Below are 67,248 nucleotides of genomic sequence, written 5' to 3'. Positions count from 1 at the left end.
ACTTTATCTGGCTGAGAATTGTCACGCTGCTTGGCATGCTCGTTAGAAAAGCACGTTCCAGTGAACCTGTGAAGAAAGTCAGAGTTTGATGCGTATCTTCCTAATATTTACAGTAGCAGCTTTTGAATTGTGATTCTTAGCTTTATATTTCACAGTATTTTTTAATGGAATCAGTATCATTGACTTTCCTTTCACAAACTAGGGAGAAATGAGCCTAGAGAGGACAAGCCTTTTGTCCAAAATCTGCTCAGCAGCTTAGTGCTGGAAATTGGAATTCAAAGTTGGAAATTCTCGCTATGGTGTGTATCCTGCATCTTTTCTTCTCTAGCTTCACCTGCGTCCTAACTAATTTTGCAAGTTTTCTATCCTGTATCTCCATCGCTTGCCCTGTGAGAGGTATGTACTAATAATATTTCTGAAATCGTAATAAATGCTGCTAAAACAGGGTAAAAACCATATTAAGGGAAAAGCTGTTTCATATGATTGTGTTTCTTTCTATGTAATAAATTGACAGTGAAGACCAGATCATTGCTAACAAGAATTAGGTTGGGCAAGAACTTTCTGGTCAGGAAGAAGGGGTTGGGAAATGTTTTCTTGTGCTTGGGAAGCTGTCAGTATACTTCATAAGCGAGTAAGCTTCCTTTGGCTGGATGCAGAAAGAAGAGTAAACTTTGAAGTTGTGGGGTTTTTCTAAATTTGGATATGTACTATTTTGTTACACATCCCAGACTTCTGTGTTTTATGGTTCTTCACCTGGAACATCCTGTCATTTCATCCGCATCAATAAGTTATTGTCTAATGCTGTTGTCCTTTCTTGCTTCCTAAAATACATCCATTTGATAGAAACTACATTCAGTGAATTGCTATTCTTAAACAGGAGTTTAGCTGAGGTTCTTGTCTTGTGGTAGGAAAGTCCAAAAGATGTTCTGAAAATAGGTTTGGAAACTTATTTTGAATGTCAGTCCCTTCTTTAGCACCAGATAATATATTATAGAATGATTTAGGTTGGAGAAGACCTTTAAGATCATTAAGACCAACTGTTATTTGGGATGTTAAGGTTATTTAAGTGCTTTCTTTCTAAATCTTTGTGGCAGTGTTTCTTTGTCGTCATTGCTACTGAAACATTTCAAGATTAAAAATTTGTAAAATGCCACTTGTAAAATGCCACTTGTAAAATGGGGTCTGTTTCCGATAACTTCTGGATTTTTAAACTCTCAAAACATAAATGAATATTGTAGGGGGAGGAAAACAGGGAAAATGGTGAGAATGAAGTGAGTGGCTACTGCTAATTTGTGTAGAATTTTGTATCCAGAAGTGTGTAACTCCTTGATCTTTAAACCTCTCAAGTTCTTGGCAAGCATGCTTTTATTTGGCTTTGGGCGTTTTGTTTTTTTTAGTTGACTAAGGGAAATGAGTTGCTGAGCAAGTTTAGAGCACACAGTCCAAATGTTAGACTGGTGTGAGGAGCTTTGAGGTGTCTTCAGAGAAGGATAAAGGAGAAGGGAAGGGTAGTTGGAGATGTCTGATCCTCATAATGCAATATTGTACTATTGAGAATTCGGAGGTTCAGCTCCTGTCAAAACTGGCGTGTTTCTGACCAGAGGAAGGTGAGACTTGCGCCGAGAATGCATGTGCCTGGTTATCCTGGGCTAGAGGCACGTTGTGTGTATTGAAATCTGGTTCAAAAACTCAGTTCAGATTTTAAATACCGTTGGCCATATAGCTGGAATGGAGGGAATGCACCCTGAAATTTGCTTTATTGAAGCGTTTCTACTTTTTGAATATGAAAAGTACCCTTCTGTGAAGAATACTCAACTGAGAACATACAGGCTGTCCTGGAGCCTTGTTTCTGAAAGAGCAGTGTCAGGATTAACCCACTCCAGACACCAGCCTCCAGGAGGTTAGTGCACTGGTCGTGAGTTTCCCATAGGAAGTATTCTGTTGCGCGTGACCTCTGTGTCCTTTCACAGCACAAAGCCCGTTATTCTTCTCATGGGAGTGCAAGTGAAGAATAGGAACTTGGTGTTAGAGCTGATTGTGTAGCATTTCTATGAAGGGAGGTTAGTATCTTGAGCACATTTCTAGTTTTCCCACCTCTGAAGTCTTCAGAAGAATGCTTCATCCCTGGCCCTCACTGGAGGAGAATTCACACTTGCTGAAGAGTGGGAGAATTGGGTTCCTGAGGTCTGTTCCTCTCTTCCTTCCCCACCTCCCTTTTGCTGATGCTGGGATGTGAGAGCTCCCACAGCAGCTGACGCCAGTCATTTGACTGAGGGGATCGCAGCAGTGGTAGCTGGTGATAGCTTCCAGCGTCTCAAGGATATGAAGCACCTCTACAGTCCAACAAAGGGCAAGAAAATCTGGTGGTTTTGTTGATGATCTACCATCTGGTCATTTTCTGTGTCTGCAGGGAAACTCTTTGATTTCACTTGTTTTCGAGGAGTGTTTGTGGTGCTGAGTTTCTGGTGTTGTCATGAAATCATAGCTGTAGTGAGGACTGAAAGGAGGTCAGAGAGACGTTTGCAGGTCGAGTGGAGACTAAATCAGACGGTAGACTCAGTATTGGTGATCGCTCTTACTTTTCTGCTTTGTGTGCCCTGGGCATAGCCCAGGAATGCATGAAATACCTGTAGCCATGTGTCTGTGTCAGTATGTCCCTGTAGGTTGTGGAAGTGCTGCCGCGTGGAGGAGGTGGCACATGGATATGAAAGAGGTATTGTCCGCTATGGACCCTCTGTTCTGTGGCTCAAGAGCTTAACTGGAGCCCAGATAAAAGTTTTTCTAATTTGATAGTACAAATTTGAAGTAGTTTAGCTGATTTTGTCTCTAGCAGAATCAGTCCTGCTGTTTCCACTTTTTTTGTGATAACTTCGAAGGTAGAATGTTGCTACTCTGATTCTGCTGTCTCTGGGGAGCCTGTGTTGGATTGATGGATACGGGGCAAATGATGGCAGCACTGGGAGAGCGACTTACTGCTAATGGCCCATATGCCCACCTTGCCCTTGGAGGCTGAGAGAACAGCACTCAAATTGATCTGCTCTGTTGGCAACAGCAGAGAGCAACTGAGTGACTTTTATAAATCTCAATTTCTAGTAAACTTTCTTCTTTCCCCTTTACTCTTCCCCTTTCTTTCCCCAAATACACAGCTGGGGCAGGAAAGCTTCTGAAATTCTGCATCTCATCTGGGGTGCTACAGTGATGTGATGTGTTGTTCCTCTCATAAAGAACAGGTACACAGCTGAGAGACAAGTCATGTGCTTGACATGTTAAGTCCTGGGGGGATGCTGTAGCTGGTGGCAGGGACTTGGGGGGCAGAAGGACTGTGTTGGATCCGTTCCTACTTTACCAAGCTGTGTTTTAAATGGAAAATGCTGGGTTAAAAGTCATGTTGCAAATTTAGGTGTAGGACTTTGCTGTAGGCAACAAGATGGAGCAAATTATTTTAGGCATTGAAGTGCAAGAAAAACTACTACAGAACAGTTGTTTTTCTATATATGTAATTTTTTTTCCCCATTCTTCACTACCTCAGTAATATATTTTTATGACTACCTAATGCTAAAGCCTGATTCAGGAACATTTTATGGAAAACTGAGATGTGGAATATACTTAAAAAAACAGGCTACTGTTTATTATAAAGCTTTTATATATAAAAGCTTTCATACATTGGATAATTTTGCCTCTAACCTTGTTGTCTGAGCTGATGCTATCTACATATGAGAGCACTGCATTTTTCTGCACTTCAGTGCTAAAGGGACGCCTTCTGCAAAGGCTGTAAAATGCTTTCAAGCAGAAATGTAAAGAATTTGGAACATGTCACTATTGTTAAGTGAGAAAAGTTTTGTCTTGGGAAGAGTAGCATCATTCAGCATCTGTAAGTTTGATTTTATTTTTCCTGCGAGAAGAATTTCTGCATTTTTGTAAGAATTTGCAGTAAAGCCAGCAAACTATCGCAACACTAGGAGTTTTCCAAGAAAATATAACCATTCCAGCATCCATAATATTATGGGAAAGCAAGCTTGCTCTTCTTGCATTTGAGGCACAGTTTAATATTAGCTTACTCTGGACTCTCTTGGTCATACGCTCATTTAGTAAGGAAATGTAAGAGGCTGTTCTGGTTCTGTGTCTGGCTGTTGTAAACCTCATGTGCTAGTACAGGGGGGGATGAGAAAGCTGCTCTCTGTACGTAGCGATCTTGCGCTGTATTTCTTAAGCTTAAATCTTGGTGAGGCTTGTAGAACCATATAGTGGGCTACCAAAAGACTGATTAGATGTGTGTTTAATGAACACTGCTCTGTGTGTGAAGCAGGGTGCAAGTCTTCCTGGGTTGAGACTTGTACAACGTGCCGGGGGACTAACCTCTGGAGAACATCTTGTCACCTGCTCTTTTACTGTGGTCAAACACCGGAACCAGTTGCAGAGGCTGTGGAGTGTTCCCTCGGTGGAGGTACTCGAAACCTGACTGGGCACAACCCTGACCATCCTGCCCCAGGTCACTCTCTGTGAGCAGGGAGCTGGGCTGGGTGACTGTATAGAAATCAATGATTGTGAAGACCAAGTAGAGTGCTTATGGGTAAGGATGAGGGGGAAGGCCAATGAGGCAGATATCTTGCTGGGAGTCTGTTACAGACCACCCAACCAGGATGAAGAGACAGATGAGACATTCTGTAAGCGACTGGCAGAAGTCTCGCATTCACTGGCCCTTGTTCTTGTGGGGGACTTCAATCTACCAGACATCTGCTGGAAGTATAACACGGCAGAGAGGAAATAATCTGGGAGGTTCCTGGAGTGTGTGGAGGATAACTTCCTGACACAGCTGGTGAGTGAGCCCACCAGGGGAGGTGCCTTGCTTGACCTGCTGTTTACAAACAGAGAAGGACTGGTGAGAGATGTGGTGGTCGGAGGCCGTCTTGGGCTTAGCGACCATGACATCAAGTCCAACCGTCAACCCAACACCACCATGCCCACTAAACCATGTCCTCAAGTGCCACGTCTACACGTTTTTTGAACACCTCCAGTGATGGTGACTCCACCACCTCCCTGGGCAGCCTGTGCCAATCCTTGACCACTCTCTCAGTAAAGCAAACTTTCCTGATATCCAATCTAAACCTCCCCTGGCAAAACTTGAGGCTATTTTCTCTCGTCCTCTCACTTGTTACTTGGGAGAAGAGACCAACCCCCACCTCACCACAACCCCCTTTCAGGAAGTTGTAGAGAGCGATGAGGGCTCCCCTCAGCCTCCTCTTCTCCAGACTGAACACCCCCAGTTCCCTCAGCTGCTCCCCATCAGACTTGTGCTCCAAACCCCTCCCCAGCTCCGTCGCCCTTCTCTGGACACACTCCAGCACCTCAACGTCCTTCTTGTCGTGAGGGGCCCAACTCTGAACACAGGATTCGAGGTGCGGCCTCACCGGGGCTGAGTCCAGGGGCACGATCCCTGCCCTGCTGCTGCTGGCCACACCATTGCTGGTACAGGCCAGGGTGCTGTTGGCCTTCTTGGCCACCTGGGCACATTGCTGGCTCATGTTCAGCTGGCTGTCAGACAGCACCCCCAGGTCCTTTTCCACTGGGCAGCTTTCCGGCCACTCCTCCCCAAGCCTGGAGCGTTGCCTGGGGTTGTTGTGACCCAAGTGCAAGACCTGGCACTTGACTTTGTTGAACCTCATAGAGTTGACCTCGGCCCATCGATTCAGCCTGTCCAGATCCCTCTGCAGAGCCTTCCTACCCTCCAGCAGATCAACACTCCCACCCAACTTGGTGTCATCTGCAAACTTACTGAGGGAGCACTCGGCCCCCTCATCCAGGTCATCAGTAAAGATATTGAACAAGACCGGCCCCGGAACCGAGCCCTGGGGAACACCGCTTGTGACCGGCCGCCAGCTGGATTTAACTCCATTCACCACAACTCTCTGGAGAGTGAATCATCTGTTCAGCTCTTGGACAGGTGGGAAGTAGAAGAGCCTGACTTATTGTTGGCTAGCTAGAAGTTATGGCGAGCCAGAATCGTTTTTTTAGGATGAAGAGCTGCTGTGCTGGCGGATGTTGAGGGGAAGGCTGGTGAGGCTGGGGGCAGGTGGTGTGATGCACTGCTGTTAAGCACTGATCTGGTGCTCAATTCCGGTTGAAAAGTTGCTTTGTCTTATGACAATAGTCACCATGGAGTATATTATAAATTAAGTGATATATAACATCATTTCTAATCAGGATAAGGATCAGCTTGAAAAAAGGTAGCCTTGGGGCTCTGAACGTGTTGTGAGCGTGTAATAATCTCTCTGCCCGTCTTGCATTGTGAATGAGTAGGAAGTAAGTGATTGTGCTCTCTCTTGATGAGATGGTAGAAGGCCTTCTTCTGGAGTTGCAGCATTATGTATAAGAAGAGTTTTTGGCTACTTGAGAACTTCATTTGTAAGTCTGTGTGTGGCAGAGGATGCAGAACACCCAAAAATGTACAAAGATGTGGTGTATAACATGATGTCAGAAAAAATTTCAGTTTTTAGTCATATTTCCCTTTCTGTCTGTGGGTGAGGGAAGGCACTTTGCAGGGAAATGGCATTCCAGCTGAGAAGCGCTGTGGTTTTCTGACCTGCATGGTGTAACAGCCAGGCTGTCTGAAAACTCTCCCTGGAGGAGTTAGCGGAACAGCTCCCGTGGGCAGGAGAGCGAGAGATGCTGGGCAGCAGTGGAGGATGCTAGATCTGGTGTCTCATCTTCACCTGGCTCATGCTACTACATCAATTAGTCACAGGCTATCAGGATTTTCAGGATTTGGTTCAGGACCTTCTCACCAGCTCAACTGTGGTATGTATGTGTGTCTGTAGCACCCTGATTGTGAAGTGTGCTTAGTCCCTTATTTGATGTAATCTGCTGTGGTTCGCAGCAAGTTACCAGTTAGACTGCGGCAATGGGATGGTTCCAGCAATTGCTTTTTCTCTTCTGTGTAACACAAGAATGGGGGCAAAAATTCTGTTTACATGGTAGATTAATTCACTCTTCTGCATCTATCCTTCCGGTACCTGAAGGGAGCCTACAAGAAAGCTGGAGAGGAACTTTTTAGCAGGGCATGTAGCCTTAGGACAAGGGGTAATGGCTTTAAACTAAAAGAGGGCAGATTTCACCTAGATAGAAGGAAGAAATTTTTACAGTGAGGGTGGTGAGACACAGGCCCAGGTTGCCCAGAGAGATGGTGGATGCCCCATCCCTGGGAACACCCCAGGTCAGGCTGGACGGGGCTCTGAGCAACCTGCTCTGGTTGAAGATGTCCCTGCTCATGGCAGGGGTTGGACTAGATGGTCCCTTCCCACCCAAACTGTTCTGTGATTCTATCCAAATGTTGTGAATTTGTTATAATCTGAATTCTGTTTTCTGTCTACAGCACTGAATTTTCAGTTTGTGACAAATTTCTGGCCTTAGTGTTGTGTTGCATCTCATGAAATGTTTGCAAGGCTGCACAGAAGAATCTGTTTCTTGAGACATGGACGAGTAACCTCGTCGCAGGGTGTCCTTCCCGGACCTACGTTCCCTCCACAGGCCCCAGATTCTCGTTCCTCCATCCCACCCCTGCCCCAGCCAGCCCCCGGGTAACAGTTACCATGGGAAATGCTGTGGCAAAATGAAACGCTGGAATTGGATGTGTGCGTGGGGGAAAGTGTCTTAACTGAAATCACACCTGTGTATAACTGAATTTGTGTAATCCCAGCAGTAGTCATGTTTTACACTTCTATAAATGGAAGGAGTGACTAGAGAGGCTAAGCAGTTGCTTAATGTGTAACTTAGTTTGGAAATTAAGAGACTTTAAAAGCCAAACCTTGCTCTTTCGAGCCTACTGTTTTGCTTTTGTTTCCTATGATCTCTCTCTGAACTTCATTGTGTATCTGTCTCCTGTACCCAAAGTGAACCAGGAATGCAACATAATGTGTTGCAAAGTTAGGGAAAAGTCCTGATGTCCTCTTGTTTCCAGTCAAACTTTGTCATGGATTTCAGTCATGCAAAAGGAAAGAAATACTCTGAATGGATTCTCCTTTAACATTTGTCCTAAAAGCAGAGGGTTTCTTTTGGGTTAGCTAATTTTTGTTTGCAAAAATGACTTTGAATTGGAACAGTTCCTGCTTTTAAGTTTTATAAGCGCTGTTGTAGCATAAAGCTAATAAAGATTTCAGAATTTAATATGCAACCTCCAAAAAACTATTAAGCAAATATTAGCTTTGGAATGCTTAATGTTTTCTTCTTAATCAATGCTGATGTTTCACCTCAGGTGAAGCACGTAAATGCAGTTTTCCTCTTTGCAATTAGTAGAAGCTGTTCCCAGTGCAACGCTAATAACCAAAATTGCTGTTAGAAGGTGAGGCTGGTCAGAGCGCCAGTATTTCTCCACAGAAGTAGAATATGTGTGTTGTTCCCAAATTTGTCATAGAAAAGGGATCGAAAGGGGTGGCACAATCCTGACACCCAGCCCTACAGCCAGGTCAGATCTGCTTGGTTGTTTCTTTTTAGACTGCAACACTCAAGTGTTGGTGGACACGCAGGTCCACACTGGTTAGTTACAGGGAGGAGCTGTTGCTCTAGAGACCCATGTGCACCAGAAATGGCAGTTTATTTGCACTTTGAGGTAAAGGGGGAGAATCAAATGCCACGTGTTTGAACTGTGGAGACAAAGCCAGGATGGCGCTGGCACAGCGTGTGAGGAAACTGGTGCTTGAGGTCTGTCCCAGGGCAGAGACCGAGTGCCCACAGAAGGCAGCAGGGGAAGCAGGAGTGGCGCAGCTTTGCCGGGGCAGTGTCCATCTAAGCCTTCCTCGTTCAACGCCGCTGCGATGACGCTCTTCTTTAGGGATGGGAGTCTTTCTTCGCTTGTGACCTGTTTTATGTTGTGTATGTTCTGTATATCCACTTGAATTCTTTAATGGTGTGAATTTGAGGGGTTTTGCCCCCTCCTTCTGTGACTGGTTGGTGATTGAAGCTGTTATCATTCCAATTCTTGCACTTGCAGCATTCATGAACTTTATTACGAATGATAAACGGGGCTCATCTGAAGCATAGTAATCTTTTCCTCTCTTGGCTTGCTTAGGCTGGGCCGTCAGGTTAGTTTGCGTCCTGTCCCAAGGTATCAGATTTTCTGTTGGGATGGGACAGCCATGGCGTTTGGGTGCTGAAAACCCAGAGAGGTTTGGCAGTATGCTCGGTGTTGGCTTTGCATTTTAAGGATTGTTTAACGCTTGCATTTTGTCTTCTGCCCTTGGATTAGGGATACGATCTGTTTGTGTAAGCCCCACCATAATGCTTTCTAGCTCTAGCAAGACTCATGCTGAGAACAAAAACACCAGTGAGATGAAGCCCTGAACGTTTCAGTTGCAGTATACCTGTTTGCAGCTGCTTTTCCAATTCTGGGGATGCAGGCTGTGAATGTTTAGTTGAGTTATTGACATTTATTTAATAAAGTAGGTTTTTATTATTATTTTCAGTGATCTGTTCTGAGTGGCAGACTTGTGTACACAGGGATTTTCTGCATTATTTCCCATGCTATGAACAGTGCTGGAAGATGGCTTTGTCATTGAAATTTTAAATTAAAATTTGTTCATTTTTCTACTCTCTCCTGAGACCTAGAATAGAAAGTCTGCATTTCTGCTGATTTCAGTGCCCCTTTAAATTTTTTTTAATTGTCTTTTTTACATTTGCCTTGGGCTTGATTTGACCAGGTCATATTTGCCACTGGACCAAAACAAGCTACTGGTTAAAAATGCAGCTTTTCCTGATGCACCATGTTTTAAGTTCTCTGTGTGACTATAAAACAAAATGTTTCTAATCATGGAATGGTTTGGGTTGGAAAGGACCATAAAGATCACCTAGATCCAACCCCCCTGCCATGAGCAGGGACACCTTCCACTAGACCAGGTTGCTCAGAGTCCTGTCCAACCTGGCCTTGAACACTGAGGGGATGGGGCATCCACCACCTCTCTGGGCAACCTGGGCCAGGGTTTCACCACCCTCATGGGGAAAAATTTCTTCCTTTTATCTAGTCAAAATCTGCCCTCTTTTAGTTTAAAACCGTTACCCCTTGTCCTGTCACTACAGACCCTGTTAAATAGTCTGGCCCATCTTTCTCATCAGCCCCTTCAAGTCCTGGCAGCTGCAGGAAGGTCTTCCCGGAGCCTTCTCTGCTCCAGGCTGAGCCCCCCCAGCTCTCCCAGCCTGTCCTCCCAGCAGAGATGTTCCAGCCCTTGGAGCATTGCTGGGGCCTCCTCTGGCCCCGCTCCAACAGGTCCATGTTTCTCCTGTGCCGAGGGCTCCGGAGCTGGACGCAGCACTGCAGGGGGGTCTCCCCAGAGCGGGGCAGAGGGGCAGAATCCCCTCCTTCGCCCTGCTGGCCACGTGGCTTTGGGTGCAACCCAGGACACGGTTGGCTTCTGGGCTGTGAACACACAGTGCCGGCTCCTGTCCAGCTTTTCATCCCCCAGTACCCCTAAGTCAGTCTCCATGGGACTGCTCTCCATCCCTTCACCCCCAGCCTGTGTGGATACTGGGGGTCACCCCGGCCCAGGTGCGGGACCCTGCACGTGGCCTTGTTGAACCTCATGAGGTTCACACAGGCTCGTTCCTCGAGCTTTTCCAGGTCCCTCTGGATGGCAGCCCGTCCTTCAGGCATATTGACTGCACCACTCAGCTTGGTGTCATTGGCAAACTTGCTGCGAGGGTGCCCTCGATCCCACTGTCCATGTCCTTGACAAAGGTGTTAAAGCAGCATCAGTCCCAACACCAGCCCCTGAGGAACGCCACTTGTCACTAGTCTCCACTTGGACATCGAGCCGTTGACCACAACCCTTGGAGTGTGACCATCCAGCCAGTTCCGTATCCACCGAGTGGTCCATCTGTCAAATCTGTGTCTCTCCGATTTAGAGACAAGGATGTCGTGCAGGACAGTGTTAAATGCTTTGCATAAGTCCAGGTAGATGACGTCAGTCGCTCTTCCCGTATCCACCAGCACTGTAAACCCATTGTAGAAGGCCACCAAATTTGTCGGGCGCAATTTGCCCTTAGTGAAGCCATGTTGGCTGTCGCTAATTACCTCCTTATTTTCCAAGTGCCTTAGCATAGTTTCCAGGAGGATCTGCACCATGATCTTGCTGGGTACAGAGGTAAGACTGACTGGCCTGTAGTTCTCTGGGTCGTCTTATTATTCCTTTAAAAATGGGGATTATGTTTCCTCTTTTCCAGTCAGTGGGAACTTTACTGGACTGCCATGACTTCTCAAATATGATGGATAGTGGCTTAGCAGCTTCGTCCAGCAGTTCCCTCAGGACCTGCAGTTGCATCTGATCGGGTCTCATGGACTTGTGCACCTTCAGGTGCCTTAGATGGTCTTGAACCTGATCTTCTCCTAGAGTGGGCAGTTCTTCATTCTCCCAGTCCCTGCCTTTGCCTTCTGTGACTTGGGCAATGTGGCTTGCACACTTGCCAGTGAAGACCAAGGCAAAAAAGTCATTGAGTGCCTCAGCCTTTTCCACACCCTGGGTAACCAGGTCTCCTGTTTCCTTCCAGAGAGGGCCCACGTTCTCCCTAGTCTTCCTTTTATCACTGATGTACCTGTAGAAGCTTTTCTTGTTGCCCTTGACATCCCTGGCCAGATTTAATTCTATCAGGGCTTTAGCTTTCCTAACCTGATCCCTGTCTGCTCGCACAACTTCACTGTATTTCTCTCAGGCTACCTGTCCTTGCTTCCACCCTCTGCAGGCTTCCTTTATTTGTTTGAGTTTGTCCAGGAGCAACTTGTCCATCCATGCAGGCCTCCTGGCATTTTTGCCTGACTTCCTCTTTGTTGGGATGCATTGCTCCTGAGTGTGGAGGAGGTGATCCTTGAATATTAACCATTCCAGATGGTGAAGGTGAGGAGTTCCAAACGTCAAATGACCAGCTGGTTTTCATGGGGTAGCCTCGGTTTAGGGCTTGTATTGAATTCTCTGGTGCAATCATAAACAGTGTTTTCCTGTGGACAAAATGAGTTATTTCATATGCTGTGGGTATCTTACTGTCCTAGCCTTATTCTGGAGAAGCCAGAAAAAATGCCTTTACTTCCTCTTGGATAAAAATATAAAAACCTTGGATAATCATAGCTTTGAACTTTACAAAAAAGATCTGTCTTGCATTCAAGCCTTTCACTTCTGAGTAGACTGTTGTGAACCACATGCTTTGTATTTAGCCTGAGATTTAAAAAAAAAAAGTTAGAGGGTAGGTTTCTTCTGTTCCGTCTTTCCTAGAAATGTCATTTTTCTTTATTTTAATCTATTGTCTTAACCTTTTCTTAGGGCTTTTTATACTGCGGAGTTTTTTTATACTTTGTAAATTAAATTGCAAGTTTAAGTGGACCGGTTCTGGCACCTGCAGTTCAGTTTGCACTTGGTGAACAGCCTAGACGTAAGCCTTACTGTCAAGTCAAAATACATTTTGACGAGAAGGATCTGCATTAGTTTATTTTACTGTGTAGTGCACTCTGGCTTAATCTTCTGAACTGTGGCTGCTTGTGCTTCCCTCCCTCATTCCCCATGCAAAAATAACTTTCTTTAGATTGTCTGAGCTGTAAAGCCTATTCTGGTCTCCTCTCTTGTTACTGCTGTGTTGCTAATAGTTAAAGCACTGAAAGTGCTTCGGTTGGTGTCCAAGAGCACTTCCCTTAAGACCACGTTGCTGACAGCTAGCCTCAATCCTTCTTTTCTAATTGGCATTTTGGCATCTCCTCGGAGTACTGCTTAATTCTTTTACTGCTAAGCTCCTTTTCTTCCTTCCTTTCAGAGGGCTTGGTTCCTAGCTCTGTTCCTGCGTGTTCTCTCTGACCAGCAGCTCACGGCAGCGGTGCCTGACGTCTGTTTGGCCGGTGTTCAGTCCCTGCTTATGTTTTCTGCCTTTCCTTCCCCTAGGCAAAACTCAGTAATTTGATCAAACTGCCTGTAGGCTCATACCAAGTGCTCAGTGTGTGGTGTCTTTTTCTCCCTTCTGAGGAGGTACAATGCTGGAAGACTTTCTAAAACAAGCTGGTAATGTTTCTTTTCCTTTTGTTTATTTTTCTCATGAGCTTTCTTTCTTTCTTTCTTTCCGATTTCTATAGCTGGATACGGTGCCTTTGCTGAAGCGTTGCACATGCCAGAATTGCCCGACCCCCTGATCTGTTCCGGGATGGCAACTAGGTGACGACAGTTGAGGATGACCCTGACTGAAAAACTGCGCGAGAGGATATCGCGGGCGTTCTACAACCATGGGCTGTTGTGTGCTTCCTACCCCATTCCCATCATCCTCTTTACTGGACTCTGTATCCTGGCCTGCTGGTAAGTCACACGAAGTACTTGGTGTCACACGGTGCTGCTGCTTTGCGGGGTTTTCAGAGCAATGCCCCGAACGAGTTCAGGTTTTTCTATCTTGTGGGCTATCCCAGGAGTTCTTTTTTAATGTAATAAATTTTTGTCATCTTTTTTTATGGGACAAAATAAAAGTCAGGGATGAAGTATGTTCATGTGGTTTAATAAGTTAGTAAAAACTAATTGAATAAGTGAAGTAAAGCAATATATAAAATAAAAGTAATCCCCAAGCACGTGGTTGTGGATTCCAAAACCAGGACTTAAAAATGGGGAGAAGGAAAGTTGATCTTTCTCTCCATAGTTGCCTGTTCTGTTGTCCCTGAAGCTTGTACTCTCTTCAGCTCTTGCCTTGGCATGCAATTGGTGGTTGTTCTTGTAAATGCCCTACTGTCATTACAGACTCTAACTTGGGTACAAGTTGCAGCTGAATATATTTTGATGATCAGGAATGTTACATGGACCTTTTAATTTCCAGTGAGGCGTTATTATTGCTGGAGTTGAGAAAAGTTTTGTGCTCAGGGTTGTGCACGAACACATGCACAGACGGATTCTCTTGTCAAGGTTTTAATTCTAAGTATCATCTCTCTGTTGGTCAAAATAAACCCTAAGTGGTGATGTACTTCTCTGTGTCAAGAAAAGCTCCACCTGTGTTGATACAGATACAGACAAATTTTATTTTGAGCATCGCTGAGGATAAGACAAGCTTCTTTCATCTCTACAGTTAAAGATTATTGAAGTGATTATTTTCATGTATTGAAAAACCTGTGAGATCACTTCTCATGCCTGTGACTCTTCAAGGTTATGAGCAGCAACAGAGGCGTTGCTTTCCTGGTTTTTCACCGCTTCATATGAATTCTTGTAATTGTTAATGATAATAGTTTTATTTTCAGATCCCTTGTTCTGTAGAAATATGAAGGGTCTACAAGGTGCCAAGCAAGTGGATTCTACATTCTGTTTATCTTTGTTGATATGTTTGCAAGTCACGGCTCTTATCTTTTGACTTCAGCTTTGCTGGATGCTGCCTTCACGTGTCAAGCCTGCATTAGCCAAAACAGGCCAATTCATTCACCGTGAGGTCTGAATCGCCATGCCGCAGCGCTCTCGCTCGCTGATTGCTTCTCAGAGCTTCCAGTGGTATTAGACTCCTATTTTCAGTTACTTTCAGGTGCTGTTGCTGGAGGTAAATGCAGGAATGCAAGACAACTGCTTCAGTATAAAATGTTTATCCATATGAATGTTGCAGTTTGGGAGGGATCAAAATAAAAACTGCATGCTTATTCCCTTTCCTAAGTTTAGGATTTCCCAGACAGGAGGAAATCTGATCTAGGATTACTAGCAGCTGTCCTCATTCTTCTTGGGAGCCTTGTGCCCACTAGGTCAGAACTTGTATCTGTCCTGTCTTTGTAGTCATATGTTTAGAGCAGTGTGAATTAAGGTGTCTCATGCAGAGCTTCAAACCAGGTTGTCTTTGGCAGATTAGCTGCTTGTAATGGTGTATTTGTGAAGGTGTCTGCATTACTCAGTGCTGGTATTTGAGGATATTGGTTACCTTTAAGCTGCAGAAATTTGTCCAAGACACCATCAGGCATAACGTGAATAGTCTGTTTTCTTTAATGAGTTTCAGTAACTCATTAGAAAAGCAAATAATGGTCCTAGGAGAGACAGGTTAAAAAATACTGTGACACCCTTTGAGAGCAAGAGTACCCTGGCAAAAAATGGAAGTGCAGTGTGGGTGAAGTGCTCCCTCTTTAGAAGCAATTTTTGGGGATGTTTCAGTTCCTGTTCTGAGCTGCTCTGTATTAACGGCTGTTAACTAGGTGTTAAGTCTGGCTTGAGAAGTGGTATTACTAACGAGGTCAAAACTATTCCAGAGTGCAGCCCTTCTACACTTGAGCATTTCAGTGTGGTAAGACTGAACTCTGACACGATATCTGTGCACAGGATACTCTGAAATATTTATTGAAAGTTTAGTTTTGAGATGAGGTCTTCAAGTCTTCCTCTCAGTTTGAGGTTGAGGTCTGACTTCATTATTGACTTCGATGATGGAGCAGACTGCACCCTCAGCAAGTTTGCAAATGATATAAACTTCATATATCATGAACTGGAAAGTGGAAAACTGGATGAAGTGACTAGATAAAAATGGAATGAGTGGCTGATACACCAGATGGCTGCACTACTGGAGAAATGGGCAGAGAGGAACTTCGTGAAGCTCGACAAAAGAAAACGTAAAAGAAAGACTAACCCCAGGCACCTGTACAGTCTGGGGGTCAGCTCTAGGGAAAGCAGCTTTGCAGAACAGGTCTTGGAAGTCCTGGTGGACACCAAATCTAACAGGAGCCACCTATGTGTCCTCATGGCAAAGGTGACCCACAATATCCTGTATAACTATATGAAGAGAGGGCGTAAAGAGAACGGAGCCAGACTCACCACCCCGTGGGTGCCCAGTGACAGGACATGAGGCAATGGGCACAAGCTAAAACACAGGAGATTCTGCTTATACAGAAGAAAACACTCTTTTACTTTAAGGTTGCTAACAATTGGAGCAGGTATCCCAGAGAGGTGGTGGAGGCTCTGTCCTTTCAGAAGCCATCTGGACACGGCCCTGGGCCACCTGCCGTGGCTGACCCTGCTCGGAGCAGGTTTAGGCTGGCCGATCTCCAGAGCTGCCCTCCAGCCTCAGCTGTCTGTCATCCTGTCTGTGTGCTTCTGAGTCTGCCTATGAAGTTTATAAAGGAGCTGTGCAGTGCAAAACAAGTTAGGAGGATTGTTTTTAAGCTCACTTTCCAGTTTCTCTGGTGTAAGAGTTCTGTTGATTTATCAGGGTGTTAGGAGTGTCCTCTTCTCCCATGCTGCTTTCCTTCCATCTTCTGGTTTTTTTCTAAGCTGAAAAAGGAGGTGGTGCTAAAGGGAACATGCATCCTTGCTATCAAGTGATCTGAGAGTTAACTCCTGTTTTCCTGGGGCTAGGTAGCTTTGCAATTGCAGTCCACGTATTGTTCACTCATTTAAAACAAGAAATAAAACTTATTATATCCACTTGCAATGAAGCTATATTGCCAAGTATATTGTATTTCAGATTCCTTGGCTTGTACTATAATTTGGGTATTTTCTTGCCAGAGCTCAAATTCAGGGGTTGCTCTCTACAGTGAGCACTTGATAAGTATCCTTAAAAGTCCGAGATGCCGCTTCCTTGTTTACTCTGTGTGGAATAATCTGGTATTTGTAGTGTGTGGCTGCACACAGTTGTTAGCTCTGTGGCTTGTGCAACTATAGCTGTTGTTGAACGCTAATCCCTTAACAAATGGGTAGGGACTATGACCGCGTAAACCCGGAGCAAGATATTCAGTAGCTTTTCAGACTGTACTGCACTAGAATCCTTCTATACAAGTCTTTTCATCAGATATGATGAAAAAAATTTTATAGTTTTGGCGGGGCAGGGTGCCAAGGCCAACGAAAGTGCTATAATTTCTTTTTGACTAAATATATGAATGATGCCTGAATATATGAAGTGGTATGAAATAACAGGAAAACAGAAGGGATCAACAGTCAGCTTAATGACTGCTGGCTATCTATGGGGTGGGGCAGGCAACTGCAAGTGTAGCAGTTATTTGGGAAAATAAATTTTTAGCTAATATACTAACTCACTTTAGGTTGAAGTAAAGTCCTGGAACTCTGTCATGTGCTGGGCATCTCATGCATTGTACGCTCGCCCTATTCTTCTGCTCTTTCCAAGGCGTCTACTGCTGGCCACTGTGAGAAATGGGCTGCTGGGCGGACGGGCCCTCGGTCTGAGCCAGCACAGCTAGCTCTGTATTTGTTTTCGACTACCTCCATTTAAATAGCCTGCCAGAACGCAAGCTGTCGGGCGTGTTCAGCGCGTAGCATGGGTTGGGTGCTGTCTGCAGACGGTTGCTTACTGGAGCTGGCCACCTCCTATGGAAGCTTTCTGTTGGCTGAGGGGAGGAACTTGCTGGTGGCCACAAAGTGCCACATCTGCATTTTTTCCTGCAGTCATATCGTGAGGACTCTGAGTAATGGTCTTTGGCACCGATTTAGTGCTGGAATTTAGTTTGTTTGTGCTCTTCAGAAGTGTTCCATTTTCTTAGGACAGATCTCACTAATTCATCTCAGCCACCTCACTGCAAAAATGAGCGAGAGATGTGCTGAAATTTGGAGAAAGAAGCTGGTGGAAAAAAAATCAAGGCCCAGGTTATTTAGGCAACGCTTCTGTCCAACATGATTGGTAAGAGACCCTCAGCACTGTTTGCGTAGTAATGCAGATCACTGTCTGAAACAGGCATGGACCAATAAAGTAGTAGGAGCTACAGGTCTGTCTAAGGAGGAAAGAAGATACACGAGTGATCCAGTGGTTTCATACTGACTTCTATCAACAGGGAAGGAGCTAACAACATCCTTGGTGTTACTGAGAAGATTAGTCCTCCTCCTTTTTCCACCCACTTCTTCAGGGACAAGGTAGTAGAGCAAAAAGGAAGCATTTTGTATTCTTCAGCCTTAAACATGGTTAATAAATACATTGTAATGTTCAGGGAACCAAGGGTGGGTCTTACATCCTGAGTTCCTGAAAGGGAGAGAGTTGAAACAGAGTCTTCTCTTCTTCTGCGCCTGTGTGCACCCCGAATCAAGGAGAGCTTGTGAAATTCTGCTGCAGAAGAAATTAACTCAGTCGTTCTCATTTTCCTCCCCCACACCTCAATAAAACTTCATCACTTTTGCGTTCAGATAACTCTTTTTTTTTTTTTTAAAAAAAAAAGCTGAAATAAACCACATGGTCCATAATTTATCCAGCATCAGTTTTGGTTCTGAATCTGTGTGACAACATTGTGGGTGTTTCTCCTGCTCTAGAAAGGTTGGGTGTCATGCATCGGGTAGCACACCACAGAGTGTCTGCTAGAGGTTGTTTGAATGTATTCTGTCTTTTTAACCTTGCAAGTATTTTGTGTTAACACTATTTTTAATGTCACCTATAGACAAGACATAGCACATCTGTTTTTGTTAATAAATTAATATTCAAAGGAAAAGCAAAAGTGCCTGACTCATTCTTAATCTAAAGGTCTGAGCATCCGAGTCATAGTAGCCTTTACTTCACAGGGAGGGTTTTCTGGAGAACTAGCTATTGACAGATGTAGGGCTTGCAAGTTAACTTGTTGTTTTACTATATATCCCTTTGTAGGTGACATTAATTTTCATCATCCTACCCAAATGGATCTGCATTAAGAAACATTCCTGTTCTTTACAGGGAGAAACTTACCTCAGTGTTTCCTTTTTTTTTTTTTCCTTCCCCTAGTAGAAGGAGAGTGCCACTTAAGCCTGTCTGACACGAGTAGTCTGATTTAGATATATTAGTATAATATACCTATTATTAGTATATTATATTAGTATATATATTAGTAGTAGTATAATATATCTATCTGAGCTCCTCCTCAGCTCAGAGGAGAACAGATGATACCTATAAATCTGGTAATCGGGGTAAATTTGAAATTCTTGTGTAGTTCTGAAGAATAGTTTTTAGTTAAAGAATTTAAAATCAAACAGTTGACTCTGTGAAGCAGGTTTAGGAGAATTAAACAGGGTGAGTCTTTGCAGGTGTTCATTATTTGACTGAAGCACCAGGTTCCGCTGCTAAAGAGTTGTGGAACTGACTGGAACCAGAGCCCTTCTGTGTGTACACATACATATATTTCCTTCTAAAAGAACATTTCACTATCTTATAGGTTTGTACTATCTTGTGTGATAAGGGTTGGACCTTTAAAGGTCCCTTCCAACCCAAACTACTCCATGATTCTAGGATAACCAGAGGAGCTGAGTTGCTGTCGCTCTTCATCTTCCATATCCACAGAGAACACCGTCTCCTGTGGGACTGCATGATGAAACTAGAAGCAAGTTCTGTGTAACGAGACCTCTGTTCTGCTTCACAGAAAAAAGGAAACTGGCAGCACAGAGCAAGGGGAATCTTTACTTTTGCAGTGCAGATTTTTGAGGGTCCTGTCAGTGGGAAACAGGGCAAAGCAAACATAATTTATTCAGAAACAGGTATTGTTTATGCACTTACCAAGGTGAAAAGGGAACTGTTGCTGCCCAATATCTGGCCTTCTCTACCCTCTGGCAAGCTGCTTTTTATCAAATTTCATATTTCTCATTAGCAGTGGGTTTTCGGATTGTTCTATCATTGTCATAGTTTAGGCTGGAAACAGGCTAAAAGCTTGTTCTACAGCGTGCAAAATGGACGTGGTAGCTATTTTAAGGCAATATATTGCCACCTTCCCTCTTACCTAAGACCTGGCAGCTCTCTACTTTGTTTCATATTCACCAGCCAAAGACTATTCTGGGGTGGTGGTGATCTCTGCTTTGATTCTGAGAAGGAGGAATATGCAATTGTAGGGTTTGCAGTTCTGTTGAGCTGCCAGCTGCCTCGGGCTGACCTGGCAGTTCTCCATCTTGGCCCTCTAAGCTGTCTTGAAAATATGTAAAGTAGCTGGATGAACATTTTTGCTTGAACCTATCTCATGCTTGGTAACTAAAATGCGCCCTTGCTTGAATTCAGCAATACCAACTTGTAGATGATCTATTTTTCCTTTACTATGGATTTGCAGAAGGGTGTCAGGGTGCACTGTCACATGAGCATCTAAAAATAACCCTTCTCAAAACAAAAACTTATTTTTGAGCTTTCCTGTCACCTGCTTTAGATCCTACTTTTTTTCCCTCCTTTCTCCATTCTTTTCATTCTGGTGTTCACCTCCTTTCCTGATGGTCAAAAAAATCTCTAACAGAGAGAATTGTGAGGAGAATCAGACCTGAGTGCTAGGAATCGCTTCCCTGTAACTCACTTGGAGCAGTTCTTGCATGTGGGAAGAAGTGCACGTGGGAAGGACCTAGGCCTGTCACATCTCACAGTCCTTGCAGCGTTTAGTGTCTGTGGGAAGCCAGGATGCTTCTGACAACTCAGCAGCAGCTCTTGGTTTGTTTTTTAAGTGTCTCTTTACTTAAAAGACGCTCTAACATTGATGTCTGAAGCAGCAGGTCTGGCGAATTTCCTGGTATCATTAGGTGGTTCTTTCTCACTCTGTCCTTTTTTTATCTCTGCTGTCAGTCTGTCTCGGGTATCACTGACTAGATCAGCTGGTATCACATGCCTGTATAATGCTAAATAAATTCAAGGACTAATGTTTTAGGTTCTTACTGAAATAACATACAGTAAGTGTAATCTAAAATGCATACTTTGTGTGTTCTTCCATCAGACATTCTCAAAACCTTTCATAAAGTTCATCTCGTTCTGACCCCCCTGCCATGGGCAGGGACACCTTCCCCTAGAGCAGGCTGCTCAGAGCTCCATCCAGCCTGGCCTTGAACACTTCCAGGGATGGGGCAGCCAGAACTTCTCTGGGCAACCTGTTCCAGTGTTTCACCACTCTCATAGTGAAGAATTTCTTCCTTATATCTAGCCTAAATTTACCCTCTTTCAAAATATGAAGACAGTATCAACAAAGACAAAAGCTCTTGCTCCTGGTGAAAGTACTAACCTACAAGAGTAGAGCCATGACTGAAAACTGTTATGCCTCGCTGTCTTTAGCAGTGATGAGTATTGGAATTAGGACTCATGAGCTTATAGGGAAATGAAAAGGATTATGTGTTACTTGGCAACATGGCTTTTGTTGACTGAGCAGCCTGGAAGTATAGAGGAAGCTGAAGGAGCCCATCAATGTGACCTGCAGAAAACTAGATGGGATAGAGAAAATCTAACGCTGTTTTGTATCACACAAGCAAGAGGCAGTTTGAATAGCTGTGATGTTAGATGCTGCTTTCTCCTTCCTTGCCTACTGTAGCGATGGATTAAAAATGTGGATTGGAGGGAACATAGAGATCTTTTCCTACAGCATAAATCCTGCTCCACATTAATGATTTAATCAAATTGCAGGTAAATGCTGAAGTTGATTTAGATATCAACAGGTCTACACTGACAAGGGGCCCGAAGAAGACGGTGGAATATAGGAGTCTCAGTTGCCTTGGTTTGCCAAGCTGCAGTAGGATATAGTCCTCAGCAGTGCACAGACATCTCTAGATTATTTTTTTTTGTTCAGTCAGAAACTTCTCTTTTGTTCTTCTCCTCGTTTTGTTGCCCTTGAGTCTTCCAAGAAATGCCATTTATTCTTTCCTCCATTGCATTTGCATGTACTTTCAAATTTTTTGTGCAGGTTTGAAAATCCTAGCATGAAAACTAAAAACCAATGGAACAAAAAGAAAAACCCTTCATCATTCAAAAATAGCCATAGTTGCTGTCCCCTGTATTTTGGGAGGTGGCTTGCACTTCACGATAGGATTGGTTCACTTCTTCCCTTCTACAGAAAAGTAAGCTTTTCTTTTTTTTTTTGTTTTCCCACAACAGAAAAAACAAATACTGAATTCTCAGCTAACCTTCCTACTAGCTGTCATCAGGCAGCCTATCCTATCTTGCATCTTTCTCCAAGGCCTTGTATAACCCCAAGCCAGCTGGAAGCTGGGTACAGATTGCCATTGTTTAGATGAACTTTCCTCCTTCCCAACCTCTCAGGTAGCCTCTGTAGCTAAAGCCAAGGCTACTGTGAACAGCAGGTACGTACATAGGAGGAAATTGTTCAATAGTAGAAGAGTTGACACACATCTCTGCTCCACTCTGGCAACAGGCATGTTTCTTGGTGATGAAGTGGTTTTATTCAGCTGTAAATATATTAGTGGCTGAGAACCAACATGATGGAGCAACTGACAACCATCTCCAGAGGCTAGTTTTTTTAAAATACAGAAATACTTTTTTCCCCAAGTTTCTCTGGTATGTAAGCCGGTGTGTTAAGGCCTTCCTTTGTGGCCTCAAGCACAGAAAGGCCATAACAGAATCCAGAATTGCTTGACGTGACACACTCGGTACTGACAAAACATCTCTGGTTATGGGCAGGTTGTTATTTTGCAGGCAGCTGTGGAAATTCAGGTCCTTCGCCTGTCCCTCTGCTGCAAGGTGCAGCTCTGCCAGTGGTTCACCTTCAGCCCCTAATCCGCGAACAGCGGCAAGGCCCGTGTAACGTCGCTGTTAATGACCTAGAGGAGGGAGCAGAGCGTGCGCTTGCCAAGTCTGCGTGGGAGAGCAGTCAGTATGGCGGGGAGCACGGTTGCCACTCAGAGACACTCTGACGGTTGGGAAGATGGACCGACAGGAGCCTCGGGAAGCTCAGCAAAGGCAAAAAGGCAAATGCGGAGCCCTGCACCCGGGATGGAGAAAGCCCCTGGAGCAGGCCGGGCTGGAAAGCAGCTTTGCAGCAAAAGGCGGCTTGGACTGAGTCAGGCAGCATGTCCTTGCAGCAGAAAGGCCGGCTGCGTCCTGGGCTGCACTGGCAAGCGTAGCCAGCCGGGTTACGGGGAAGGGAGTCTTCCCTCTGTTCGGCTTTTGTGAAACAGCAGTCCTGCGGTGCGAGGAAGGCGTTGGCATACTAGAGCACATCCAGCAGAGCTATTGGAGTGGGGAGCTGTAGAGTACCGTGGAGGAGGGGAGGCTGAGGAGACTGAGTGTCTTCAGCTCTAAGTCGTGATCTCACTGCTGGCCTACAACTACTTACTGGGAGGGTGTAGAGGAGGGGGAGGCAGATTCTTCTCATGGTACGCAGTGGAAGGACAAGAGGCAATGGACAGATGGGCAATTCTGAATAGATCCAAGGAAAAAAGTGTTCGTTATGAGGGTTATCAAATACTGGAATAAGTGCCTAGAGAGGCTGTAGGATCTCAGTCTTTGGAGATACGCAAACCCAGACTGGACATGGCTCTGAGCAACCTGCTCTTGCTGGCCCTGGTTTGAGCAGGAGTTTGCACAGGAGCCCTCCAGAGATCCCTTCCACATGGGGGTCTGTGACGATGGAGGTCATTGCTCAAAGCAGGGCTAACCCCAGATTTAGGCTTGGAGCTCCGTCTGGTTGACTTTTGAATATCTCCAGTGATGCAGAGTCCACAGCTACCCTGGTCCCTTTTCCCGTGTTTGACTGCTCTCATTGTGAAGACTTTTTTCTTCTGCCTAATTGGAATTTCCCTTGCTTCCCTTCCCTGTACACCCCTGAGACAAGTCTGGAGTCATCTTCACTATAACCACTAATTAATTAGCTGAAGACTACATTTTAGATTCCGTCCTCAGTCTCCTCCAGGCTGGATGAGTCCAGTTAACCCAGTATCTCCTTTTGCACCATGTTCTTCTGCCACATCACCATTTTGGTGGCCTCCACTGGGCTAGCTGTGGTAAGCACAGGCTGGTGAGGCTGGCAGGCACCTCTAGAGGTCATTTGGTCCAACCCCGCTGCTCACGCTGGGTTTAGGGGTGCTCTACTGAACGAGCAGGATGAGGAAGGGTGTCTACGTGTTCCCTAGGCTAGATGTGGGTGACTGGACAAAGGGAGGGATGCAGTCATCTTCCTGGGAGGTGGCAACTTACTGCTTCTGTAGGCTGAGCTCATTGCACCCGCTGAAATTACTTTCATTTCTGGCTACAGAAAATAGTTTTCTTACCGAGCAACTAGTAAGAGGGCAAAATCCTTGCATCCCAGCAGGTCTTCAGGAAGTGGGGGTGGGGAAATCCATTACACATCGGCCAGGATTTGGGGCATTTTTGCTTTGAAAGACAGCAGGAGTTGAAAGAGTTTTCAAGGTAGGATTGTGGGCAGGGCTAGCTGAATCTTGCTGAACTAGGAAAAAGCCCTTGGGAAGTGTTCACCATCCAGAAGAGCTCAATGTTTCCATCAGTCTTCACTGGGTGCCATAGCTGTGACCTCCGGCAGCGGTCGGGTCTTCACCCCTTGACTGTGGAGATGCAACCATTGCTCTCAGCGTTGCCCACAGCTTCTGGGCAGCGAGGCTTTGAGTGCCGGACGCTGCTTGTTCCGGCGTGTGTGACAATAGCCTGGTCGTAGGGGAGAAGCCTCAGCCAGGGAAGTGACAAGATCACTTCTGAAGCCTGAGCGGCTCCGCTGGTGCTTGTGAGGCAAAACCGGCGTGTCCCGTTGTTACTCCTGCGACGCGCTGGCTGTTTGGGTTTTGTGCCTCTAAATGAGTTAACTTCTAGAAAAGATTATTGTTCAGACCCCTTAAAACTGACAGGGAAATCCACCTCCGGATAAGCATGCAGTGAGAATCTAAAGCGTTTTCCTTCGATTTCTGGACACACGTGGGCATCAAGATCAAACTCATTTGGGGAAAAAAAAGATCTTCCTCAGTCACCTGTTCCCCTCATTCTGCTTTTTTTATCACATATACTCGGTTTTATTGTTTTAATTTATGTGTACCTCGGGCTCGGTCAGACGCAGGATGATCACTCTGTGCCTCTCCCCCAGGCTTTTGTTGTCAGCAGGTCATTTGTGACAAGCAGGTGCTACGTGTCGTTTCGAAGGACCAAACCCGCTTGCTGCTTGTGAGAGAAAAGAGGCTGTGCTGTGTCTCCAGATTGTGGCTTTTGTTGGGAGTTTTCACCTCTGATGTATTACGGCATGATTTTATTATTCCTGTTTCTCTTCCCTCCCATTGCACAATGAAATTATGATAATTAGATGTTGAATTTTTATCAGACTAATAAAATAGTAAATCTGACAAGCTTTGCTGCTGATATCATTGTTCTTTTTCAGCCTTTTGTTGTTCAGTCTGAAGCTTTGTCTTTAGCTGTTGCTTGTCCTCTCCGTGGCCTATGATGATTCAGGCTAATCCCTAATGAAGTGGGCAGAGTATTGCACGAAAACAATTCCAAGGCCTTTATATTTATTCTGGCAATATTGCAAGAGGAGTTCAGCTATAAACGGGAAAATACGTCAGAAATTTAAGGCCCAATACATTGTTGTGCATCAGACAACAAAAAGACAGACGTTATCTCGTCAGAAAGCCCAGGAAACTCGGGTCTCTGGCTCGTTTTGGTGCTGACAGTTCCAACTGGTTGGTCGATATCTCTAACAGCAATCTTGCTTTTTCCACCAGTTCAATTCTGATACCCTTTTAATCACTTTTGAGAACGTCTGGAGCTAAAAGCACTAAACCCTCTGAAACGTCAGTTTCTCAACTTTCAAATAGTTTGAAATCTTTGTTTTGGGGTAGCTGCTACAATCATCTAAGGTTGTAGTAGCAAAGGAGCAAGAAGATAAATATTTTGCAACTGTTTTGGTGTCTCATTGCTGCTATTAAAAGTGCAATGAAGTTAATGGCAAGTATTGAAGATAGTTCAAACCTTAATGAGGAAAATTAGGTGATTTGTGTAGGGTTTGGGTCAGGAAAGCAGCCGTCTGAATACAAGGAATGTCTCATTTTTGTGTGGGCTACAGGACAGTTGAGACGTGGCTGTACTTAAAGTTTTTAGCACTACTAACTTCTGGGTCATGCCGAGTAATTCAGGTGAGGTCATGCAAGAACTTCCCTTCTTTTTCTCCCAGGGCTTTTAGTTAAGCCTTTCCAAGGGAGAAAGACCAATTATCTCTTACACTGGGGAAACCCATCAAACAGTTCCTGTGAGAGCCAACGTCGTCTGTATTGCAGCTGTGTCTCCTGTCCCACAGAGGTTGGATTTTAGCTGGAGCGGGCTCATTTTTCATGACCCATTCATTTTTTGAGCTCTTCTTGGAGCCTTCTTCTAAAAGCCTAGTTAAAACCAAAGTGCAACGTTTCTTGTTATGTCTTAATCATAGTTACCCGCTGCTGAAGCTGCCGCTGCCTGGAACAGGACCTGTGGAGTACAGCACCCCCGTGAAGGATTACTCTCCACCCTCTCCAGACGCAGGTCTGCAGCAAGGGGATCTCAGCGAGCGTCCCGACTGGGTGAGTCTCGCATTGGGGGTGGCTGGGTGTGTATGGGGGGTATGGGGAGATGAGGTGGTGAAACCCCTGCTGTCTTACCTACGCTGTACTGTAATCAATGGAAAATATTTCCGATGATGTGTTGCTTTGTGTAACTGCTAGGTTTAGGCAGTATTTGTCTTGTATTAGTCTTTATCAGAAAAATGGATGCTAGGGATTTGCAAGAGTTAAAAGCTTTGAAATGCTGTTTAAGAGCCCATTTTTCAAGGATAACTTTATTTAAGGCGAGTAGTGTGCTTTTTAAAGCATTTTTAAGTTTTAAATAAGTTTAATGATGGGTTCTGGCATAACAGGCCCCAGTTTCCTAAAGTCATACGAAGGCATGCAGTTTCCCTAGAGCAGCAGGACAAGCCTCCTGCTGACACACACGGCTTCGCATACCTGCCCTTGGCCTCCTCTGAAGGATGAGAATAGGATTCTGTAACTGTCTGTGGAGATGCTACTAGTAATTGCGATGGTGGTTTTGCTGTTGTCAGCCTCTCTCTGAAGGGATCTGGATTCTGGCTGTCAACCAGCTTATCCTTCAAAGATCACTAACTAGCTGTCAGAAGGGAAATGTGTGTCTGGCATGGAGGTGGAAGACAGACTGTCCAGCTCCTCAGTGCTCGCAATTTTCTCTCCTTTGGCTTTAAATACTGCATCTAGCAGGTTTTTTTCTGATGATGTAGGTAGTGTAGGCTTCACCTCCAAGACACAGGTTTTTTCTTAAGGTCACAAGCAAGAGTTTTTCATTTAAATTAGAATTTAGGCAGCCAAAGATTCTGGCTGTGGGAGCTAGCTACTACAGTATGGTCTAGGGAGTGTAGGGCTGCTTGAAGAACCTGGTGAATTGAGTATAGTCTAAAGGTGGGGTTTGGTTTTATTCTGTTTTGGGGTTTTTTTTTAATTGGCTGGTATGTATCATACAGGTAAACTGGACTTAAAACCTTATGTTAAGGGTAAGGAATTGACTTTTCTTTTGCATGAGCAAACTGGAACCCTGATGCTTTCCAAGAAGGCTGATAACCTGGTCCAGGAAATGAGGAAATAATTCTAAAATCATCCTTTGTAACCTGTATTGTTCTTTTTCATTCCAGGGTCTCTTGAGTAGAAGTTGCCTGTTGGCTTAATGCTTTTGATGCCTCCAGCTCTCTACTCTCTCCATGTGTGCTCTTCTCACTGTTATTGAAATGATTTGCCACCTTCTACACTCTCTGGTGCCACTGAGAGCTTTTTGCACTATGCTGTTAACTCGGGCTGCTGCTGGCTGATTAAATCTTCCCTTCTGCTTTGTTGCCTAGTTCAGCTAATAGAGCACAAAAGTTCTGGCTGCCACAGCATGTCAGCACTGCAGTCCCTAGAGCAGGGTCAGCAGCCTGGGCACAGACACCAGGAAGATTTAAATGGCACACAGCAGAATCAGCACAGGTTGGGGGAACTGCAGCGGTGCGAGAGGCATCTGTGAGAGGCAGTGAGGCCCTGCGCCTGCCTTTCATTCCAGTACCAAATTCAGCAGGAGCTGGGAGTCTCTGCCTCACAAAGAAGTGCAACAGACTGATGCCAAAATGGTCAGTGGCATTTTGCCTCTTTGAGAAACAGACTCTTTTTGTTCTTGCTAGGTTAGAACTGTCATGTTTCACCTCTAATTTGGGAAAGGAGAATATAGTCTGGCAAACTCCTCCTGAAAGGTTGCCAAGCTGTGGTCTAATTCTGCTAAGCAGCTTCCCACTCACCGTGTGTTTTCATTCTCCCTCTGGTTTTCCCCACAGTATGTTGGTGCTCCTGTGGCCTACATTCAGCAGATCTTTGTGAAAGCCACTGTGTCCCCATGGCAGAAGAACTTCCTCGCTGTTGATGTATTTCGTTCACCCCTCTCCCGCGTCTTCCAGCTAGTGGAGGAGATTAGAAACCATGCCCTGAGAGACAGGTAATTACTGTTCATGAAAGTTTGTGTAGAAGGCAGACCCACCACTGTACACACCCATCTTCTAAATTACTGCCTCGTAAGTCTGATTATTAGCTTTGCATTTGTAAGATTCTAAAAAGTAAAAGAAAATGAGAGATCACTGCTAACATGTGACATCATATCCATCCTGCACGTAGAACAGTTTAGCTTTTGTGCTAGAGAACTTGACCTGTCCTCTAGTCACTTGATAACTGTCAGGAACCTTCCAGTCAGAGTCCTAGGCAGAGAGGTCTGGAAGGGGTCTCCAAGGTTATACCTGTTACAGCAGATAGCAGCGTCGTATATTCCCTTCATAAGCATGCAAGCTTCGTACTAAAGCAAGTTCATTTGACTCCACCATGCCTATTGTGAAGCTCTTCTAGAATTTCACGTGGTCAGGAACCTTCTCATGACTTCCCACTTTTAGGACCAGTTTATACTTGCTTGGTTTTGTCCTGACACAGTCTTTGTACAAAAATAGCTTTCCTCTGCTTCCAGATGTTTACAGGGAGAACTAATACTCCTCACCCCAAATCCTTGTTTGTTAAGCTAAAGATACGGAACTCTTGGCTTACTCTGGTAAGACAGCTCGGTATTCAGTTTGTCATCCTGGTTGCTCCCCTTGGCACTGTTGTTAGTGTATCATTCCCGAAGGTGGGAGATCAGAACTGTACACAGTATTCTCAGAGAAGTCTCGTTTGTGTGTTATTTTCCATGGAAATGCTTTTCCTGAAATATAGTGAGATTGCATGTCCCTTTTTCATGGCCAGTCACATCAGTTTTACACATTGTGAAGTGATTGATTAACGTCTCCATGTTCCTCTCTGTTATTTCCAGCTGATGAACTCCCGCCTTATAGTAGAAACTGTGTTTAGTCCCCAAGTGCGTGGTCTTGCACTTTGTACTGTTAATAGAGAGGGGATCAAATTTATTGCAGGCCTCACATCATCCATTTCAGATATTCTGTTCCTTTTCTGTATTAACACTGTTTCTTTATTTTGTGTGATTGGCAGATGTCCCTATACCTTATTCCAAGGTTATTAATAAAAATATATAATAATCCTGGTTCTCTGATCTGTCTGTGAGAAATTCCGCTTTGTTTTCCTCAGTACTGGCGATTCCCCTTTCAGCAGCTCCATGATCATTTTCCTGTTAACCTAGTTCTTTACTGCAACACAATTTTTGTGCTAATTTTTGTGTCTTTCCTGAGAACTAAAGGATTTTCTGTGTGGTGCTGCGTCAAAATTGAGGCTCAGGTAGATGAGATCTGCTGTGCTTTCCGCATCCAAGAAATCAGGCATTTTAAAGAAAAGACCACTCAGATTAGTTTGGTGCATTCTCTCGTTGCACACCAAGAATGCATTTTATACACATTAACTTGCCTCTGGTTTTTTTTAGAAACAAGTTTTCCTTTAAGTTCTAAGTTTTTATCTGTGGTCAAGTTCTTGGCTGGGTTTACTTTTTAAGGGCAGAAATGCTTCCCTTACTTGTCTGTCTGTGTTCAAATAACAGACATATGAGAATAGTGATGCTGACAATAGGTCAACTGTGGTGAAAAATGGTGAGATTAGAGTCTTTGATCATCTCCCAGCTTTTCAGCCAGGAGCTGTTTTCATTCTTTGTCCTCTAACTCACATGGGTAGGGAGGATTTACTGCGTGTTCATACTTCCTTGACAGCATCCTTCATTGCTTCATTTTTGAGAATGTCCACTTTACTTCTCTACCTGATGATTTTTCCTTTTTTTTTTTTAAAACCATTCCTTGCAAGCTAGCTGTCTGCTCTCTCTGTGGTATTTCTTTAGAAATGCCATTTATGCTGTTAAAGATGTTGCTCTTTCCTACCAACTCACAAAGGCTTGGCTCTGACATTCTTTCTGTGTTTTCAGTTCATCTCCTCCTTTATCATATGTGTAACTTCAGATAATAATCGGTATATAGTTGCCAGTTACAAGTGAGAAACAACTTGCTCCCAGGACATTTATTGTCTTCACATTATCTCCCCTCGGTGTTGCCCTTGATGAACAGTGATTCAGCATGGAAGCAAAATTAAACTTACATAGCCACCAGAAAAAAAAGACTTAAGCACTTAGACCTAAACCTTGGGATAAGGGCTCCCATTTTGGCGACGGACTCGGGTATTTCAGGAAATGTCTAACTTTGAGGTAAAAGCTGAAATTACCTCAGTAAAGTCATGGTGAAGTTCGTTGTTGTCAGTTGCTTTTGTCAGTATCAAAGTTAAATGCAGCTGATTTTCTTAATATGAAAAAAGGCATTCTTTTATATTAAAGTAGAGAAGGAGCTGAAGACTATTGACAGCTGGATAGGGAACACAAGGTGATTATATTTTGAGCGGTCATCATTCGTAAAGAGTCAGAAGTGAACTGAAATTTGTAGTTTGCTCCAGTTCATGTTTTTTGATATCACTCTCTGCATCCACAACAAACTGGCAGGGACATTGGCTGTGTGCGTTTGCTTCAGAATATGAATGTACATAGGCTTACCTACAGTATAAACTGTTACCACTGTTATGTTTCAGAGTTAAAACATGTTTCAGCTAAAGCTGAAATACAAAACAATAGTTGTCTTACTTTTCCTGGAGCTATTTTTGGAGGCGTCGCTGCATCAGTTCCTTTAAATTATCTTTCAGAGAGGTTTTTTCCCTATGAACACAGTATATTCGAGCATATTTGCTAGGGTTTTCTTTTGATAGCCATGACTTTTCCGAGGTATCTTGCCATACAGTGACAGGATGTAGGTTCTGCAGGGAGTTTTCACAAAGGCATAACTGAAATTATCATTGGTTGGTTTCCATGTTTGCTCTTTGCAGTCATTACAGAAAAAAACCCCTCCTCTAGAGAGGCATTTTACAATAGGACCCTTAACTGATTTGTCTTCTGCAGCTACCTTCTCTGTACTCTGTGAGGCTGGAGCCAGGGAAGGGCTGGTCTTTTGTATCTTAACTTAGCCTTTGTTAAATATACCTTTCCTGTGCAAATCCCACCAGCTGCCCGTATCATGTTGAGGGAGGTGTTCTCTTTTGGATTGGCAGCTCTTCCCTGTCTAGCCAAATAGCATACTGACAGGTTTTGTCACTAAACCTTCACAGTCAGATCCTATTGTAAGCCCAAGTTGAGTCTCGCTTGAATTACTAGTTGATAAGTGTTATGTAATTGTCTTAAAATGAAGTCTGGGAACAAACACAAGAACCCTTTCATACTGGTTACACCTCTATTTAAATTTATGAACCTCTAAGGCATTTTCTTTTCCATACAATGCAGAGTAATTCTGAAAACATTTTGCAAACAGATATTGAATCCTTTGTACATTTTAGAGCACTCGGTACACCTTCAATAATCCACCTCAGGAAGGCTAATAAAGATTTCTGTAAAATATTCCATTGCATATATGGAAAGAAATATGCAGAGGAGTTTAAGGTCTTTGAAGAAGTATTGTAGGGTGACAGTTTCTCTGTAGACTGGAGGTATCTTAAATGTGGAACTGGAAATGGTGGCCCCTAGGATGGATGAAGAGTGAAAGCTATATGGCCAGACAGTATGCAGAGGAATGTTAATGGGGTTCTGGAGCCTGTAAACATGTTACAGTGAGATCCCGGTCTATGGCCCGAGGCTCTTGATCCTTAGTAATTAAGAACAAGAGCAGTACCATGGCGATGCAGGTCCTTGGGGTATTTGTCATCAGCTTTGCCTTTTGTTTGTGAGAGTTGCGACATAGACGGCAGTGTCTAACCTTTGTTTGTGTTTCAGTTCTGGTGTCAAAAGCTTGGAGGAAGTTTGCCTTCAGGTAACAGATCTTCTGCCTGGCCTCAAGAAGCTGCGGAATCTGCTCCCCGAGCACGGCTGTCTGTTACTGTCTCCAGGGAACTTTTGGCAGAATGACCGAGAGCGATTCAATGCTGACCCAGATATCATCAAAACCATCCACCAGCATGAACCAAAGACATTACAAACATCAGCTACTCTCAAAGGTAAGAGGCTGAAGTGCCAAAGAAGCTGTGAGAAATCCCCGGCAGCTTGAGTGGCTATTTTGTGTGCGGTATCTCCAACGTCTAGGTTGCCAATGTTAGCAAATTGGGTGGCATTGTGTTACTCACAGCATCTGCAATGAAGCTACCAAATGTATGTCACCCCTCATTTCATATCTGTGTTTGAACTCGGTTCTATATTTGTGGAAGGTGAATAATTCCACTCAGTCAGCCTCCATTCTATAGGTGTAAAAATAGCAGGTAACTTGTCGAGTCTTTTTGTTCCTCTTACTTTACGTATGCTCTAGCCTCCCTTTTTCCCTCATGCCGTTGTCTGTCTTACTCAAAGACGGTCTCATTGTCACAGATAAATGAACATTCTTCCTGCTCCCTCTTGTGTGTTCATTCATAGTTGCTTGCATATACCAGATCTCATAAAAGTATTTTTCTCTCTTAATTAAAAAAATAAGTCTGACCATGTCTGGGATCATATGGTTTAGTTGTTCCATAAGGCCAGATGAAATGTTGTTCCTTTGTTTTTAAAGGAACTTTGTCAGTGTCAGGAAGCCTGTAGTATGACATATCTGAAAAGGGGTTTTGTAACCCTGAAGTGAGTTTAAAGGTTATTCTTGGAGCATCCAGAGTGTGTGCACGCTGTGGTTTGGAGCATATGGAGCCTCTCTTTGAGCACTCATTTGCAGACAAGGTGGAGGTCCACGATATCCTGGGAATTCCTGAGGCCAGTGGGAGTGGTCATCATTATGCATAACTTTTTTAAGTCTGTGTTTAGTGCACTAGGTTAACGGAAGAGACATTAAATAGTTCTTTGCAATGCAAAGTCTTCCTGGAACGTCTGGTTCAAATCACACACCGACATGCACAAACCAAGGATTCCTTTGGCTGCGTCCTTAAAGATAATGTCTGTCGCCTTTGTTGAAGGACAAATTGGGTGCCCACTTGATGTGCCCGTACACTAACACACAGAGCATGGGGAGCATGCAGGAGGGATGAGAGGTGTGTGCAGTTGGAGGGCTACAGCCTCATCCAGCTCAGAGGGATGGTGTGGGGTAGCTCGCGATACTGGAGTGCTGCTGCAGGAAGGTACAGGCTCTTCAGGAAGGACGAGCGAAGAGTTGTCCTTTGTGTGAGTGAGCAGCGGGAACACGTGGAGCTTTGCTTAGGAACGAGTGGTGAGCTAGTTGAGAGCTTATGGGTTAGGGTTAGGGGGCAGACCTTGTCTGATACAGACTACCTGGTCAGGAGAGAAGAAGTTGAGGACAGATAAATTTCTCACAGGTGCCCATTGCCACTTGTCCTGTCAGTGGGCACCACTGCGAAGAGACACTCCGTCTTCTTTGCTCCCCTGCAGCAAGTACTTGTACACACTGATAAGGTCTCACCAGAGCATTGAGACAGTGCTTCCTATAAGAAGAGTAGTTCCCATTCAGCATTCTTCACGGGGAATGCCTCTTGTGTCCCATCTTTTTGTTTATTTTCCTGTTTTCCTAATATTTCTTTCATACTGTGTTTTTGCAGATCTGTTGTTTGGGCTCCCTGGAAAGTACAGTGGGGTGAACCTCTATAATAGGAAGCGAGTGGTATCATACACTGTCACACTGGGTCTCCAGCGCTATGATTCCAGGTAAGGAGCTTCAGCTGTGCTATTTGCACGTTATGGATCCCTTATTCCTTGGCAAGTTTTGCTGTTTTCTTTACTCTGATTGTTATGTTTTTCTTTAATCTCCATTTTCTTCTGTTTTAGAGTATTTTAGGATCTTCTGAACATGCTATAGAAAGACAGGGTGCTGTTTTTGTAAGAAAACATGCTGTGTTTTAAGGAAATAAAATACTATCAGTTCTCAGTTTCTCTTTAAAAAAAGTGTATATAATACTCAAAGCTGCCAGTGGGGGTTCCTCTGATGATGGCTTCATCTGCACGCAGAGCTGTCATTGTTGCAGCCAAGACCCAGTAGGTCTGTTTTGACCCAGTTCCTGGTATATAGAGTGGTTTGCTTTCCAGTAAGCACTAATTCAGCTGGTAGCAACTGTGAAAGCCCTTTGGCAGTGTTGGCAAAGCTAGCTTGGATTGAGTAGATCTGAGGACTAAACGTTCTGCTCAGCACTGCACAGAATTCCCCAAGGAATGCCTGGGACAGAATTGGCAGCACAGTAGTTGAAACTTGCTCTGCTGCTGCCCTTGCAAGAACCCTTCAGCCTCAAGGACTGTCATGTAGCACCTTTCGTCAGCCGTACTTACGTAAATTCAGGCGGTGTTTGAGACTACGGCATGTTCTGTTCCCCAGGGCCAAGATTTTGGATGATGAGCCCTTGCTTTAAGTCATTTTGCTGAGTCTTCACAGTTATCTTTGAATCTTCATAGAAATCAAGGTCTGTGAGATTTCCAGAGTACGGATGTGATCAATGTAGTTTGGGCCACAAAGAAACAAGACTTACCAGTCATGCCTAGAGGGAATCCTAGAATGGTTTGGGTTGGAAGGGACCATAATCATCTAGTACAATTCCCCTGCCATGAGCAGGGACATCATCCACTAGACCAGGTTGAGTGGTCAGAGCCCTGTCCAACCTGACCTGGGATCTTTCCACGGATGGGGCATCCACGACCTCTCTGGGCAGCCTGTGCCAGTGCCTCACCACCCTCATTGTGAAGAATTTCTTAATTCAATTCTTCTTAATTCAGAGAGAACCGTGCTTTCTAAATCTCTGTGAATCTGTGGAGCTTCTTCCTATTTGATCTCTACCCACTGAGCTCCGCCTTGGATTGTGTGGTTGGGTACAGTGTAAGTGACATCCTCCTGCTTGTTTTTACCTCAGGTTCCTCAGCAGCCTCCGCTCTCGCCTCAAGCTGCTGCATCCCAGTCCTAACTGCACGCTGCGAGAGGAGAACATCATTCATGTCCACTTCAAGGAAGAGATTGGCATTGCTGAGCTGATACCCCTTGTCACCACCTACATTATACTCTTCGCTTACATCTACTTCTCTACACGTAGGTTTGTGGGGTGGAGAGCCTTGAGGGGAGGGCAAGGTGATAAGCCACCTATACACCTGCCAGCTGAATATATGCAGGGGATCAGTGGTGGGGTGCCCTTTCCCTGGCTACAGATAAGAGAAAGACTCCTGTCCATAGCACTGCGGTTCCCTCCTGTTTCAGCAGGAAAGGCGGTGTTGAAATTTTACCCTGGACTGTCATGTAGAGAATTAGTAGTCCTGTTTATCTGATTTCTGCTGATTTGGCCCTCTTAGCCAGTATGATGTTATTCCTTGTGATATCTTCTGAGATGTTTTCTGTCTTATTGCAGTTTTAAATGCCGTAGTAATGATATTTTTTCCAATTTGGAGAGACTAATTCATTGTGAGACAGATCAAATACATGTTCTGAGCTGGTGGTTTTAGACCTTACTAGCCACATTTAAGTTCCTTTTTTCACACCCCAGCAGTGCTGTACCGGAACTAGCTTGAGCTGCAAGCTTTGCATTATCCTCTGTCCCATCCTTGTTACAGTACCTCTTATGTACTGAAGGATCTGGAGGCTTCACTACCATTACTTCTGGGTTGCAGGGCTACATACTGAAATAAGTCAGGATGAGGATCCCTTCTCCTTGATTTTTTATTCATGTCATTTTCTTTTGCTTGGTAACAGAGACTTTGCATTCTGTTTTTCAGGGAAGATTGACATGGTGAAGTCGAAATGGGGTCTGGCACTGGCAGCAGTCGTGACGGTGCTCAGCTCTCTGCTCATGTCTGTTGGGCTGTGCACGCTATTTGGTTTGACGCCCACTCTTAACGGAGGGTATGTTTCCAGCACCAAACCTCTTCCTAAAGAAGGGTAGATGGAGGTGAAATCATTTGAAAACAGCTGTTGAACGCTTCATCTTTAAGATCCAGTATTCTTCAAATAAGCTTACATGTTATTATTTTACACTCTGCTGTGCAAAATTACCATCGGATCCCCTCCTGGGCTGAAGGGCTATGTGCTCCTCTGCTGGCCAGCAAACAGACCTTGTGGAGACGCCTTACTGCTTAGCAGTTGGCTCTTTCTGCCTAACGCAGAAGGGATTGTTGGAACAATGTCTTATTCATAAATTTGATTTCCTGGCAGCTAGGTAGGTGCTCGCATACCTTCCTCCTGCGGTGACTTTTTGTAGCATCCAAAAGGGCTTCTTAGCTTGTCTCTGGCTGATGGAGGTTCATTACATTTTGCTTAGAAAGATCTTTAAAGGTGGCTGAACTGACCTGTGGTATTTGTGCCTGGGAGGCTACCTGAGTGACTTTGCACCCATCACTGGTAGCTGTCAGCTCTTCTTTTATCTATCTGCACACATCTAACATCCTGTGCATGTTAGAGTTGACGTTTGTGACTTTTCACGTGGTTACTACCATATTTGTGTCAAGGTGAAAACCCCTGAGAAAACTCTTAACTGGCACCTCACCTACCTGAGTTCTACACACTCTGCATTTCTCGTTAACTAAAGTTCAGTTCAGAATCTTTCTTTTGATTTTCAGGTCCCTTTCCTAAGTAGTTAAGGAAATATCCATCATTTTTCTTCCCATCTCCTCCTCGCAGCTATAAACTGCAGGAACAATGAAGAGTCTCACCCATAAGGGAGACGACTCAATGCTGGTGATAATTTACCAGGAGCCAGACCTACTGGAGGAATTCCTCTCCTAGAAGCCTAGAAGAGCTATGAATAATTGACTTCAGAAACTGAAATATTTCTTGTTTCTGGTTTTACTGCTGTGGTGCCTAGGAGCCTTAATTATGGATCAAGACCACATTATTCTGTGAGCTGTTTAAAAAAAACGGACATCCCTTGGGATTTTATCATTTTAATGCAAGAAAAAAGGCAATATTTGGATGCAGATACATGGGAGGAATCCAAGGGAACAATTTTGGTTAGTGCAGTGACCAAGGTCTTTGTATATAATGAGCCTTACCGTTGTCACACAGGCCGGCTAAACTAATCTAGTTATTCCTCCTGCAGGATACAAAGAGTCAATTCAGTCCTTATTTATAAAAATAGTTTTCCAGCAAAATATCATTGCCTTAAAATGATTGCACAGACAGTTTCCTTTGGGGTTGAAACTTAATTCTTGCAATACTTTACAAGTTATGTCCAATTAGATGGAAGACCCGTGGATTCTGTGGCGAGGGGGTCTGATGACATTGGGGGGTTTTTTACTTTTGGTGAGTGACCTTTTCCTGAATCTCCAGTGTCTGCCAGAGCACTTTCCTTCTAGTTACCTGATTCCCCACTGGAGACAGAGTGGTTTTGGTGAGTCATATACTGGTGGCAACGTACTGGGATTTGGCCAGCTGGATCTGGTTAAACTTTGATCTGACTTTCAGCCTTTTATATCTGTTTTGTTTACAGGAGAGCCTTCCAGATGTGGGTGTGTTTGTTTTTAATGGTACCTGTATTTATAATAAGCCTTTGTCCGTCACTGGTTTTTGTAAGGTATTAAAATAAAGCTTGTTGCTTAGAGATCAGTGTTTGCTTGCTACAGGTATGCTATATAAACTGGACCTTAGTCATTATCAATCAACTTTTATAATGAAGTAAAATGATTATAGGTAAGGTAGTCACTAGTCACTAGTCTTAGGCACTAGTGAAGTTGAGCAGATTGCCTGGAGTTGACTGGAAGTGGGATCCTGCGAGCTGGTGGACTGGGAGAGTCTCTAGATGAGTGCAGAGCACAAGCCACCAACCCACAAGTCGGCATCTCAGCTAGAGTAGAGGAATCACAATCTAAAATTATGAACTACTTCTCCTTGTTGACTATTAAAAAAAAAAAGGCCTAAACCAACTAGCTCGAACGTGAGCATTTGCATTTTAGATAAGAGAAGCTGATGTGGTAAGTTCTGAAATCTTCCATACCTTTTGGATAAACCAGAGGCTGTCTCTGTGCACAAGTATATATGGAGTCAGAGAAGATCTGTTCTCTTCATGAGTTAACAGCAATGTTTCTGTTGACTCTCTGGGATGCTGGGTCATGCTATGATGCAGCACCTTCTGGCATCAAAGCGATAAGTGAAGTGTAAATGTTTCAGTTGACGGACACAATACGGCATCTCCCTTTGCTCTTCCTCTTCCTCTTGTAAGCTCTTTATCAGTGCTTGGCACTGTACGGCAGAAAATATAATGAGGATCTCTTGCCATCTGCCTCACTCCGAATAGGGACAAATGAACTTGGGTTTTGGAGTTGCAGGGAGTGAACGGCTTGTGTTTGTCCTGCACAGAGTCGCATTACTCTTCAAGAAAACCTAATGTCTCATTGCTTTTAAACTGCTGGTCATTTAACATGAAAAATGCTGACTCTTCAAGGACTATTGAAACTCATAACCTGGGACTATTAGTTACCTCCTGCAGTAGAAGCTACTGTTTAAGTAGGACATAGTTGATGAGAGAGTTACGGGTTTTCTTTTCCGTATTTGGGCTGCCTGCATATCTCGCAGGACTGTGCGTAAGGACAGGACTCTGCAAGTACGTACCGCAGGAGTACGTACGTACCCTTGCAGATGACGTGCTCTGCAGGACACGCTCTCCGCGGGGCTGAGCAGCAGAGCTCCCCCTCACGTTGCATTCTCTTTGTTTAGAGATTTCCATCCCTAAGGATTACAAAGAGCTTTTCTCACATCTGTCTCCTGTCCTAAAGTACTGCTTGGAGGAGTGACACAGGTTATGAACTGAAAATGCTTTAGGTAAAGGCAGGGCTGAGTTGTACTTGCTAGATTTTGGATTCTTTGACATTAACAGGAAGTTGCCCATGAGAGAGAGGCTTATATATATTTGTATTTTTTTAACTCGCTACAGAAGTTCACTGCCTGTGCAGCTTTTGGATGGGAGGTGAAAGGACCAATGTGTTGCGCAATTGTTAGCGCTAAAATGTGGTTAGGACACTGGAGAAGGGTGCGTGGAGTTTGTTTTTTTGTGGGTTTTTTTGTAATCTTGCTTTCAATGGAGCTCTTGCTGTTTGTTCAAGGCATCACTTGGAATGAAGTAGCTGAGTTAGCAGTGGTTACAGACAGATGTTTTTCCCCAGCTAAGCTTGTAAGGTACAGGCTGCTGACAGCTGTATGTGTGCAAATGTTGTTGAAGCCCATGTCAGGTGGCCTTAGGCAATTGTCGTGGTTCAGCCCCAGCTGGCAATTAAGCCCCACGCAGCCACTCGCTCACTCCCCCACAGTGGGACGGGGATGAGACTCAGAAGGGTGAAAGTGAGGAAACTCATGGCTTCAGATAAAGACAGTTTAATGGGTAAAGCAAAAGCCATGCACACAAGCAAAGCTGAACAAAGAATTCATTCACCATTCCCCATGGGCAGGCAGGTGTTCAGCCATCTCCAGGAGAGCAGGGCTCCATCACATGTAATGGTTTCTTGGGAAGACAGACACCATCGCTCTGAACGTCCCTCCACCCCTTCCTCCTTCTTCACCCCAGCTTTATATACCAAGCATGATGTCATATGGTATGGAATATCCCTTTGGCCAGCCTGGGTCAGCTGTCCTGGCTGTGTCCCCTCCCATCTCCCCGTGCACACCCAGCCTGCTCGCTGGCAGGCCAGCACGAGAAGCTGGAGTGTCCTTGACTACTTAGCTACAACTCAAAACATCAGCACATTATCAACATTTTCTCATCCCAAATCCAAAACACAGCCTCACACTAGCTTCCGTGAAGAAAATTAACTCTATCCTGGCTGAAACCAGGACAGCAATTGAAAATAGCATTTGGGAAGGTGGTCCTCGGGGGTTATGGCAGGTAATGACAGAAAGCAGGAGGTGTTCTTCTGAAACCCTGTTGGTTACCTGTCGTGGCTGTTGGTGATGTGCCAAGGGGTGTGTGTGCATGCACGTTCTCCTTTCGGATCTGTACATACCAGCACAGCACAAATCCATTACCCTCCACAATGAAAGCTTTAGTATTTTTGCTTAAGTTTAGCTGGAGGGAAATTAAGAGATTTACTATCTACTGTGTTCTGGCACAGAACAGCTTTTTCTCTCTGATCTGGACTGCAAGTAGTTCAAAAGAGAGAAAAAGAATTAGGGATGAGAAGAAGAGTTGAATAAATACATGGTGGTGACCTTGGGTAGTCTTACTTTTCTGCATGCATATATTCTGAAGGGCAAATCCATTTCAGTGTGTTTTCTTGACTTGGGTAGAAACTATCCCTGGCAGGATTTAGTTTATTTATATACAAAACATGTGTACACTGCATATTGTTCTCAGTGTTGTGGCTTCTGAGCTACCTGGTGTACTGGAAACACAGCTCCATGCACGTTAATTTATATCCTCCCAACAGAGAAGTCCCTTCCTGTGTCTCCTTCACTGCCCGAGACCCGATTGCTTACAGTAGCTGCAAGCTGTGGAAGCTTTTGCCCGCTGGGTATCTGAACCAGGCACTGCTCGTGCTCTTCACTTGAGATTTTTTCTTTTGAAAGTTTTGTTTAATGTAATGCTTAGCTGTGATTTATCAGGATTTTCACTGTTGGTGGTGGGACATGCTCCCTACCCTCTTGTTGTAACGCTCTCCTGCTGACGAATTATTACCGAGTCTGTTGCAGCGGTGTTCGGAGTCTGCCTTTTTGATTTGTACCTCTGTACCAGATGCTGGAGACACTTTTCGAGGGGCACTGTCCCAACCCTGGGAAGCATTAAGACTAATTTAGTGGTGGTCCACAATGGCCATTTTCCAGAAAATCATGCAGCTTTGCAAAAATGTTAGTATCTGTCCAAAGCAGATGAAATCCAGAACCCTTGTCTCATCAAAGAGTAATAGTGTATGAGAAGGGATTTGGCTAAGAGCACTGGATAGTGTTTCCTCGTCTTGACTCTAGGATGTGTGTTTGCTGCTTAACTTGCATTCTTCCCTTCTTTTTTCACCAAGGATCTCATTCTCAGTTCTGGTTCTGTTTCCTCTAGAGAGATATTTCCATACTTGGTTGTAGTGATTGGCCTAGAGAATGTGTTGGTTCTCACCAAGTCAGTTGTCTCTACGCCCGTTGACCTGGAAGTGAAGCTACGCATTGCCCAAGGTACGCAGCCTGCTCTGGAAAACTGTTAAGAGAGAGAAAATTAGGGTAACCCAAAGACTGGGAGATGGGGAATGATCTTAATCTGTGAAGATCTAAGTTTGTGAAGGAAACAAGGACTGTGTGTGTTAATGTGAATTGGGAATTGTATTCCAATAGTCTTTTTGTACTGTTTCTGGTAATTCCAAGAAGTAATATAAGGCTGTAATTGTGGGCACTGCTTTTTAAGATTGTTCTCTGAAGCATTGACTAAACAAGTTTAAAAAACTGTGTTAGGCAGGGAGAACTGTACCTCCTGGTATACATGTTTAGCACCATGTCCTCTTGTGTCATGAATATCGTAAGTGCAGTCCACAGGTCATAGGAAGTTTTGCTGAGTCTGTGACAAAATTATCTTCTCTATTATAGGTACACTCTGTACCTGCATAAGAATTAAAGTATGCTCGAACCATGGATAAATGTGGCTTACAAACTTAAAAAAATATTTCTAGACATCAGGGAAGAGAGATTCTGGAGTCATGCCCAGAAAAATCTACCTGGTTTTAAAAATACGAGTGGTTTATATCCTAGATCAAGAACAGGACTCAAAAACTCCATGGTCCTTTACACTTCTGAATCCCTGTATTGCCCTGTGCAGTACCCTCAGACTGCTTAAATCAGGACAGTTTTGTGAGCTGAGAGTCATCCTGAGCTCCCTTTGTAGTTAATGATAACCCCGCTAATAAAGACATTGGGAGTCTACAGTCCAACTATTTGACTTAGATATTCAAAATAGGTCAGATGAATTTTGGCCTGAAGGTGCCTTTTTTGGCTGTTGTCTATAGCTGCCTAATTTTAAAGAAGGGAAGTCCAGTTACTTCTTGCTGTGCTCATGTCTGTCCGCTAGTGAAGAGTCTAATTTTACCTGCCTTTGCATGTTCTTTCTCCAGGCTTGAGCAATGAGAGCTGGTCGATAATGAAGAACATGGCAACAGAGCTTGGGATCATCTTGATCGGGTATTTCACCCTTGTCCCAGCCATCCAGGTGAGCATGGCTGATCAGTTTTGAGTTTGCAGGACAGAGGCTTGCAGGCGCTGCAGGAATGCTCTGTGCTGTATTCTGCTCCCCTCTCTGGCTGATTGAGTCTGTTAGTGGGAAATACGTACATCTGTGCAGAGTGGATCCCTCCAGGAGCTAGCCTGCTGATCCCCAGTCGGGATCCTTCCAGTAGCTGGGCTTACACATTCAGTTCATCCAGTAGTTGGCCCTGGATCCTTGCTCTCCCCAGTTGCCTCACACACACATGCACTTGCGTGCAAGCGGGTCTCTTAGTCGTCCCACGGCCCCACGGTTGCTCTGGCAGTTGGCCTGGAGCCCCTGCTCCATCTGGTAACCAGCTCCAGCTCTCTCGCTCAGGGACACACACATACCTGGCTCCCAAGCTACTCACCTGCTCACCAGCTGCCTGGCTCGGTAGTCACTGGTGATCACACACTGCATACTCTGACTCGCTACAATTGCTGGCGACCCAGCCACATGAGCTCCTGTGCCCCGTGGGCCCTGTTCCAGTTGCCGGTGCTGCAGATGTATGGGCTCCAACAGGACACGTGGGTTTGGAGATTCTCTCTCATTGACTCATCGTGATGGCTCTCACCCCTGACCATGGGGCTGATTGCTTTGCTGCGCCAGCCCTGGGAGGAGCTGGAGCAGGAGCAGGGGCTCGTTTCCCTCCTGACTGTCTGTCCATGCTCCTTGTGTTTGTGGAAATGAGCTTCCTATCACAGGACTTAACACTGCCCAGTGCCTTTGCTGTGGGGATGCCTTTCTTCCATCCTTAAAATGCCTTTTTGTGGGCTGGCTAATCCACCTTGTAAGTGGATGGAAGGAAAAACAAAACTCAACTGCAGAATATCTGCCTCGAGAATTAGGATGGACAGCCTGTGGCTCTTTCACCAGATTGATAAATCTGTAGGTTTTTACAACCACAGATATCACTATCTCCATTTCATGGGTGGGTAAACTGAAACCTCAAGGTAGAATGATCTGTCAGGGATCATGTTGTCGGGTCTGTGTTGCACTGAAAATAGCATCAAGGTCTTCTGCCTTGCCGTGTGTTGCTTTCTCTGCTGCACAGTCCCCTTTTCAGGACTGTGCTTGCTGAGTTGACAGCATTTGATTTCTGATCCTTGACCAAGCAGGGCTTGTTCCTGGTGAGCTACATGAACAGAAGCATTGCCTAGACAAAGCCTCATTGCCAATTCCGTAGCACCTCTGCAGCCAGACTTCGAGAAGGTGTCAGCCTGTTTGTTGTATCTGGCAGTTTCTAGTAGGCACAGTCAGCAAGCGAAGGCAGGAGCACCCCAACATCTACATAGTTGGAGGCTACTCTGTGCCCTCGCTAGGTGCTCACTGGCCACGTGTGACCTGCATGAAGAGGGGTGGGTTGTGTATGTCCTTGCTTTAGCATGCGGGAGTCACCAGCACAGACTGCAGATTAAAACATACTATAATCTAAGAAGATGAAACATTCAGGTTGGACTGAGCATTACAGCTGAACTTCACAGTTCCTGGACCTCTCTCAGTACCCCAGAGGACAGCAAGAGAGGAGCTTCAGTAGAATTCTCCAGGCTACAGTTGCCCACCTATTGTGGCCTAACTTTTTTATTTGAAGCTGATTGCAGAGATTGCTCAGCGTAAACACTGGCGTGATCCATCCTTTGTGTCTAAACTGGACTCATTCCTATGGCGTATCGGCGCCTTTTGGCCTCTGTTTCATTGCTGCGCTGCTTGACCTCAGAAAGTGCAGCTTTGATGGTATCTGTGAAGCGGGCATAGTGCCAGCAGCCCTGTCGTGTGGGTACCGCTGGGACAGTCCCCTTTCTTTCTGCACTCTGCTGTAGAGCAGCTTGCAGGGTGCCCTGATTACAGGAGATAAAGGAATGTGGTAAAAGGGTCGGGGCAGGGCCACGTAACAGTGTCAGTAGGGCCCTGGGGAAAAGTGCCCCCATGCCCCCGCTCCCGTGTTATCTCTGTTAAAGTACTCCTGTTCATTACAGCATTTTGACACATGTGATGACATCCACTCTGCTCTCTGTGTGATCCTGTCTTTCCTTGGGTGCTCGCTTGTTCCAGAGGAGGAATCTCGCAGGGATGCTGTCTGTTCAAGACTGACGGCTGCTCTGCTGGAGGCTGGTGTATGTCCCTTATCTTTGGCCCTGAGAGTGAAGGGCACTGTACAGATAGTGTGCTGTACTTGCGTTGCAGAGTCCAAGGAATCTGGCAGAAAGAGAGCCAGGCTGCGTAAATCTGGCAGGGACCTTTGCTCTAGGCTGTCAGAGGGAGCGGTGCTGGGCTGGGGTCGTTCAGGTGGTGGCTGGAATAGAGGGTAGCAGAAGAGAGAGGCATTTCTTTGCTGAAGGCTCTCACCTGCCCCGGGGGCTGTAATGGGTCTTGTTGTTTTTCTCAGTTACTCCTTGGCAGTGCAACTCCTTTAGCAGAAGGGATTTTTCTATGTTTTCTGTGGCTCTCCTTGTCCTAAAATAGAGTTTGGCTTCAGATGGGAGTTGTGCATCCACTTTAAATCCCTTGTAATTGTGAGCAGCAATGAAATCCTCTTGCCTTGCATTGCAGGTGGGTAGAGACCCCTTTTCTCCTGGCACAGCGTGACTGTTGATGGTTCTGAGGTGCTGCAGGGGCACGTGCTGAGCGCTTGTCCTGGGCTTTCCGTCTCTTACCCACTGCCTTGTTCCGAAGTTCACACACTGAGCGCCCAATCCTGCACCCACTGAAATCAGTTTGGGTTTTGCCGCAGCGTTTGCAGTATCCAAATATAAGAAGATTTTAGATTTCCAGGGCTAGCAGCTTCAGATGTCTCTAATCTGAAGTGGAGTAAGTGGAGGTATTAACAGAATTAGTATCTCTCTATGCAGAGCCTGCCGTTTGTGGAGCCTGTGTTTGCCGAGGTCTGGGTGAAATCCAGATGGACATTGCTTTCCTTCTGGTTTTCTCCTTCAGAGAGGAACTTGTATTGAGTTTTCATCCCTCAGAAGTTGGGGAAGGGGCTAAAGAGAAAAACCTGTGAAAACCTGCTTCCTTGTGCTGCTGTCACTGGGAGGTTTGGAGAGGGGAGGCTGACCTGGTGGGTTATCTCCTCTCATTATCACACTGATTTTTAACTAACAAGCAGTTGATTCCTTATGTTTTGAGAACAGTTTGGGTGCGGGGGGAGGCTTCAAGGTTTCTTTAGAGGTTTTGGACAGCCTTTCACGCTATCTCTTTTCATTTCACTGTGCTGATACTGGCCTCCAGCCTTATGCAAGAAGCTGGGGCAGACACAGGAAGGAGGGGGATGAAAGAAATGAATCTGTGGCCTCTGTCCTTGCCCTTAGGTGGATGTGTCCTGGCTTGGTCTGCAGGTAGTGCGAGTGCCACGCCTGGGGCTCCAGCGGGCAGGCAGTGTATGGCAGTGGATGTTTGCCAGCTCTGTTCTGCAAACAAGGGTCACAGTCTTTAATCTGTTTAGCCTAGGGTTTTTACTTCTCCTTACGTTCAGCTTTCTCGATATCTCCGTGTTTACTAGATCCTTTTTGGGTCCTGACAGGTCCTGGCAGAAATTTGTACCTCCAAGGGAAACAAAATGCCTCTCCAAAATATTTTAGTTCTATGTTGCTGTGAAGTCTTGAACATAACGGGGGAGAGGGGATGGCACTGGGCACTAACGGGGATTAGGGTAAGAGCGTGCATTTGTTTTACAGGGACAATCTGGGGCTTGACTGTATTTCTGGGCAGAATCTTGTAATCCTTATTTCTGCAATGGCATCTGCTGGGAAAGCAGAGCATTACAAGAAGTTTAGGAAACACCGGGCTTTTGCAAACATCGTTTCGCATATATTTGTTGTCTAGAGACCTCTGGGAATGGCTATGGGACTTTTCTTCCAGGGGCATAGGAATGGAATTTGCCCATCAAATATATATGTTAGCCAAAAGGGTGATTTAAGCAGAAATGGTTTAGCTGGAGCCCTGGAGAATGGCTACAAACAAGTACACAGATGTACTGTGACTTTAGCGATCTGCCTTTGGTCGGAGAGTGGGTGATCCAGTTCCTGAGCAACCCGTGTTCTGGAGGAGTTTTAAATCAGGGCTGAGGTTTATTGGTAAAGTGCAGGAAAGTGTCACCGTTGGAGGCTGTTTGGCTTTGCGATTTGAACGCGTGGGCAGCAGGCTGAGAGCTCTGATTGCAGCCCTGCCATGGCTTGTGAACTGGGAAAACATCCTCTGCTGGTTTTTCCTATGGTGCTTTGATGTTTTATGGCTAAGAAGAACAATGAATGCGAATCTGAATAAATATGCTCTTGAGTTCTCACACGGACTTTCTTAGCACTAAACTCTCAACTATTACAAAATATTGCTAATAAGATCTGTCAGTAAAATAGACTCAGGCCTGCGCTCTGGGCAAGTGTTTGCCGAGTTGCCCTTTTTCTGAAGTTGAAATATTTACCGCTGTCTCCACAGCTGCCATTGCTAACCCTTGTGTCCTATCTGCAGGAGTTCTGCCTCTTCGCTGTGGTCGGCCTGGTGTCTGACTTCTTTCTGCAGATGTTTTTCTTCACTACTGTGCTCTCCATTGACATTCGCCGTATGGAGGTAAGGAAGGGCCAAGAACACGGGGTTTTGCTTTGAGTCTTCCTTCTCTGCTGTTGTGGAAGGATTAAAGGATGCACGCCCTGTGTTTTCACTCTCTAAACAGAAAAGACCAAGCTGTAAAAGTTCCGGGGCAGTACTGGTTTGGTTACTCTTACGTGGGGATTGGGGACAGGATGCTTGAGGGAACAAGACACCTTCAGGTATATAAATGTGCAGATTCAGGGTGTATGGGCTGCAAGGAGACAGGCTCGCAAACAGGTGACCATGGCTGGGTGAAAAAGAGAGTGTGTGCCTGAGGGAAGCCGGGCCAGAATGACTTGAGAGCGAAGGTGGGAACTCAGATGTAGGCGTGTATCGAAGATGTGCACATTTCTCTCCAGAGACCTCATCACCACAGCTCTCACGCATTTGCTTTTCTCTTGGCAGCTTGCTGATCTGAACAAACGGTTGCCAGCAGAAGCCTGCATGCCCCCAGCGAAGCCTGTCAGCCGCTCTCAGCGCTACGAACGCCAGCCAGCTATGCGACCTGCCACCCCGCACACCATCACCCTGCAGCCATCGTCTTTCAGGAATCTGCGCCTGCCAAAGAGGCTGCGGGTGATCTACTTCTTCGCCAGGACCCGGCTGGCCCAGAGACTCATCATGGTATGCCACGTGGTGTTCGTTATCTGGTACCCCTTCCTGCCAGACACTAACCCAACCCAAAGAGGCTTCCGGGGTGGGGATAAAAAGCCCAACATTTTCATGCATCCTTGTTCCTCTGCAAGACTTATGCTGCCCTGTGGTAAATACATGGAAGAAGTACTTCCCTAAGAACGTCGCTCTGCGTGCATTAGCTCCAGGGCTCTGCTCTTTGCATGATGTTTGGGTGGTAGTGGATAATTTTCTGATATTTGCTTTGAGACAAAAATCTGCTTTTATATAAACAGGTTGTCAAGGACTGTATGAGTGGAGAGCGAAGATTTTTATAGAGCAGAAATCACGTTTTGTTCCTGCAGATAATGTTGATTAAAGACATGGAGATATTTTGCTATATAAAAGACCTCCTTCTGCAGGTGTAACTGCAGCGGTTACACCAGTAACTGCCCCTGCTTGTCCCCTCCTCTCTATTCTGGATGTCTGTAATGGACACGGAGGAATGTGTGCGTTGCTCGGCTCTACAAACCACAGCCCAGTCCGTCACTGGCAGCTAACATTGGTGGCAATTTAAATTAAATGAATACATCAGTCTGTGAACCGTGGTTGCTGCAGGAGGTCTTGCAGAGCTCATGAACCAGAATGCTGAATTAGGCCTTTCCAGCCCTGTTTGAGAGTGGCAGATGTGCTGGTCCCAGCCGCCAGCAAGGAGGAGCTTCCCTGCTGTGCATTCGTGTGGGAGGAATGGGGTTCTTGCCATCAGATTGAGTTGCATGGCTCACGCAAAAGTAGTGCTCAGTTTTTGTGCATGCTGTACAACCCCGGCCAGCCCTCTTAGAGGAAGAGTGTCTGCTGGGAGTAAGACCATGACTGAGTGCAGGTCGAACCCTTGGTTGGGATGTTGTTGATCAGCTCAGACAGCTGACGAGGTCTTGGAGGCAGAGCGTGAAGGCCGTGTAGTAACAGGCTTGTCTCTTTGCTCATCCTGTGTAGGCTGGGACAGTGATCTGGATTGGAATCCTGGTTTACACGGATCCTGCTGGTCTCCGCACCTACCTCACGTCACAGGTCACCGAACAAAGTCCTTTGGGTGAAGCAGGTCTGCCTCCTATGCCTGTTCCTGGAGGGGTCCTACCGGCTGGGGACCCCAAGATTGATCTCTCAGTTTTCCCATCGGACCCTGTACAGCTGTCAGAAAACCAGACGCAGCAGCGTGAGCAGAAGTCAGGGCTGGAGTCCCTGAGCAGGCTGGAGACAAACCAGCACACTTGGGCCCGAGGACCAGAGGGCAAAGGGAATGGACAGACGGAGCTTGGAACTGAAGCAGAGGTTACCTGGGGAGCTGAGGATGAGGAGATTTGGAGGAAGCTTTCCTTCAGGCACTGGCCATCCCTCTTCAGCTACTACAATATTACTCTGGCCAAAAGGCAAGTGGGCTGGCATCGAGTGCCGCAGGCATTTTGAATTGTGGAATTGACCCCAAGCGCTTTCCTTTCTTCTGTCCTTCGTCCTTCTGAGTTAGATAATTTGTGTTCCATGTGGCTTGCTTACTCCAAATGTGTCTTCAGGAGGCCACTGCTAAACCTGTGTGGTGCAGACATACCAAACTCTCCAGGGCTGAGAATAAGGCTCTTGGCTGTATTACTTGCTTGTTGTCTTCCTTTACCCTGGAGGCGAAGTTCAGAATTTTGTAAAACAATGTATGGTCATCTGTAAGTGATGGGGGTGGTACATGTGAGGAGTAGAGACATCTGAGCTGAGGAAACTTCTTGGTGAGATCTTCTGGCCTGCAGTATACAGGGAACTGGACCAGATCATTAATTATATCCTTACTTGAATCTGCGTGATCCATTTGATCTCATAGAATCATAGACTAGTTTGGGGGGAAGGGACCTGTAAGGCCCATCTAGTCCAACCCCTGCCATGAGCAGGGACATCCCCAACCAGAGCAAGTTGCTCAGAGCCCCGTCCAGCCTGACCTGGGGTGTTCCCAGGGATGGGGCATCCACCACCTCTCTGGGCAACCTGGGCCAGAGTTTCACCACCCTCAGTGTGAAAAATTTCTTCCTTATGTCTAGTCGAAATCTGCCCTCTTTTAGTTTAAAACCGTTACCCCTTGTCCTGTCACCACAGGCCCTGCTAAAAAGCCTGTCCCCACCTTTCTTACCAGCCCCTCTCAGCCCTGGCAGCTGCAGGAAGGTCTCCCTGGAGCCTTCTCTGCTCCAGGCTGAGCCCCCCCCAGCTCTCCCAGCCTGTCCTCCCAGCAGAGCTGTTCCAGCCCTCGGAGCGTTGCTGGGGCCTCCTCTGGCCCCGCTCCAGCAGGTCCATGTCTCTCCTGTGCCGAGGGCTCCAGAGCTGGACGCAGCACTGCAGGGGGGTCTCCCCAGAGCGGGGCAGAGGGGCAGAACCCCCTCCCTCGCCCTGCTGGCCACGCGGCTTTGGGTGCAGCCCAGGACATGGTTGGCCACCTGGGCTGCGAGCACACAGAGCCGGCTCCTGTCCGGTAGTTCATGTTCATCAATAGTTCATTCCACTGTTGGCTCTTAGCCTCTTCCACAGAGTTAAGGGCTCAGACCTGGGAAATATCTTTAGAGAAAAATATTTCAAAGGAGGTCTTTAGTTTAGAATACCTAAAATGACTGGACTGAAAGTACATACCGAGACCTACCTTGGCTGCTAGTGGGAAGATGAGCTAGGTTACGCATTAGGATTTTTGCGTCTTTTTGTGTTTGTCGTTCCTAAGCTATTCTATCTTTTCATTCCTTCAGATACATCAGCATCCTTCCAGCAATCCCTGTCACACTGTACCTGAACCCACAAGAGGCCTTAGAAGTGCGGCATCCCCAGGAGGCTAACCGCTACCACCCCTTCTTATCTTCAAGCAGTGGGAAACTGGATGCGGAAACTCAGCCTGACCAAGCCTCATCCAAGCTGCAAGGGCACCAGGATGTCACTCTTTACAAGTAAGAGAGTCCTTGATGCAGCCTCCTGACCTTGCCTTAGCTCCCTGGGAGACACGGGTTGCTCTTTGGCTGCTTGGCTTTTCTCCTGGTGGGAGACCAAAAAATATTTGTAAAGCTTCAGTGCAAAATCCTGTAATGCGCAGGACACTGTAGCTCAGCTAGCGCAGCATTAACTTAATCTCTCCTGGCACTGTTTTTCTCAGCAGCCGAGCTCCCCGGCAGCTGACATCCCAGGTTGTTGGCGCACATGATGCATTAACGGGGTTTATCACTGGGTAACAGAGATAGGAGTTTGTCTTTGGGAATAAATGTCGTGATTCAATAATGCTTTATTGGGTGTTAGATCAAACTCTCATGCAAGCAAGGACCTTCATTCCCCACTGAGAGGACGGGCTCACAGTTTGCCGTCTGAATCTGCAATCCTCCTTTGGCTGTGTTGAATGTGCTTTGTATTATCCCGATCCCCATCTAGTGTTTTTCTTACTGTCTTAATTGCTATGCACTTTTCTCATTGAAAAGTCTGAAAATCTTGTTGAAATTGAAGGTTCCCATTTAAAAAATCTTTCAATTTTCCAGAAATCACTATAGCTTATTGGAAATTTTTCTCAGCTGAAAAATTTAGACCAGCAACGTGTGTAATACTTCCACAGTATTTTTCAGACTCCATCCGTGGACTAGTAATTGGATCTTTATCTCACCTTCTTTTTCTCTTTGTATCTGTTTGTGTCTCCCACCAGGGTGGCTGCTCTGGGCCTGGCCTCAGGCATTATCCTGGTCCTCCTGCTCTTCTGCCTGTACAGGGTGTTCTGCCCCAAGAACTATGGGCAGAACGGGCTCTCTCACAGCAGGAGGAAGAGGGGGGACCTGCCCTGTGATGATTATGGCTACTCGCCACCTGAGACTGAGATTGTCCCCTTGGTTCTCAGGGGTCACCTCATGGTAGGTCGGACGGGAGCGGTCCTTACAAGAAAGGCATTTTACTGACTTGTGCCACACGTCTTCTGTTTTCTTTGTTTTATTTAAATAACAGCCCTCACGAAGGACAGACCAGCTATGCAGCGTCAGCATAATGCAGCCGTGATGGCTAACAGCCAGGGCAAATGCTTTCTATATCTCTTGTAGGATATTGTAGCATAAAGTTTTCTGCAGCACTTCTCCATTTCTTCTTGGGACTCACTCTGAGCTTTTGCAATTGCTGTTATTACCGTCTCTGTGTAGCCAGCTGTTGGCTTTTATTAGTTGGGCTGATCCAGCCTTCTTTGCTGGGGTAACTCTAGGTTCCTGATATTTAATGCCTACTGGATCATTTTTTTCCTGCTTCCCGAAAGTTGGTGCATAGGTTTGAGCCGTTAGGTGTTGTTTCCAGTGCTAAAAGCATCCATGGGTCTCCACAGAAGTGTGCTGCTGCTCAGTTTACTCATTTTTCTTGAGTGGAAAGATGTTTCTTCCCATTTGGAGATGAAACAAAGCACTTGGGCATCCAGTCAGATGGAGTCTGAATTGCTGTGCCACTTCTTCCAGAGAAGCTGCGCCTCTGTTCCTGATCCTACCATCTCTTTGGGCCACGCTTTGTCAGGGAAAGGGAAGATGGATGGAGTCTGTCTGTTTTGCAGCTGTCTGGTGCACGTCTAGGACTCTGGGCAAAGATGTACTCACATTCTCAGTCTCCCTAGGTTGCTAAGCCAGCCACGTAGTTTTGACATAAAATGTATCATCTCTATAGTTCCTCAGCCTCACGCAAGGTGGTTGTCAGAATCCAGAGGCCTCAGTGGTGCTACGCGCTCAAGCTGTCCTTCTTCTTCCTTCCAGGACATCGAATGCCTGGCTAGTGATGGGATGCTGCTTGTCAGCTGCTGCCTGGTGGGCCAGATCCGTGTGTGGGATGCTCAGACTGGCGACTGCCTCACCGTTATTCCCAAACCAAGGTAAGTGGTGTCTGTACCAAGTCATTCAGCTGTGGGCAGATCTCTCCACAATTGCTGCTCAATTCTCTGTAAGAAATCAGAACCTCCGACAGTAGAGGTGGGAGGACTGACCTTTTATTACTGCCTTTTAGGTTGCGAAGAGACAGCAGTGGCATTTTTGATTACCAGGAAAGCTGGGATCATAGTCCGGATGGCAAGAATGGTCTGGATGACTGTTTTGAGAACAGCCATCAGCTCAAAAGGATGCTCAGCCCTCCCCAGCCTCCGCTTTTCTGTGACCAGCCAGACCTCACATCTCTCATTGACACGAACTTCTCTGAGCAGGTGAAGGTGGCCGAGTCAGAGACGCGGCTCCGTGCTGTGGGCAGTCGCCAGAAGGAAACGGGGTATGATTTCAGCAGCCTGGTTGGTAAAGCGTATGAAGAGCATGGCACCTCCAACTGCATGAACTTCACTGGCCTCGCAGCCCCGCATGGACAGGCTGGCTTCTGCCTGGGGAGCAGCAGTCCCCGCTCCCTGGGCTGCGGGAACGAGGAGGGAGGCTGCAGCGGCCGCAGAAGGAGCCTGGGGGACGAGTCTTTTACGGGATTTGACAAATCATCACCACTTCCTTCCTGGGGAGGAGACTTGGAGAGCTCTGTCTGGAGCCTGGACCTGCGAGGGAACCTGATTGTGGCTGGCCGGAGTAACGGAAAGCTGGAGGTGAGGAGCAGGGCTCGCTGCCAGCCCGGGCACTGGCAGAGCTGCCGGTGCCGCCGCCGCGCTGGCTCTGTGCAGCGCTGGTGCCACCGCCTGTACCAGCAGCACCAGCACCAGGCACGCGGCCTCTCAGGCTGCAGGTTAGCACGGGTCCCAGGGCAGAAACTCCTTTTCTGCGCTGAAATCTCCGCGTTTCGGCTTAATTCGGTTTTAGAACAGAACAGGAATTACAGGATATTGTCTATTATCACCTACAGTAGGTTTTTAAAGCATTCAAAACAGCTTCTCCTGTGATCAGTACTTTGCTTATCTTCTTTTCTGGGTCTTGAGTATTGAAATATTTCAAAGGAGGTTCTTAGTGTAAGGAGAAAAAATCTTCAGTTAGTACTAAATACTAGCAGCTCTTTAAGGCTGAGGAAGCTTAAAGATTGTCGTGTCATGAAGTCATGTTGCTGGGCAGTCATGAAATGAAGTAAAATGAATAGGAATGAGAGGTTTTGAAGCAAATTTTAAAAGGAAATTTAAATCTTCTCCACTGAGAAACTTTCAGAATTAGTTTAATTTCATTTTTGGAAATTAAGGTTGAATTTTTCATTCAAAATGAATGTAGGGTGTTGTTTTGGTTTTTTTTAAACAAATACATTTTAAAATAGAATTTTTAATTCTTTTTGACCTGCGCTGCCTGTGAGCGGCTCCCATTCTTCACAGCACAGGCATGCACTCCATTGTTTTTCTTTGTCCTTTAAGTATGCTTTTGAGCTCAGATACCTTCTCTCAAGCAGCTGCCTTGAGACACTGACTGAATTTTGCCACAGACTCTCGTTTCCAGTCCACGTCACAATATTGCTTCAAAATTTTGTGCTCGGCATGGAGCAGATGTGGGGCTGACCGGGAGCCACGAGGGGTGCTGCAGAGCTGGGAACGGGGGGCGGCAGCAGGAGCCCGTGCTGCCGCAGCGTGCGTGTGTGGTGCACCGGCGCTAGCATTCGTTGTGACCCCAGGAAGAAAGACATGCCGATGGTCAAGTATTGATTAAAATACTGTTTATTGGCAGTAATGCTAGAAGGAAAAAGAGGATAGCGGGATCTTGCCCCATGCTGTGCAGCGTTGGACCATGCAGATCGTGTCCCTGGAGAGGTTGGCCAGCAGCATGGTCCTTAGAGCTCTTAGGAGATTGTCTTTGAAGGAAAGAATTCTATTCATCATTTCTGCTGTCAAACAAAAGGATGTTCACTTGAGAACTTGCTGCTTCGCTTTTAGATAGAAGGAGACTGATGGTTGTAATCAGCAGTGCCAAGTGGGAGCTGCCTCCAGGCTCCGTGATCAGACAGCTAAGGGGGGCAGGGGATGGATGTGTGCAGCACAGGTTAGCCCTTACGTGGATCACCGACTCCTCTGTACAGCCGTCTTCTGGTCGGGATCACAGCAGTAACCCCTTCTTCTTCCAGGTTTGGGATGCTATCGAGGGGACCCTCCGTAGCAGTAATGATGAAGGTCAATCTGGCATCACAGCACTCGTCTTCCTGAACAACAGGTAATTGTGCTTGTGCCCGGTGATCTCCTGCGAGGGGCGGAGAACACTTGGTGTAAGCCGGGACCCCAGCTCTCACCCTCCTGCCATGGAGACCGAATGGCTCCGGATGGCAGAGGCTCAGAGGGGAAGTCTCTTCCCACCTCTCCAGCTGGGCGCGGTGGAGCGAGCTTTCCTGGGTCCGGCTCTGTTCCAGCAGCCACTTCTTCATACAGATATTCGGCCTTTCCACTAGTTGCGTGTCCAGAATAATCCAGGGCTGGGAGATGAGGCCTTTGGGTCACTGGTTTCTGGGTGCTGTTATTCAAGAGGCACTGCCATCTGCCCGTTTATTCTGCGGTCTGAGCTGAATATAATTTCCGAGCCCCCTTCCTTGCGATCAGGAGTGCCTCCTCACAGGGCGAACCTGCGTGGTTTGTGCTCTGCCTCGGAAGAAGGTGCCTGGTCTCAGGGCTCCTCACCCTGTGGGAGCGGGGAACGGCCTCTCCTCATGTGTCTGCGTTTCTCCCTCAGGATCGTCGCTGCCCGGTTGAATGGCTCTTTAGATTTCTTTTCACTGGAGACACACACGTCCTTGAACCACCTGCAGTTCCGAGGTAAGCAAGCGTCCCAGCGTGCTGTGCACGGCTCTGAGCTCCGCCGAGCCCTTTCCTCTTCCCATGCCTTCTTGCAGCTGATTCTTCCTCACCCCCACTTCATAAGCTTTTGTAATAATGCTCCATTCAAAACACCCTGTGCTGCAGGATGCTGAAGCAGCTGCTGTGGAGAGGTGAGGAATGCTTTGGGAGTTCCCTCTGCAGGGAGAGCGTCTCGATGCTGGTTTTCTGCAGTGCATAGGGCTGAAGGCTAAGACATGCATCCAGGGTCAGCTCTGCCCCGTACCACTTTGCTCTCTCCTCACATATTTTCTCCTTAGCAAGGTCTGTTCTCACTTGTTTTGCACACCGTGTAGTCCTGCACAACCACAATACAGCCTGGGCATCGGCACAACCACGACACACAAAACCAGTCTGTGGTGTAACTGGCTTGCAGTGCAGTGGCTCCTTTGGTTCTGGAGTGGCCTGGAGGGGAGAGAAGCCCTGGCCTTACTCCGGAAGAATGGTTGCCTTCCGGGAGGGATGTCCTGGGGTCCGCAAGCTGCAGATCTGGAAGTGGAGCACACTTTTCCAGAAAGGGCCGGCTGTGGAAATGACATTTCCCTATAGGGCACACAGAGTCTTGTGCCCAGCTGTCTGTTCTGCCTCTCTGACGAGGCTAATAAGCGCAGTGCTCTTGGGCTTCAGGGATCTCAGTCTTGCGTAAGACTTACTGCGTAGGGACCACTGGTCTGCAGAAGGGAGTTCTGCTGCTGAGGACCCTGTTGGAGACCCTCACTCCAGTTGTTCATGAGTGCTGAGCAGCTGTAGCTTCTGCTGGTGTCAGCTGGAGTGCCGAGTGTTTGGCCCTTCGGAGGACCAGCTTCAAATGCCTTAAAATTCAGCATCCAGGCATCCCTGATACCACACCATTTGTGGGTGACACTAGTCTTGGAGCGTAAGGCTGTGACTGCTGCAGTGGGGACTTACCCACGTGTCTCGCCGCAGGAGCCCCGAGCAGAAGCAGTATCCCGTCCTCTCCCGTGTTCAGCAGCAGCGACATCATCATGTGTCAGCTCACCCACACCGTGTCCTGCGCCCACCAGAAGCCCATCACGGCGCTGAAGGCTGCGGCTGGACGGCTGGTCACTGGGAGCCAGGACCACACTCTGAGAGTAAGGCTTCCTCGGCTGCAGTCTGGGGCGGCCGCTGCCCTGTCACCGGTGGGGTGTGGGTGCTTACCTGTCCTGTGGACGTTGTGGGACGTGAGCTCGTCTGGTACATGGACGGGGGGCAAAGCTGATGTGTGTACGTGCACAGAGGTAGTCGAGTGTTGGGGTGGTGTGGTTGGAGTCCAACCCAGTGCATTCCTGAAGCTCCCCGTGTTATATTTGTAGCCTGGATGGGGCTCCTTGCTGGAGCCCGAGGACAGAGCCCTGTGGGAGGTATCTTATTAAACAGAGCGTGAAATCCTCTCGCCTCAGGGATGGGTGACTTCATGAATAGCAGGGTCTGGGTTCTGGGGCACCCCCTGCCTTAGTCATAGAATCATTTAGGTTGGAAAAGACCTTTAAGAACTTCGAGTCCAGCCGTCACCCCAGCACTGCCCAGCCCACCACTGACCATGTCCCGCAGCACCGTGTCTACATGGCTTTTAAATCCTCCCAGGGCTGGGACTCGGCCCCTTCCCCGGGCAGCCTGTGCCAGGGCTTGACAGCCCTTTGGGTGAAGACATTTCCCCCAACACCCAATCTAAACCTCCCCCGGCGCAACTTGAGGCCGTTTCCTCTCGTCCTGTCACTTGTAAGGCTCGGGAGGTATTGCTGCAGCACGACAGCCTGGCTGATGCTCATGTCTGCCTCTTCTGCCCGGCAGGTGTTCCGGCTAGAAGACTCGTGCTGCTTGTTCACGCTGCAGGGTCACTCAGGAGCAATCACAGCTGTGTACATGGATCAGGTAAGGCGCAGCTGGGTCTGCACCTCAAAGAACATCCTTACATACGGCTGCTGAGCCACTGGTTCAGCCAGATCTGGGGCCCTTTCCTGGTTTACGTGTACAGAGGCTGATGTGCGCTTCTCTGAGGATGCAGAGGGTTCGCTGGCCGCTGTAACCGTGTGCTCACCACGTGCCTTACAAGATGAACCAGTATTTTCCCATCCAGCTCACTGCGAGTGCAGCAATCCGTTTCCCTGGAGGTGGTTTGTCTCCCGGCCCTGTTTGGAGCAGGAAGGGCCCATTCCTGTACCTGTGCTGCCACGACAGCTGTTCTGAATGCAGCCCTGAAGCCAGGGAGCCTCTGAGGGCAGAAGGAGAACCGCCCCTCGGCGCTTTACACCTCTGTTAAATGATTTGAGGTTTCTCTGCAGCAGGCAGTCCTGCTGGGCTTGGGGTTGTGTTACCTGCAGCCTGCTCGCAGGCACGTGCGAAGGCAGGGAGGACACCAAGGCGGCAGTTCGGCTTTCTGTCCCGCGTTCCTGTGACCCCCTGCAGCCTGGGAGCGTGCTGGAGCACTGCACGTCCTTGCCTGCGGACCTCCTATGCCTTTGGCGGCTTTCCATGGTCGTGGCACTGCAAAGCCCCGGGGGGTGATGAAAACGGCGCTGTGTCGTCCTCCCAGGTTCCTGACCCCCTTCTGCCCGTGTCCTTGCAGACGATGGTGCTAGCGAGCGGAGGCCAGGACGGTGCCATCTGCCTTTGGGACGTGCTGACGGGGAGCAAGGTCAGCCATATGTACGCCCACCGAGGGGACGTCACCTCCCTCACCTGCACAACGTCCTGCGTCGTCAGCAGCGGCTTGGACGACATGATCAGCATCTGGGACCGCAGCTCGGGGATCAAACTCTATTCTATCCAGCAGGTAGGTAGCTGGCGAGTAGCCAGGGAAAGGTTAAGGGTGCTCCTTTGCTTTCCTGGACCCCATCACACTGCGCAGACCACCTCTGCTGGGCTTTGTCCTGTGAAGGCATCTCTATTTAAAACTCCATGTGCTTTGGAAAACTTCCCCGTTTGAGCTCCTGCACATTAACGTTCACAGAAAAGACTGAAGCTGTTGCTTGGGTAGACCGCCCGCTCCCGGCTGCGGAGGCTCTGTGGCCCCATTCCAGCACGTGCGCACCCGGGCTGGCAGAGGGGCTGTGGCTAAATGGCCTCTCCGTGGCCGTGGCAAGGGCTGGCGGCCGGAGCGGCGTGTTCCTGCCCGGATCCCTGTGGTGGGCTTGGCTCGCTGATGTGCTCTCGTTCCACGCAGGAGATGGGCTGCGGCGCCAGCCTGGGTGTGATCTCTGACAACCTGCTGGTGACAGGAGGCCAGGGCTGCGTCTCCTTCTGGGACATCGGCTACGGTGACCTGCTCCAGACCGTCTACCTGGGGAAAAGCAACGAGTCGCAGCCCGCGCGGCAGATCCTCGTGCTGGAGAACGCCGCCATCGTCTGCAACTTCGGGAGCGAGCTCAGCCTGGTCTACGTGCCCTCGGTGCTGGAGAAATTGGACTGAGGAGGAGGGTCAGGCGCTGGAGCCTGGGTGGAGCGAGGCAGGTGGGACAGGGCCCCTTCCGTGCTTGAGGGCAGCGCAGGCAGACGAGGGGTGGGCTCTGGGCAGCGCGTGCTGCTGGCTGGGGGACAGGGACACCAGCTCCATCACTCTTTGTGTCCCTCCTCGTAAACTGGACTCTTTGTCACCCAGCGGTCTGCAGGGCCCGAGCCCTCCTCTGCTCCCCGTTTCCTGCATCTTCCACGCGGTTGCCGGGGCTCCCCAGAGGTTTGATGGTCCCGGGGCTGCATGCGCTGGCGCAGAGGGACACAGGGGACTGCAGCTCCGCTCCGGCCCCCTGCTCGGCACAGGACAGGAGCTGGGCCAGCGTGCGGAGGCGGCGGCTCCCCGGCGCTGGGGGGCGTGGGTGCCTGTTGCCTTGCGGTAGCTCGGCTAAGTGGCGTCCAGCCCTGTCTTGGCAGGTTCCAGCTTGTTCGTAGCCCTCGATGGAGCGTGGCAGGAGCAGGGCTGTCGCGGGCAGCGCTGCCCAGCCTGCTCCCAGCCGGCCTTTGCCGGGGGTGACAGGAGACCCTGCAGGGGCCTGAGACCCACTCCTGGGGCACAGAACGGCCCTGCACTCCCGGCCGGGCCCAGGAGCGGCTGTGAGTGCGAGCTCAGTCTAGAGAGGAGTCACCAGGGGCTACCAGCCCTCGAGGAGCCCCCGGCACCGAGCACAACCCTCGCCCCCCGGCAGGAGCCGCCCGACGAGGGTCCCACGGGGGGCAGGATGGGGCTGACCCTGCCTGGGCACTTGGCTTGGCCTCCATGTGCCTTAGAGCTGCGGGCTGGCCCTGCCCCTCGCGGGCTCCGCGCTGCAGCAGTCCCTGCCCTATTTATTTATGTGCTGTATATATTTATTTATTATGGCAGGAGAGCGCGGGAGCAGCAGCGCCTGTGCCAGCATGCCCGCCCCTCGCTCCACCAAGCCACCGTGGGCAGAGCCACCCAGGGCTCGGCCCCGCTGCCACCCTTCCCGGCTTTCTCCTTCGTCCAGTTTGCAGCAGTAGCACCTTCCTCCTCCTCCTCTTCCTCCTGCTGCTGCTGCGGGGCCGGAGGAGGCTTTTCTCAGGTTGGGAGCAGGCAGGCAGCCCTTGCCCCCACCCTCCCTGCAGGAACTGGGCAGAAAGCCCCTTGGGGCAGTGGGACCAAGGCACCCTGCCCCCGGCCCACAGCACCCCCTCGCACGGGGCTTTGCCCCATGGGACCCCCACTGCGGTGGGGGCTCGGCTCCCCTCCCCAGTTGCACTACAAGACCCCGCACCAGCCCCTGCAGCGAGGGCAGGGGGGCACACGTGCCTCACCAGGGCCGAGCCCTTCCCCAAACGCGCGCTGCCCGCAAGCAAACGCCGATGACGTCTGTTCATTGAACCCCGGCGCTGGCCTAGGGAGCGAAGGCCTGGGCGCTCCCCGGGAGCTGTGGGGCTCCCCCAGCCCCTGCCCCATGGGGGCTCCCCCCGCCCGGCCCCTCGGGTGGCCTTAGCCCAGCTGTACACTTTGTGCTGTACAGGGGACGCTTTTTGTACCAGATTGTGTTTTATAACGTGTACCAGGACACCACCATTAAACGGAACTAACCCGAGCATGGCTGCGCTGCTGCCGAACCCCCCGGGAACCTCCACCGCCCCCCCCCGGCCGGGAGCTGAGCCCCCCGCAGCTGCAGATCAAACTCTCTTTATTTTAGTAGCAAAGAGCTGAAAAAGTCAGTTCTAACGGGAGTCAAGGCAGCGACCACCAGCGTTACCCCTGTGTGGCACAGGGGGCCGGGGGCGCAGGGGCAGGCAGCCCCCACCCACCCGCCAGCCTCCCCTAGCCATGGCTGCCACCCCACGGCGGGGGGGACGGGGGGGCGGGGGGGGGCCAGGGGAGAGCAGCACCCGCAGGCAGGGGTGTGGGGCTGTAGTGCTGGGTCCAGGGGGGACAGGCCGCTGCCCCCTCATGTCTTGTTGAGGGTCCAGAGGGGGTCGAGCATGCTGAGGGGGTCGTCGCTGGGCCGCGGCCCCCGCAGCCCCTCGCCCGGCTGCGCCTGCAGGAAGGTCTGCTTGTTCATCCGCTGCTTGCCCTTGAGGGAGGCGTCCAGGGTGAAGGCCTCGGGCGTCAGGGAGGCCAGCAGCTCCAGCGAGGAGGAGGAGGGGGCAGTGGGGGGGGGCGCCGGCTCCCGCTCCCCCCCAGGGGGCGCGGGGCTCTCCGCCACGTGGTTGCTGCTCTCGCTGTCAGTGGGGGGCTCCGGCAGGGAGGGCTGGGGGACAGGGACCCCCACACCGTCCATCATGCCGTCGGGAAGCCCCGGTAGCACCTCGGCATCCGGCGCAGGAGCAGGATCTGGGCCCCAGCCCCGCCCAGGCTCCCCGCCGGCCCCACCCGGCTTGATGCTCAGCTTGGCGATGGTGGCCTGGATGGAGCTGATGGGCATGTCCGCCCCCAGGACCAGGTCCTGGGGGTCCTGGGGGAAGTAGAGCTGCGGGAGAGGGGCCCCGTGAGCCCTGGGGGCGGTGGAGCCCCCCCCCCCCCGGCCTCCCCCCACCCTGCACCTACCTTGGGGGAAGCACTGCTGGGGGCCTTGGGGCCGGTGGGTGCACCCACGCCGTGGCGGTGCAGCACCTGCTCAGCGTGCAGCAGGACGGCCTCGTAGCAGAACTTGAGGTGGAGCTGCCGGGGGGGGGGGCAGGGTGAGACCCCGCAGGCCACAGCTCCTGCCCCACGGCCCCCCGCCCCATGGCCCCGCTACCTTCTCCTGCAGCATGTGCTTGCGCTGCTGCCGCAGCCGCTTGACCAGCGCAGCCAGGTCAGGGATGCCATTGCCCGCTTCCACCTCCTGCATGGCCGCGTACAGCAGGCAGAAGGCCCCGGTGCGGCCCACCCCAGAGCTGCCGAGAGACCGCCCCAGTTGTGACGGGCCTGAGAAGGGCAGGGGGCTCCCCCCAGCCCCCCAGGAGCCCCCCCAGCCCTGCTCACCTGCAGTGCACGACAACGGGGGTGTGGAGTGGGCGCTGGTGCAGGTAGTGTCCGTGCACCTCCTGGATGAAGCGCAGGAGGCTCCCCTTGCTGTCAGGCAGGCCCCTGGGGGGCGGAGGGGGGGACATACACACCTTGGGGTGGGGGTCCCGCTCTCAGCCCCCCAGGAGGGGACAGCGCTGCTCCAAGCACCCTCCCCGTGCGGGGGCTGGAGCCCCGAGCCCCAGAGAAGGAGCAGTTCAGAGGTCCTGTGGGGCTCCAGCTGGACCCCCCCACCCCCCAGCTGCAGCGTGACCCCCCATGCCACCCCCCACCCCCCCCGTGCCCCCCGTGCCATACAGCTCTGGCCAGGAGGTGAACTGGAGGTGGATGACGGTGCGCTTGAGGCTCTGGTCGTGGTACTGCAGCGTGATCATCCTCTCCACGTGGGTGGGGGCGACCTTCAGGCCAGTGAGGATGAGGGTGATGGGTCCCTGCACCATGGGCTGGCCCCGCTCCGGAGGGAAGTACCGCAGCACCTTCTGCTGCGGGGAGGGAAGGGGGCACGCCGTCAGGAGCGGGCGCAGGCAGCCGCTGCTCCCCTGACAGTCCCACAACACCCCACAGCCAGGGTGACCCTCTCCTCCTCCCCGGGCACCCCCTGCTCCCCATTGTGGCCTGGCGCTGCCACACGGCCCCACCAGCACGGGAGGGGAGGGCGATGGGCGCAGGAGGTGCGAGGGGCCCTGTGGTGAGCCCTGCCCCAGCCAGCTCCGCCCCGGGCAGGGTCTACCTTGTCCAGCTCCTGCTCTGACACCAGCATGACGACGACGGAGACCTTCTGCTCGTAGATCATCAGCCAGAAGTCGGCGGCGGTGCCCAGCAGCGGGGCCTGGGTGGCAATGATGGTGGGGCAGTATGGCGAGAGGTCCTCCACCCTGCTGGCGTTGATGTAGTCGTCCTTGCCCGAGCGGAGGACGACGCGGTTCCTGTCGTAGGGCATGATGTCCTGGTGCCGTTCTTCATGGAGTAGCAGCGGGCGATGGCGATGGAGAGTTGCCGGGCGTCCCGCTCCTGGGCATCCTGCAGCTCCTTCCAGACAGCGTCCAGCTCGGCAGTGCCGCCAGGCCCCGGCTGTTCCAGCCGCTCCACCAGCCCGCGGAAGCGGTCAAGCTCCGCCAGCAGCCGCAGGACACGCTCTGGCTTCTCATAGGGATCGTTCTCGATCAGCTGCAGCGCCTTGGGCTTCTGCCCTTCCTTGGCATCCGCCTGGTGGGCTGCAGCAGGGGCTGGCCCACGGCCGCTGCGGGGCCGCCGTGCTGGCTCTCGGGGCTGGAGGGACAGGAGGTCATCGGTGGAGGAGCTCTGCCGCTGGAAGGGGGCCTCACCGGGGAGCGGTGCCGAGCCTGGCGTCAGCGAGGGCGGGGGGTCTCTGTGGCAGGCTGCCGGAGCCCGCCACCAGTGCCGGCGGCTGCATGGGCAGGGCCGGGCTGCGGGGAGGGGGCTGGGGAGGGGACCAGGGGGCCCTGCACCACCACCGCGCCCTGCATCGGGCTCAGGCCGGGGCTAGCAGACGGGGCGCCCCGGTGGGGGCCGGCCTGGCTGGGGGCGGGGCCCAGCACCATGGTGCCGGGGGGCATCTGGGTGCCGGGGGGCATCTGGGTGCCGGGGGGCACAGGGCTGGGGCAGAAGGGCAGAGCGGGGGAGCTGGGGGGCACTGGCTGCAGCCCACCCAGCGCAGCATGCAGGGGCTGCCACGGGGGGCCCGCTCTGGCCCGGGGCCCTGGGAAGGCAGGCCCCCCGCATGGGGGGCGGCGCCTGTGGGGGCAATTTGTCCTGCCCTGGGAGCTGGTAGAGCTGCGGTGGCACCGGGGGCTGTCCCCCAGGGCTGGCAAAGGGCTGCTGGGCAAACTGCGCCTGGGGGGGTGGCGGGAAGGGCAGCGGGGCCTGGGCTCTGCCCTGGGGCAGGAAGGGGGCTGGGGTGAAGCGCGGGGGGCCCTGGGCGCGAGTGGCTGCCTCCACGCCGGGCTGCAGCTGCGCTGCGGGGGTGAAGGCATGGGGGTGCTGCCCCGGAGGGAACGGGCGCTGGGCTGGCTGCCCGAAGGACTGCAGCCCCCCCTGGGCATAGGGGAAGGGGGCAGGGGGCCCCCCGGGGCCAGGAAGGGGCCTGGGGGCCGGGGGGGTGCGGTGCAGCTGGAGATGGGGGCCTGGACACTATCCACCGTGGTGGTGGCCGGACGGGTGCCCAGCGCCGGCTCAGGGCCACCTGCCGGCAGCTGGGCCCCCATGGGGGCTGGCCCCACGGCGGGGGGCCTGGGGGCACCGGGCTGGCCCAGGCCATAGGAGGCAGCGGGAACAGAGCCGGGCAGGGGGCCATGCTGCGGTGACGAGCACGGGGGGAGCACATGGGGCCCCAGGTAGCCGGGCTGTACCGGGCCCCGCATCAGCGGGGCAGCCGGGAAGAGCTGGGGGGCAGTGGCTGGGGCCGAGCTGGAGGGAGGCCCAGCCGCCTGTGGGGCAGAGGGCTGCAGGAGCTGCACCGGGCCCCCGCCGGCAGGGGGAAAGGGGCCCGGCGCCGAGGCGGGTGCCGCCGGCAGACGGTAGTGCCCGGGGAGGGCAGGTGGTCCCGAGAAGCGGGCAGGGGCAAGGGGCGGCAGCGGGGCGCCGGCCAGCCTGGCCGCGGGCAGGAAGGGCTCAGGGCCGGGGGGCCGCAGCCCGGTGGCCAGGGCTGGGCTGACGGTGAGGGCGGCCAGTGTGGGGGGCGGCAGGTGGGCCAGGTGCCCAGCCAGCACGTCCGGCGGCAGGCTGCGCAGCTCCCTCGGCAGCTCCGACAGCACCAGGGAGCCCAGCGGCGGCAGGTCGCCGGCGTCCAGCCCCCCGGCTTCCAGCTCCAGTGGCTTCTTCTGTAGGGCGGGCTTGGGGGCCGTGGGCCGTGGGGGCGGCTGCTTCTTCATCTCCCTGCAGGGGCGCAGCGGGGCTCAGCGTGGGGCTTGGCGTGGGGCTGCCGGCCCCCAGCAAGCCCAGGCAGGAGCTGCACCAAAGCCAAACCCTCGAGCCACAGCCCAGTTCACCCAGCAGCACCCAAGGGTGCTTCCCCGCCTCCCCAGCCCCAGTTTTACGCGCCAGGCTCGGCACCACCTACTTCTCCAGGATCTGCTGCCTGTTGGCCTCGGCGGCTTGGCAGGCGGCCCGGGCCTTCTCCAGCAATTTGGCAGCTTTCCCCTCCAGGTCGGTGTAGAAGTCCTTCCCCTCCTGCGATTTCTTCATCAGGTCCTCGTAGGCTTCGTAGGAGGCCACCAAGGTCTGAACGGTGGTGTTCCACCTGCGGAGGCGGGGACGTTAATGCCAGGCCAAACCCGCTGGGACCTGGGGAACCCCCCAGCACCCACCTGGGCCAGACACCGGCTGCGGGACAAACGGCCCCCAGTGGCCTCCCAGCAGCTGGACCGGACAAGGGATGGACTAGAGAAGCCGGCAGTGACCCCGTGCCGCTCCTCGGCTGTTTCCCCGCACCGGGGAACACTCTGCCCCGTGCCCTGGCCCCACACACCACTCACTTGTGCTCCACCTCGGCCAGGGCCTTGCGCACAGCTGCGTATTTGACGTTGGCGTCCGTCAGGGCCTTCAGGACGTTCTCCTGGGCAGCCAGGTTCTGCTCCAGGTAGACCTTGATCTGGTCGTACTTCTTCAGCTGCTCCTCGAAGAGTTTCTGCTGAGAGAGGGGAGGATCTGAGGGGCCGCAGGCAACTGGGGAGCCTCGGGGGTAAGTTGGGACGGAGCAGAGCTCTTGCTGCAGCCCTAAGTGGGATGTGGGGCACATGCAGCACCGTCCCTGAACACGGCGACTGACACCCACCTTCATCTCGGAGCGGTCGGTGGTGACCAGCGAGGTGGTGATATCGTCCTTCTGGATCATCTCACGCAGCTGCTGCTCCAGGGACGTCCGCTGGTCCCTCATCTCCTGCACCTTGGCCAGGATTCGCTTCAGGTTCTGCAGCACCTGCTTGTCGTCTAGGGCACAGGGAGGGCTGAGTGGCCACGCCGGAGCCCACCGAGCCCGGCGCAGCCTCCCTGGCCCAAGACCACTTGTGGGATGCGCTGCAGCCGAGGGGACGGAACCGCGGGGGTAAGGAACCAGCCCACGGCTCGCCCTGGCACGGGGCAGCCCCTCCCCGGGGCGCAGCGCCGCTCACCTTCAGTCAAGGCGGGCGAGGGCAGCGCGGCCCGGACCTGCTCCAGCGGCCCGCTGAGCAGGCGGAGGTTGCCGATGTGCAGGTTCATGGCTTTGTGGAGCTCAGTGTTGGTGAAGCTGGCCTTCTCGTGCAGCTCCACGTACTTGGAGCACTCCTTGCTGACCTCGGCCAGCCCTGGGGACGGCAGCGGCGGGGACCCCTGCGGCCGTGGAACCTTCCCAAGCAGCTCCTGCAGCTTCTGCTCCTGAGCCTCGTCCTCCTCGAGGAGGTCTCGGATCTCCTTCAGGGAAGCCTCCACATCGGTGAAGACCCCGGAGAGCACTGGAGGGGAGAGACATGGGGGGCTGGCAAAGGGCTGAAGCCAGGCATCAGCACAGCAGCCTGAGGAATAAATCTGGCTGCAGGCAACAAGAGAAGGCAAGGACACCCCACAGCCCGGATGCCTAGGTGCTGGGCTCAGGGCCTGCCTGCACTGGAGAGATGCCCGTAACAGGCTCCAGACAGCACCAAGCCCCTCGGCTGCAGCCCACAGGCAGGGCACGGGGGGCTGCAGCACCCCGCGGGGTGACGGCTGGCCTGCGAGGGAGCAGCATCCCCCACGAGCGGCCAATAGGAAAAAAAAAAAAAAAATTGTTTCAGAGGTGAAGGAATTTATACCAGCAAAGAACTGGCGATGGGAGCAGCCGTTCCCAACGTCAAGCCCCAGCCACGACCCCCCCGCTGTCCCCCCGTGTCCTCACCCTGCATGGACTGGACGAGGTTCTTGACGGTGTCGGGGCGCACGCTGAGCGCGGCACATTTCTCCATCAGGATGGGGGGGATGTGGCTGTACGTGTCCAGGTTGTCCACGGTCTCGGGGTCCAGCTGCATGGAGTCCATGAACTGGCTACAGGCGAGAGAACAAGCCCCTGAGCGGTGGCAGAGCCTCCCACCTCCCCACAGGTCCCCCCCATCCCAAACCACGGCCAGCACAGGGCGCAGGACAGCAGCATCGCCCCCAACGGTCCTGGCAAAGCCACAAGGTGAATTTGGGGACTGGTCACTGGGACTGGGGTCTGCCCCAGAGCTGGGCAAACTGGGACTTGACTGTGCTCAGCACAAGGGCGACAGATCAGGGACGTCCGTGTTCCTGTTGATGCCGGGGTGGGAGACCCAGGGAGAGGGCAATCGGGGCACCCCTGTGCCAGGCCACCGGGAGCCCAGTGGGGAGGAGTGAGTCAGGGCCCCGTTCGGGCACGGCTCACACGTACTCCAGCACTTCGTTCTTGGCTTCAATCTTTGCCATCACGTCTCTCAGCAGTTTGGCCTTCTCCTCGCTGCAATGGAGGAGAAAATAAAAAGTAAAAAATGCTTTAGTGCTGCAGCAGGAGTAGGGAAACCGCCACCGCAATCACAAGTGCTCCAAGCCCGGCGGGAATCAGCTGGAGCCTCATCTGCCCCCGGGCCTGCCGCACGCGGCCGTTTGGGGCAGCGAGGCCAGCTCTGGCTGCAGGAGAC

The 67,248-nt window shown here is 49.5% G+C and overlaps 2 protein-coding genes across 2 annotated transcripts in view; one reads left to right on the top strand and one right to left on the bottom strand.

The window, feature by feature from the left end:
• Window positions 1-12,774: 12,774 nt before the first annotated feature.
• SCAP (SREBF chaperone) lies at window positions 12,775-58,591 on the top strand (the record flags this gene model as incomplete). The annotated part of the gene is made up of 22 exons (XM_082014737.1): window positions 12,775-13,307; window positions 26,024-26,153; window positions 27,941-28,098; window positions 31,882-32,102; window positions 33,636-33,741; window positions 34,932-35,104; window positions 35,782-35,908; window positions 41,037-41,149; window positions 42,076-42,170; window positions 46,671-46,769; window positions 47,196-47,414; window positions 48,399-48,832; window positions 50,174-50,368; window positions 51,106-51,307; window positions 52,178-52,293; window positions 52,425-52,995; window positions 54,441-54,526; window positions 55,037-55,119; window positions 56,107-56,273; window positions 56,974-57,054; window positions 57,749-57,955; window positions 58,346-58,591. The coding sequence occupies exons 1-22, from the start codon at window positions 13,186-13,188 to the stop codon at window positions 58,589-58,591; spliced, it is 3,951 nt and encodes a 1,316-aa protein (XP_081870863.1). The 5' UTR covers window positions 12,775-13,185.
• Window positions 58,592-60,553: 1,962 nt separating this feature from the next.
• The window catches only part of PTPN23 (protein tyrosine phosphatase non-receptor type 23), a gene marked incomplete at its 5' end in the record, with an annotated part of 18,178 nt that continues 11,483 nt past the window's right edge, over window positions 60,554-67,248 (bottom strand). Inside the window, 19 exon segments of the mRNA XM_081996730.1 lie at window positions 60,554-61,082; window positions 61,160-61,273; window positions 61,353-61,491; window positions 61,580-61,684; window positions 61,919-62,103; window positions 62,352-62,575; window positions 62,578-62,829; window positions 62,832-62,895; window positions 62,897-62,986; window positions 62,988-63,047; window positions 63,049-63,361; window positions 63,363-63,726; window positions 63,729-64,516; window positions 64,701-64,880; window positions 65,116-65,267; window positions 65,415-65,569; window positions 65,752-66,072; window positions 66,492-66,637; window positions 67,002-67,067. Of these exon segments, the coding sequence (XP_081852856.1) occupies window positions 60,561-61,082; window positions 61,160-61,273; window positions 61,353-61,491; window positions 61,580-61,684; window positions 61,919-62,103; window positions 62,352-62,575; window positions 62,578-62,829; window positions 62,832-62,895; window positions 62,897-62,986; window positions 62,988-63,047; window positions 63,049-63,361; window positions 63,363-63,726; window positions 63,729-64,516; window positions 64,701-64,880; window positions 65,116-65,267; window positions 65,415-65,569; window positions 65,752-66,072; window positions 66,492-66,637; window positions 67,002-67,067 (4,240 nt within the window). The 3' untranslated portion in view covers window positions 60,554-60,560.

This window comes from Phaethon aethereus, assembly GCF_964289735.1.
Source record: "Phaethon aethereus genome assembly, chromosome: 2".
Lineage (NCBI taxonomy): Eukaryota > Metazoa > Chordata > Aves > Phaethontiformes > Phaethontidae > Phaethon > Phaethon aethereus.
This window is presented reverse-complemented; position numbering and strand designations above follow the sequence as displayed.